We start from the raw sequence: 72,089 nt of genomic DNA, 5'->3' as shown, positions 1-72,089 counted from the left end.
AGTGGGAGACTCCATCTCAAACCAAAAAACCAGAAAAGGATAGGGCTGTGGAACGAGGTTGCTAAATTTAGAAATGATCGGGGTCAGAGGAATAGAAAAGGATAGGGCTGAAGAACAGAGATTGCTGCATTTAGAAAGGAAGTGGGGTCAGAGGAATAGAAAGGGTTAGGGCTGAAGAATAGAGGTCACAGCATTTAGAAAGGAAGAGGGGTCAGAGGAGCAGAGGGAGCATTTGGTCACTGCTCTGCTGAGCAAAACAGGATAAAGTCCTTCATGACCCTTGGGCTTTTTTATTGGAATTATTAAAAATCAGATTTCAGTATAAAAAACACAATAAGTGATGAAAAATAGATTTCTGAATGAGACCATGTGTCATAGAGTCCAATGGAAGGGGAGAAACAGGATAATAGAAAAGCCACAAAAAGTAGACAAAAGTTGTTTTTGTTGATTATAGAAAAAATAAACTTTATTTAAAGAGAAATGGTTAAGAGAAAGGGAAAAACTGAAACCTATGGGTGAATACTTAGAATGACAGTATTTAGCTCAGCCTGAAGACAGATGAGGATCAAAAATGTAATGGGAACTAGATAAGAGTTTTCTAAAAATTGTCTTAGTAAGATGTAATTTAAGAAAACTTGGAATATCTTAAACTATTAAAGACAATGTTTATAGAGCATCTTTAAAAACTAAAATGTAAATATAACTACTCTTTTTTTTTTTTTTTACTAACCCTTAGTATTTTGTGTGTAAAAACCCTCATTTGTAACAAACATTTTTGGCAGTTTAAATTTCAGAAAAGATGATGAAAATTTGAATCATTTTTAGCAGTTTTAAGAAAAGTGACTATTTTTGAAATCTGCCCTTATTGGCATCAGGTTTATAAAATGCACTTTATACACCTGCCTATATACATATTACTCATCCACTTATGAGAAATAATATTTTTGAGATAAAAGAGGGACTCTAGATTTTACAAAAATAATTTTAAACACTTTTTTTAAGCCTGAAGAAAAAAATGAAGAATTAAGAAAACTTTTTGAGTTAATATCATCACTGGAGTATAATGTGGATCGAATAAGAAAGAAAAATCATGAATTAGAAGAAGAGGCAACTGGGTATGGTTTTCATATTCTAGAACATGTTAACCACTTATTAATTGATTTAGCTCTAATTTTACTTGACTAAAACATAGATACAAATTCATTTTATGTTTGCATTTTCATAATTAAATGAATTCTATTTTAAAATGTATTTCAGAAACTCACAGCACAACTTTTTAGACATTTGTGTCATGGGGTTGGGAGTCAGCTGAGCTGCTGGGGCAAGGTGAAATTTTTTTTGAATGCCAAAATATTCTTTTTTTTTTTTTTTTTTTTTTTTTTTTTTTTTTTTTGAGAAAGAGTCTGGCTCTGTTTCCCAGGCTGGAGTGCAATGGCACGGTCTTGGCTCACTGCAACCTATGCCTCCAAGCAATTTTCCTGCCTCAGCCTCCTGAGTATCTGTCATTACAGGCATGTGCCACCAGGCCCGGCTAATTTTTGTATTTTTAGTAGAGGCGGGGTTTTGCCAAGTTGGTCAGGCTGGTCTCAAATTCCTGGCCTCGAGATCTGCCCACCTCGGCCTCCCAAAGTGACGTGAGCCACCATGCCTGGCCACTTATTCTTTAATGATTTTGAGAACAATGACCAAGCCTTGGACATATAATGTCCAGTACACTCTTCATTATCTAGTTTGAATTTTTATTTCTGAAGATGTTTTTTGCTGTCTGTGGTCATTTTTTCTTTCTTTTGTAGTATCCTCTGCTGCATTCAAATTCTTCAAAGAAGACCTGTTTGTGTCATTCTTTAACAACAAATTTATCTTGATATGTAGCTTATATTTTGTTTCTGCTTCTTTTTCTTTTAGATATAAAACATATCATGGAAATTTACTCATTGTACATGAGTACCTCTGTTGTATACATGAAGTATACATGTTATTAAACTTGTTTTACATAAATAAATTTCATATATATAAAAATATATGTATAACTTGAAGAAAAAGTAAAATGAACATTCATGCTTTGATCACAGATTTTTTTTAAAACAATGGAATCTGTCTTTGAAGCCCTGAACACAGCTACTTTTCTATGTATTTACTGAGCACTTAATTTGGTTTTCTGATTCTAATCAACATTTTTCTGTCATTGCCTTTCTCTACATGGTTTTGTATCTCTTTCATTTTGTTGACATTATGTCAGCAAAGGTGTCTAGATCTCTTCTTCAAAGTCTTTAAATCGTCTCACATCTCTCTGCCCCTTTCCTTTTTTCTAAAACTGCCTGTTTCCTTTTTCTCCTCAACTCAGATATTAAAGATGTTTTCTTCTCTTTTTCTACATTGAATGATCTCCTTGAGGCTTTTTGTGTGTACTTTTTCTTCTTCTGAGAGACTGTGGCCAATGGGCATCAAAATGTATTTTTGTGTCTTTTTCAAATGTATGTGTTTTACTTTTTTATCTTGGTTACTCATCTCTGGGTTATGGCTTATATTTAGTAATAGGTTATTTTACCTAGCATACCAACATGGACTTGAGTAGTTTATTTACAAAAAGTGTATGGTTAGGCCAGGTGTGGTGGCTCACACCTGTAATCCCAGCACTTTGGGAGGCCAAAGTGGGTGGATCATTTGAGGTCAAGAGTTCAACACCAGTCTGACCAGTGAAACCCTATCTCTACTAAAAATACAAAATAATCCAGGCGTGGTGGTACACACCTGTAATCCCAGTTACTTGGGAGGCTGAGACAGGTGAATCACTTGAATCCAGGAGGCAGAAGTTGTAGTGAGCTGAGATCACACCATTGCACTTCGGCCTGGGCAACAAGAGTGAAATTCCATCTCAAAACAAAACAAAACAAAAACACTGTATGGTTATAATATCACTTTATCTGCCATTTATGTCATAAAATTGTTCTTCATATTATTTATCTAAGATTATAATTTCATATAGAATGCTTTAAAACTATGTTCAGTTGAAACTGAAAGGAACATAGTTTATAGATTTGTTTCTTTGATATGCCATAACATAATATATGTTTAAACAATTATTAAATATTTACTCTTAAAAATACTTGACTTACTAATTCTGTATATTTCTGCAGATATAAGAAACTCCTGGAAATGACAATAAATATGTTAAATGTATTTGGAAATGAAGACTTTGTTTGCCATGAAGACTTAAAAACAGATCAACTAAAAATGGATATTCTGATTAAGAAGCTAAAACAGAAGGTAGTTTTTTTTTAAAAATCTTAAGGTCTAGATTACATGTGTGAGACGTGCAGGTTTGTTATATAGGTAAACGTGTGCCATGATGGTTTGCTGCACCCATTAATCCATCATCTAGATTTTAAGCCCTTCAGGCATTAGTTACTTATCTTGATGCTCTCCCTCCTGACCCCAACAGGCTCCAGTGTTTGTTGTTCCCCTCCCCGAGTCCACATGTTCTCATCATTCAGCTCCCACTTATAAGTGAGAAGATGCAGTGTTTGGTTTTTTCTTCCTGCATTAGTTTGCTGAAGATATCAGCTTTGGGTTCATCCATATCCCTGCAAAGAGCATGATCTCATTCATTTTTATGGCTCCATAGTATTCCATGGTGTATATATACCACATTTTCTTTATCCCATCTATCACTGATGGACATCTGGGTTGATTCCACGTCTGTACTATTGTGAATAGTGCTGCAATGAACATACAAATGCATGTATCTTTATAGTAGAATAATTTATATTCCAACGTATGGTAATTTTAAATCAGTTTTGGTATTAAAAATCACGTAATTTTGGAAAATATTGATAATGGAAAAACCCAAATTCTGCCAAAATATGTGGAGAAAATAGAAGGTAAATATATTTTTTCAGACTTTAAATGCCTCAGGCTCTTAGTTAATCTTCCCCAGATCTAGGAAGATCTAGAAGGGGAGAGATTGGGCTACATTAGTGAGAGCCATTTCAATCTCTTGGCCCTGCAGCAGCTATTTCAAAATATGTCAAAAAATATATTTAGGGGTAAAATACTTTGATTTCTTTCAGCTTCTTCTCTCTGTGATGCTGCACCAGAATCAAGTTAGAAAGGAAGCCACATTATAAGAGTTAATACAACCCATCTGATGAGACCCTTTAGATAGAAATTGGGACCAAAGAGAACAAGGTCTTATTCCTCAATATAAGTCTGTCAGTGCTTTAAGCAGTGAAAGAAAGATTTTTCATTTAATTTTACAGGCTTGATACTAATGAAAAGGATAGCTTTTAAAATATAAATCTCTTTTTCTATAGAGGACATGCTGTTGATTCTCTTAGGCCTTGAACCCTGGCCAGTGATCTGAAACCAAGCAGTACCTGTCTCCAGATCACTAGTACCAAAATCACTAGTACCAAATTAATTTGGGGTAGGGGGCAACAGGTTTATTGAGAAATAATGAACACACTGTGCAATTCACTCATTTAAAATATACAATTCATTAACTTTAGTATTTTCAGAGAGTTATGCAGTCATCATTACAATCAATTTTGAACATTTTCATCACCCTAAAAACAAACCCCACATCATTTAACCATCTTCACTAGTTTTCCCTTCCTCCCTCAGCCCTAGGGAACCACTCACCTTCTTTGTATAGATTTGCCTATAAGCCTCTGAAATGAAAAGCAAGTGGTCTGCTGGGACTGGCTTATTTCACTGAGCATAATTTTCCATGCTACATCTGTGCTGTAGCAGGTATTGATGCCGGGCTTTTGCTCCTTGGTTCAGCTACATCTGGGTTCTTCTCTCATGACCAGGAAAAATTAAGCACGCAGACACATTGAGGAGGACAAAATTTATTATGTGAAAGGAAAGCTCTCAGCAAAGAGAGGGGTCCTGCAAACAGGTTTCCACCTCACAATTGAATACCAGGAGCACATGAGCTGAAGCGGCCAGGTTCCTCCTCTGCATAAGGCGTGAATTCCTGGTGACTCCACCCCATCCCCCCAGTACATGTGGGCCTCCGGTCTGCTGCAGGCATGTCCAGGCAAGACAAGTCCAGGTTCTCTTATCTGCACATAACATCTGGTGTAAACACTTGTGGGGCTGGTGGGAGATTCTCTGGGGACCCTTCCGTATCTGCCTAGGAATTTTGCTGTCTCCTCCTAATACAGTATCTGTACTTAATTTCTTCTTATTGCTGAGTAATATTCCATTGTATGGATACATCAAACATTTTATTTATCCATTGGCCAGGTGATGGACCTTTGGGTTCTCTCCCACCCAAAGGTGATAGACGTTCCGGTTCATTCTACTTTTTGACTCCTATGAATAATGCTGCTGTAAACATTTTTGTATGAGTTTCTGTGCTTGTGTATGTTTTTATTTTTCTGGAGTATATACTTATGACTGGAATTTCTGGGTCATATGGTAACTTCATGCTTAACCTTTTAAGGAGCTGCCAGTTTGTTTTCCAAAGTGGCTGTGTCATTTTACATTCCCAGCAGCATTAAATAAGAGTTTTAATTTCTTTACATTTTTCCTAACACTTACTCTTTTTTCTTGAACAAAGATTTTATCCTGTGATGTGAAGTGATGCCACATGTGGTTTTGATTTACATTTTCCTAATGACTAATTACGTTAAGCATCTATTAATGTGCTTATCCATCTTTATATCTTCTTTGCAGATATATCTATTCAAAATCTTTGCCCATTTTTTAAAATTGGGTTATCTTATTGTTTATTAATTGCAAGAGTTATTTATATTTCCTATATATGTAAGTCCTTTATCAGATATACGCTTTTCAAATACTTTCTTCTACTTGGCGTCTTACCTTTTCACTTCTTGATACTGTCTTCTCAGGCACAGCAGTTTTCAATTTTGAAGTCCATTGAATGCATTTTTCCTTTGGAGTCATAGCTAAGAAAACACTGCCAAATGCAGTCACAAAGATTTATGCCAGTGTTTTCTTCTGAGGGTTTTATAGTTTTAGCTGTTACAGTTAACTGTTTTATTTTGAGTTAATTTCTAAATAAGATATTTGGTCAAATTTTATTTATTTTTTGCATATGGATACCCAGTTGTCCCAGCATCATTTGTTGAAAAGACTATTCTTTTCCCATTTTGTTCTTTTGTTAAGCTTGTATAAAAGCAATTGACTGTAAATGTGCAGGTTTATTTTTAGATTATCAGTTCTTAGCTTGTTTATGTCTATTCTTATGTCAAGGCCCAATCGAATTGAATGAGAAGTTTTTTTCAATCATGTTGCATATTACCAGTTGTCTTATGTCATAATAAAAATTAAATTTAGTGGAATATCTTTAACTTCACCTTTTGTGTCACAAAGGAGTCTCTGGCCAGCTTATACCTTACTTCTTCTAAGACATGATCAGAAGCCAGGCTTACAAGGCACACTTAATTTCTTTTTTCTCCATTTAAACCTTTAGTCTCTTTTCCATTGCCTCCCACTATAGTTATATTTTCAGTAAGTTTTGGTCACAGGATCTGCTGACATAGTCTAATATTAGTGCATTATGTTTTACTAACTCATTATAATTCATAGAACCTTCCATAGATGTTTACCATCTAGGAAGGAGAAGTTTAAGTCTGAACCACCAGCTTTCCTCAGTGGAAATCAAGTGAAGTAATCATCTTGCAGTTTACAGACCCTCTTTCCTCCTGGTAGCTGGTTCTCTTGGGTAACACTGTGGCTAATCCTTTTCTTAGTGCAGATCTTGCATTCTCAGAAACCACAGTTCCCTGTATTGACCTCCTTTTACTGAAACAGAGATGCACAGCTCTGCTTTCTAGCTCAGTAGAGGATTCTTGGAATAAAAAGTTTAACTCATTCCAAGAAAAGGTCTTAGGAGTGCAGCACTTCAAAATCAGGTAATGTTCAGGCAATTTATCAGAGACACATAGTAGATTAGTATTTTGACTTTCAAAATTTCAGAGCCAAGTTGTGTGCTATAGAGAAGCATTGTGGCATAGCATAGAGATGGGATGGTCTTTACTTCTCCATACAAACAAGCTTGGAGTAAGGTAAAGGAGAAATTGCATTTGATGTCTTAACACTCAAAACACACTATGCTTATTTTACTTCTGTGAAGACTAAAAATCATTCCATAATATTCTCCTTATTTCCTCATTTAGAAAAGAAAATGAAAATTGAATACTAGGTTGATTAATAAACACTCAAATCTTCTTCTTTTAGAATTTTAGTTAATTGAAATCAGGTAAATGTCTGATTTTGGCTATGTCACCAAGTATTTCTAATTGTTTTTCAAATCATACATCTTCTTGCTTCCCAGTCTTATTTCCTAACTTGAGGGGAAATTGTAAAGAGACACCCTTGCCTTGTTATCAGAGCTCATAATTGAAGGAGTTTTAGGAAAATTCCTCCTCAGCAGCTTATGTCTCTCTCCTGGTTATCTGCTGCTTCTCAATAATGTTTGACATCAATAAATACATATCAACATTTATTAGATCCTGCTTTAAAGGAGACTCTTTTCTGCTGCATAAGTTATGTTTCCTGTTGTCTCTTTTTAAAACTTATTTTCCTAACAATTACCCAGAGTTTTGTGGCTTGAAAGAAAAACATTTATTTTGTTCATGAACCTGTGGTTTGGGAAAAACTTGGCCAGGACAGCTTGTCTCTGCTCCCTTCAGCTTCCCTAGGAACAGCTGATCAGTTGGGGAAATGGAATCCTCTGAAGCTTTGCTCTCCCACGTGTTTGATGGTTGATGCTGGCCATCGGCTGTAAACTTGGTTGGGACAGGCAGCATGAACACTGACACAGGCACTTTCAGGCTCTCTTTGTGGCCTAATGGCTCTCACAATTGGGGCTGGGTTCCAAGGGAAAACAGTCTGATATAGGGAAGCCACATGGTATCCCTTTCTCTACATTCTACTCATTAGAAGGAAGTCAGTAAGGCTGGCCCATATTCTTTGTTTTAAATGGGATGAATGTAGCTTCTCTTTTGTTTTAATTGACACATATATACATAAATATGGGCTATAGGGTGATATTTTTATACATGTATATAGTGTGTAATGATCAAGCTAACTAGCACATTTACTACTTCAACCATTTTTCATTTCTTTCAATTGTGAACATTCAAAATCTTTTGGCATTTTTAAAAATATACAATAAGTCATAGTTAACCATATTCACCCTACAATGACACAGAACACCAGAACTCATTCCTCTTATCTAACTGTAATTCTGTATCCATTAACCAGCCTCCCCTCCCCTAGTTCTATGAGTTTTTTTTTGTTGTTAAGAGACAGGGTCTTGCTAGTGTAGTCTGGGCTCTGGGCAACTGTAGTCACCCAGACTGGAGACAGTGGTTTTATCATAGTTCACTGCAGCCTCAAACTCTTGGGCTCACGTGATCCTCACACCTCAGCCTCCTGAGCAGCTGGGATTATGGACATGCCCCATTGCACCTGTCTGATTTTTTACTTTGTAGAGATATTTCCCTATGTTGCCCAGGGTGCTCTGGAACTTTTGGCCTCAAATGATTCTCCTGCCTTGGTCTTACAAAGTGCTAGGAAATTACAGGCATCAGCCATATTGCCCATCCCTCAATTTTCCTTTAGCTCCCACACATGAGTAAGAATGTGCAGTATTTATCTTTCTGTGTCTGAACTTAACAAAACATCCCTCAGACTGATCCACGTGGCCACGAATAACAGGATTTAATTCCTTTATATAGTGAATAGTATTCCATTGTGTTTGTGTGCCACAGTTTTTCATCCATTCATTTGGTGATGGACATGTAAGTTGATTCCATACATAAGCTGTTGTGAATAGTGCTACAGTAAACATATGAGGACAGGTATCCTTTTGATCTATTGTTTTCTTTTCTATTTCCTGAATACCCAGTAGTGGGGTTGCTGGATCCCTCAGCAGTCCCATTATTAGTTTTTTGAGAAAACCTCATGTTGTTTTCTATAGTGGCTGCACTAATTTACCTTCCCACCAACAGCATGTAAGAGTTTACTGTTCTCTGGAGCCTCACCAGCATTTGTTATTTTTTTTTTTGTCTTTTCAATGATAGCAATTTATTCAAATTGAAGCAAGATTATATCACATTGTAGATTTGATTTATATTTCCCTGAGGATTAGTGATACTGAGCATTTTAAAAATTATTTATTGGCTATTTGTATTTCTTTTTCTAAAAAAGTATGGTTAGATATGTTGCCCAATTTTAAACTCAGATTTTTTTTTTTTACTGTGAAGTTGTTTGAGTTTTTTGTATATTTTGTATATTAGTGTCTTATTAGAGGAATAGCTTGACAATATTTTCTCCCATTCTACAGGTTTTCTCTTCACTCAGTTGTTTGCCTGACAGAAGCTCTTTAGCTTAATGTAGTACCATTTGTCTATCATTTGTTGTTTGCCTATGCTTCTGATGTCTTACCCATAAAAATCTTTGTGCAGACTAATGTCCTCAAGCATTTTCCCTATATTTACTTATAGTAGTTTGATAATTTTGGACCTTACAGTTCAATCTTCAATCAATTCTGAGTTTATGTTGTTATATGGTGTTGCATAGGAAGCTAGTATCATTCTTCTCCATATGGATATTTAGTTTTCCCAGTGCCATTCATTTGAAGAGGCTGTCCTTTCTCCAGCATATGTTCTTGGCATGTTCATCCAAAATCAGTTGGCTGGAAATATGTGGATTTATTTCTGAGTGCTGTATCCTATGGCCTTTACCCCAAGAATCATTACTTCTTAAAATGCAATTCAAATTAGCATGAAACATTTGCAGTTTAAGGAAAGGCTTATGGCATCAGAATCCTTAATTATAGAATTGTTATTTTGTGTTTTTTTTAGATAGGGTCTTTCTCTGTCATCCAGGCAGAAGTGCAGTGATAATAATTCACTGCAGCCCTGAACTCTGGGTACAAACCATCCTTTTGCCTCAGTATCCCAACTAGCTGGGTCTACAGGCATGAGCCACCATACCCGGCTAATTAAAAAAAAAATTTTGTAGAGATGGGGGTCTCACTATGTTGCTCTGGCTGATCTCAAATTCCTGGCCTCAAGTGATCTTTCTGCCACAGCTTTTTAAAGTGCTAGGATTACAGGCATGAGCCACCATGCCTAGTATAGAGTGTAATATTATTTTCAAAGTCTTATTCCTAGAGCCATTTATTGACTTTGGCCTAAATAACTCAATATGATATCTCTGAAACTTTTTTTGAAATATTGTGGGGAATGATAATGAAGGAAGGGGGTTAGACACTTTTTACTAGGAGATAACTTTGTGCCATTTAAGGAGGAACAAAAATAAATTATCAGAAAAATAAAAGTAAGATGAAGTACAAAAGTTCTGTGGCAAAGATGATGATACTAAAGAATATATTTTTGTGACTCATGGTAGCTTTAACTTTGTTCTTAAAATTCTGAGTAATTTAAGGGTTCACATTTGAAGAATCTGATGCATTACTGATAACATTTTATTACAAGTGAATGCATTTTAAAATTTGCTATTGGTTTTGTATTAGATTATTCTCAGCCTACTTCATTATCAAGCTATACTATTTTATTCATGCAGTTTGATGATCTTACGCCAGAGGAGGAAGCTGTATCTTCAAAATGCGTCAATTTGGCTAAAGACAATCAAGTTATTCAACAGGAGTTATTATCTATGAAAAAAGTACAACAAGAATGTGAAAAACTTGAGGAGGATAAAAAGATGTTGGAAGAAGAAATATTAAATCTTAAGACACATATGGAAAACAATATGGTAGAACTTAGTAAACTACAAGAATATAAATCAGAGCCAGATGAAAGGGCAATACAGGCAGTAGAAAAATTAGAAGAAATCCATTTACAGGTTAGTTGTTTAAATCAGGTAAGTTTACCTGTAATGTACTTTCATTTATTTCACTGTAAATTATATTTTGGAGATATATATATATATATATATATATACACACACACACATATATATATATACATATATATATGTATATATATGTATATATATATACATATATATATGTATATATATATATAGTGTTTCCTCTGCCTCTCTTGTAGCAATCTGCTTTGTAGAGTTCTAGAAAAAAAATGGCATCTGTTTTTTCTTTTAAATATTTAAATTTCCATTATTATTATAAGAAAATCAATCTTTCAGAGTAATGATTCTCATTATGGAGTCATTTGATGATTAAGGCCAGTTGGCATAGGAAAAAATTGTGATTTAGAAATTATGTGACACTTTTGAATTGGTCTTAAGCTACATTGTTCATTAATCACTTTTTAAAATTATGAAAGGATTCTATTACTTTTTATATGACCAGATTACATGAATACTAACATAATTATGATTTCAAATTTTTATAAATCAGACTTAATTGTGAATTCAGTTATTAGTTTTGATATTGCTGAAATATTTTAAGCTTCAGCCTCTTTTTTAACATATTCAAAATTGCTCTTTGAATCACTGACTCAAAATGAAAGGCAACAAACATACAATAATTAGGTTATAATTGTTTTAAAAGTGTATTCTTTTCCTTTGTTTTAGTTACAAGCACAATATAAAAAACAATTAGAGCAGTTAAACAAGGATAATATGGCTTCACTAAATAAGAAGGAACTCACACTTAAAGATGTGGAATGTAAATTCTACAAAATGTAAACTGCTTATGAAGAGGTTACAACTGAGTTAGAAGAATATAAGGAAGCCTTTGCAGCAGCATTGAAAGCTAACAATTCCATGTCAAAAAAATTAACGAAGCAAGTCCAAACATACACTCATAGAAAATGAATTAAGCTCGTTAATTTGTTTCAAAAGCATAATTTTTAGTGAGATGGCTTCAGGATATTACTAGGAAGTGAATGCTAATTTGACAATGTAATTTTGAAAAATAATGTTAGTAAATAATCTTACCTTTAAAATGTTAGTCAAAGATAGTTTTTGTCTCTCCTCTCATTTTTTTTTTGTTTGTTTTTGTATGGCTTTTTCCCCTGAAAAGTCTCATGTAATTAACCTGATCTGTTAGTTTTTTATTAAGTATTTTGAAGCTTTATAATTAATGAAGTGATCCTGTTATAAAATTACTTGTCAGAATTTCCCTAAATAGAAATATTAATGTGTTTAATTTATTTTTCAGTAGATCACAACCTAAATGCAAAGTGGTACTGCTACTCTGGGCACAATCATTTTTGATTGTGATCTTTAGTATTATCATCAGAGGGTGCCTCAAGAAAGACTATTTGTGTAACATATTCAAGATGTTACAGAAAGGCATCCTTGTGAAATAGGGAATAATTATCACAGGAATTTAAAGAAGTGTAATTCACAAAGCAGTTAAAAAATAACACCTTGTTCAGCCTGAAGGGGTGTGTGGAAGGCAGAAAGAACATGCCCCACCTCCAGGGCCTTGGTCACAGTGTTGAGAGCTAATTGCCTTCAGAGATGCTTTAGTTCTTTTTGATCACCAACCAGACAATCTAGTTCTCCCCTAGGAGTTGTTGCTCTGAATTATTCCTCAGTGCCAAATGTTTAATTGGTCCTAGATAATGGGTGAAATGTACAAGGGTGAAATCTAAAACTGGTTTACTAAACACAAGTATTCCTAGATTTTTTTTTGTTCATTTTAGTTTTCTTAACCTACATTAAGGAGTACAACATGATGTTTTGATATAATTATTTCTATTGAAGTGGTTCCTATAATCAAGCAAATCAACATATTCATTTTCCCACATTATTACCCTTTAAATACAAGTATTTCTAATGGAATCTTCAGAATCTTACAAGTAGAGCCATTTTAGAAGGCAGCAAGTTTTGCCTGTTGAGCCATACATGACTGATAGCCATTTCTCTTCACTGTCTACTTTGTTTGAACTGCTTGTTCAGTATAAATCACCTTAGAAACCAAGGTGCTTCTTTAGAACGATTTTAAAATTATAATTCCTTACAACAGGTATGCTCTTACACATCTTCGGTGTGAAAACACTGTTTAGTGGGTAATTTGGTTTACTCTCAGAGCAAGTTTTTAAAAACTGCAAGTCATTAAGAATCATTTAAGGAAAAATGAAATACTAAGCATTTGTCTTTGTTATCTTTACGGATCGAATAAGAAAATAACAATGATCAGCACCAAGCTCCTTATGGAGAAAGAGCAGGTGAAATATTTTCTCAGCTCTCTTCCTACAAGGTGAGGCTGAGAGTCACCTTGTGTTGAAAATCTTACTAGTATAGGACTCAACAGAAAATATATTCCCCAAATGCCAGTAAGAATTCCTACTTCAAACCCTCAGACTTCAAATAACTGCCAGAACTACTTGACTGAGGTTAGTTATATGACCGTTTTTCTTTAGGGTTTCATTTCTCTAGTGTAATTCTTGTTTTTAATTTGGTGAGATACTGAGTTGTTCTGTTGACTTTTGCATGTTAAGTAAAGATCATAATTAGCTGTGTTAACACAGAAAGGAAATGGGAACTTTACATTTTTTAATTCTCTGGAGCTCTCATTTTCAAGAGATATCCATTTGCTAACTTTATTCAATAAATGTGACTAAACTGACACGTTTAAAATGTCTTTAAAAGCTGCATATAGGTTAGGATTTAGAAATTGCATGTTATTGCCTGATAACTGATGATATACTTTGAGATGCTTTGGCTTACTCTCTAATTGATTGTAGTTTAGCTGTGGTTCATACCACATTTTTTTTTCTTTTTTTTGATGCAGTGTCTCACTCTGTCACCCAGGCTGGAGTGTCTTGGTGCCATCTCCACTCACTGCAACCTCCACCTCACGGGTTCAAGTGATTCTCCTGCCTCAGCCACCTGAGTAGCTGAGACTACAAGCACCCACCATTACACCCAGCTAATGTTTGTATTTTTAGTAGAGACAGGGTTTCTCCATATTGGCCAGGCTCTTCTTGAACTCCTAACCTTGTGATCTGCCTGCCTCAGCCTCTCAAAGTGTTGGTATTACAGGCATGAGCCACCGCACCCGGCCCATGTCACTTTTAAAGTTTATTTGCACCGGCCAGGTGCTGTGACTCATGCCTGTAATCCCAGCACTTTGGGAGGCTGAGGCAGGTGTATCACGAGATCAGGAGTTCAAGACCAGCCTGGCCAAGATGGTGAAACTCCATCTCTACTAAAAGTACAAAAAAAAAAAAATTAGTCTGGTGTGATGGTGGGCACCTGTAATCCCAGCTACTAGGAAGGCTGAGGCAGAGAATTGCTTGAACCTGGGAGACGGAGGTTGCAGGAGCTAAGATTGCACCACTGCACTCCAGCCTGGGTGACAGGGCAAGACTCCATCTTGAAAATAAAAAATTTTAAAAAAAGTTTATTTGCACCATCTCAACTCTTCCCACCCATAATCACAACTGAATGATTGGCATCAAAACACTTTGCCACATATGGATGTTTATTATTTAGTAGAATCCAAAATAATTGCATTTTATGAATTAAACAAAACACTAAAATGTTCATTTCCATTTTTATTTTAAAAGCTTTGTGCTTGCCCAGGCACGGTGGCTCACACTTGTAATCCCAAAATTTGGGGAGGCCGAGGCAGATGAATCACCTGAGGTCAGGAGTTTGAGACCAGCCTGGCCAACATGATGAAACCTGTCTCTAGTTAAAATACAAAAATTAGCAAGGCGTGTTGGCAGGCATGTGTAATCTCAGATACTCAGGAGGCTGAGGCAGGAGAATCACTTGAACCCAGGAGACAGAGGTTGCAGTAAGCCAAGAACATACCACTGCACTATAGCCTGGGTGATGGAGACTCCATCTCAAAAAAATAAAAATAAAAAAATAAAAATATTTGTGCTTTTCTTACATAAGAGTACATCTTCTGACTATAAAAATCCTGGAAGAAAACCTAGGAAGTACTCTTCTGGACATCATATTTGTCAATTAATTTATGGCTAAGTCCTCAAAAGCAATTGCAAGAATAACAAAAATTGACAAGTGTGATCTAATTTAGCTAAATAGCTTCTGCACAGCATGAGAAATTATCACGGGATTAAACGGACAGCCTAAAGAATGGAAGAAAATATTCACAAACTATGGATATAGCAAACGCCTATTATCCTATTATCCAGAATCCATAAGAGACCTAAACAAATCAACAAGCAAAAAATAAATAACACCATTAAAAATGGGCAAAGGACATGAACAGACACTTCTTGAAATAACACATGTAGTGGCCAACAAACATTAACAAATGCCTACCATTGCTAATCATCAGAAAAATGCCAAACAAAACATCAGTGAGATACCATTTCACACCAGTCCGAATGACTTTTGTTAAAAAAAATAATAAATAAATTAAAAAAGATTTTGGGGAGGCTGTGGAGAAAAGGGAACACACGCTGTTTGTGGCAATGCAAATTAATTCAGCTACTATGGAGAGCAGCTTGGAAATTAAGAACTAAGAATGACTGTTGGATGCAGCAACCCCATTACTATACTAGGGGTATACCAAAAGGACAATAAATCATTGTAATAAAAAGATGCATACACATGTATGTTCATTGCAGCACTATTCACAATAGCAAAGACGTGGAGTCAATCCAGGTGCATCCACGGTAGATTGAAAATCCAAGGTAGATTGGAAAATTCCATATATACCATAGAATACTATGCAGCCATAAAAAGAACAAAATCACGTCATTTGCAGCAACATGGATACAGCTGGAATCCACTCTTCTAAGCAAACCAACGCAGAAACAGAAACCAAATATCTCATCTTTTCACTCATGTGGGAGCTACACATTGGGTGCGCATTGTCATAAACATGGGAATAATAGACACTGGGAAATAAGAATGGGGAGGAACAGAGTGGGCCAGGGTTGAAAAACTACTTATTGGGTCCTATGCTCACTACCTGTGTGATGAGTTCAATTGTACTGAAAACCTCGGCATCCGTAAATATGCCTTTGAAAGAAACCTACAGAGGTACCACCTTAATTCAGAATACAAACTAGAAAAAAAAGAAAGGTTTACTATAAGTAGAGAATAGAAATTTCTTTTTAAGATAAAATTTATTGAAGTAAAAAATGGATTAAACTTTTATAAAGGGCAGAGTTTTCTAAGAATTTCAAAGCAATCCATTCACTGCAAAAGATGGTTTTAATTACTTAATCTTTTTTTTATTATTATACTTTAAGTTTTAGGGTACATGTGCACAATGTGCAGGTTAGTTACATATGTATATATGTGACTTGATGGTGCACTGCACCCACTAACTCGTCATCTAGCATTAGGTATATCTCCCAATGCCATCCCTCCCCCCTCCCCCCACCCCACAACAGTCCCCAGAGTGTGATGTTCCCCTTCCTTTGTCCATGAGTTCTCATTGTTCAATTGCCACCTATGAGTGAGAATATGCGGTGTTTGGTTTTTTGTTCTTGTGATAGTTTACTGAGAATGGTGATTTCCAATTTCATCCATGTCCCTACAAAGGACATGAACTCATCATTTTTTATGGCTGCATAGTATTCCATGGTGTATATGTGCCACATTTTCTTAATCCAGTCTATCATTGTTGGACATTTGGGTTGGTTCCAAGTCTTTGCTATTGTGAATAATGCCACAATAAACATACGTGTGCATGTGTCTTTATAGCAGCATGATTTATAGTCCTTCGGGTATATACCCAGTAATGGGATGGCTGGGTCAAATGGTATTTCCAGTTCTAGATCCCTGAGGAATCGCCACACTGACTTCCACAATGGTTGAACTAGTTTACAGTCCCATCAACAGTGTAAAAGTGTTCCTATTTCTCCACATCCTCTCCAGCACCTGTTGTTTCCTGACTTTTTAATGATAGCCATTCTAACTAGTGTGAGATGGTATCTCATTGTGGTTTTGATTTGCATTTCTCTGATGGCCAGTGATGATGAGCATTTTTTCATGTGTTTTTTGGCTGCATAAATGTCTTCTTTTGAGAAGTGTCTGTTCATGTCCTTTGCCCACTTTTTGATGGGGTTGTTTGTTTTTTTCTTGTAAATTTGTTTGAGTTCATTGTAGATTCTGGATATTAGCCCTTTGTCAGATGAGTAGGTTGTGAAAATTTTCTCCCATTTTGTAGGTTGCCTATTCACTCTGATGGTAGTTTCTTTTGCTGTGCAGAAGCTCTTTAGTTTAATTAGATCCCATTTGTCAATTTTGGCTTTTGTTGCCATTGCTTTTGGTGTTTTCGACATGACATGAAGTCCTTGCCCATGCCTATGTCCTGAATGGTAATGCCTAGGGTTGCTTCTAGGGTTTTTATGGTTTTAGGTCTAACGTTTAAGTCTTTAATCCATCTTGAATTGATTTTTGTATAAGGTGTAAGGAAGGGATCCAGTTTCAGCTTTCTACATATGGCTAGCCAGTTTTCCCAGCACCATTTATTAAATAGGGAATCATTTCCCCATTGCTTGTTTTTCGCAGGTTTGTCAAAGATCAGATAGTTGTAGATATGCGGCTTTATTTCTGAGGGCTCAGTTCTGTTCCATTGATCTATATCTCTGTTTTGGTACCAGTACCATGCTGTTTTGGTTACTGTAGACTTGTAGTATAGTTTGAAGTCAGGTAGTGTGATGCCTCCAGCTTTGTTCTTTTGGCTTAGGATTGACTTGGCGATATGGGCTCTTTTTTGGTTCCATATGAACTTTAAAGTCGTTTTTTCCAATTCTGTGAAGAAAGGCATTGGTAGCTTGATGGGGATGGCATTGAATCTGTAAATTACCTTGGGCAGTATGGCCATTTTCACGATATTGATTCTTCCTACCCATGAGCATGGAATGTTCTTCCATTTGTTTGTATCCTCTTTTATTTCCTTGAGCAGTGGTTTGTAGTTATCCTTGAAGAGGTCCTTCACATCCCTTGTAAGTTGGATTCCTAGGTATTTTATTCTCTTTGAAGAAATTGTGAATGGCAGTTCACTCATGATTTGGCTCTCTGTTTGTCTGTTGTTGGTGTATAAGAATGCTTGTGATTTTTGTACATTGATTTTGTATCCTGACACTTTGCTGAAGTTGCTTATCAGCTTAAGGAGATTTTGGGCTGAGACAATGGGGTTTTCTAGATATACAATTGTGTCATCTGCAAACAGGGACAATTTGACTTCCTCTTTTCCTAATTGCATACCCTTTATTTCCTTCTCCTGCCTAATTGCCCTGGCCAGAACTTCCAACACCATGTTGAATAGGAGTGGTGAGAGAGGGCATCCCTGTCTTGTGCCAGTTTTCAAAGGGAATGCTTCCAGTTTTTGCCCATTCAGTATGATATTGGCTGTGGGTTTGTCATAGATAGCTCTTATTATTTTGAAATATGTCCCATCAATACCTAATTTATTGAGAGTTTTTAGCATGAAGCGTTGTTGAATTTTGTCAATGGCTTTTTCTGCATCTATTGAGATAATCATGTGGTTTTGGTCTTTGGCTCTGTTTATATGCTGGATTACATTTATTGATTTTCGTATATTGAGACAAGGTCTCACTCTGTCACCAGGCTGAAGTGCAGTGGTGCAGTCTTGGCTCACTGCAACCTCCACCTCCTGGCTTCAAGCAATTCTCCTGCCTTAGTATCCCAAGTAGCTGGGACTACAGGTGAGCATCACCACGCCCAGCTAATTTTTGTATTTTTAGTAGAGATGGGGTTTCCCCATGTTGGCCAGGATGGTCACAATCTCCTGACCTTGTGATCTGCCTGCTTTGGCCTCCCCAAGTGCTGGGATTACAGGTATGAGCCACCATGCCTGGCCATTGTTTAACCTTTGTTCTAATAAAACACTTCCTTTCTAAAACCATGTATATGCAATAGATTAATATTAACTGCATTTTTGTCAGATTACTCTAAACAGCATTACACATATACATCCTCTGTTATCTAAACTTAAAATAAGTAGAAATTTTACTTTATTAATGTGATTATTTTTCTATTTAAGCAAATTTCAAGTTATGTCTAGTCACTAAAAATACTAAAGGCCACATTTTATAAGAGATACCTTATTTTCATGATAATGTTTTTGTTTAACTTAAACATTAATATTATTTTTACTTATTGTAGATGGAGGCAGACTGTGTAGAACAAATAATTAGAGAAACAAAGAGAAGTACATTGCCAAAATTTATTAATTAAATTCAGGTTTATTTTAGAAATAAAGTGTAAATAGCAAATGACATTCCTTTTCATTCTTGGGTTAGTAGATACTACATCAAGCATTTTTTTCTTACACACTTCAAATGAAAGATGTGAAAACAAAAACTTTCACAGAGAAGACTGTACTTATGCACCATAAATTCATCATGTTCCATAGCTTAAACAATTCCTAAGAAGTCTGGGCATCTCTTTTTCACTGGCTCTACACTTTCTTAAGTTTCGCCATCTTCATGGAACTGTCAGCCAGCACACTGAAACGATTCTCAGAAAACAAAGGCATCATCAAAAAACAAAGGTTTTGGTAGAGATTGAAGGCCAACAGACCTAAGACTCATTCAGAAATACTTAGCTGAGCAATAACCCTTCATAAGCAGTCACTTGACAGGTGGCCTTTTAAATCTCCTGTCATTTACTGTGTCAGTGGCTTACACTTGTTCTCAGGAAAAGTTCCATATTTTTCACCATGAAATAAAAACTCCCATGTCAAAGTAATTCTCATCAAGTTACTCAGCCTTGTCTCTCACCAGTTACTGCACTCTGCCCTTTGCTTTAGCACCAAACTGGATGGAGTGGAACTCTGCAGGGCTCTTCCTCACCTCAGGCTCTTTGCCTTCGCCTCTTCCCTCTATCTGGGAAACTTTTCCTTGTCCTTCAGGTATCAATCTATGTTATCTCCTCCACCAGAAAGCCCATGATATTGACATAAAAGTGGGTAGATGTCACTTCTGTGTGTTCCAGTAGTGCTCTGCTCTATACCTATCATAGTATCTATGACTCTATATGGACATTGCCTTCCTGTCTGTTTTTTTAGTTTATAGCATATGATTGTTGAGAGGTGGACCATGCCATCTTCATCTTGCAATTCCAGTGCTGGTTCTAGTACCTTAGCATGTGGCTGTTGATTACATGAATGAAGAATGAAAAAGCTCTGGTATTTAAACACAATTAGAATTAATGCCATGTGTAATTTATTAAATAGTAATTTTGTATTGTAAATGTACATACATATTTCTCATTCTTATTAAATCTGATAAAGTTCTCAACTCTTTAGTTTTTAAACGCACACTTAGTTAACTGAAGTGTTTTAGGTAAAGAACATAATTCTTTATTTTTCTTTCCAGCTGTTGCTGTGTTGGACACTTGCTCCCATCTACTTTCTTCTCTAGAATCCACTGGTAAGCCATATCTAACAAAGAGAATATTTAACCATAAAGTCTTAAGGAAAAATTGTATGATTTAAAGGATTATAAAACTTTATTACCAGGCTATTTACACGTTTTAATTGTTTCTCACAAAATATATAACATTACAACATTTACTGAAGTAGGATATTTTTGTATCATATGTATGAAGATAATTTATAGGGTATTTTAAATGATGTTTTTTAACCTCCTTAAGTTTTAAGTGGATCTTGCAAATGAAAACCAGTATTATTGAGTTTGACATACTCAAATTGCCCAAATGTCAGCTGTTTAAACAACCACGTCATCGATACTTTAGTAAAGGTTAGTAAAGGTCATCAAAGGCTTATTTGCATTTTACAGTTTTTATTACTTAGGAGACTTAAGGAGTACCTGCCAGGTTTGTCCATACTAATGTTATGATTTTCTTTTTGTAGTTCAACCGTATTTTGTATGGAGATACTTTGAGGCTCTGTAAATATCTGGTAACTCCTCAGAACCCACTAGATTTAGCATTTCATGGATGACTTGTGTTTGAACAATTATTACTTTGATGGTTGCCAGATGATTATTTTCTTATTCTCTTCTTTGTTCTACATGGAGAAATAAAACCAATAAATAAGGGAGAAGGAAAGCTCATGATTCTGATGCTCCAATTCCCCAAGATTAGGCCAGTAGTAGACATTCCAACCTGACTTTATGTCTCTTTGATTTGTCTCCATTACTCTGTCAGCACTTTTTTACTTTCTGGCAGAAGATTTTCTAAGCTCATCTTGTATTTTCTCTGCCCCAGCTCTGGAATGAGTAATTTTTTTTAGAAGCAGAAGTGGAGCCAATGAGGAAGCACAGGTGAGCCCTCCCCAGCGTGTACTCACTGGTCCCCAACAGAAGAACTGCTGCCACATCCACTGAGGTACCAAGAAACTAGCAAAGGGCCTTCTGGCTGTCTGGGGAGAGTCCTCAGGTGGTCCCTGTCTGAGACTCAGAGGTTCTGGATTAGTCTTCCTGTAGCCTTTGTGTTGTGTCTTTAGATCGGGGCTGTATGGGAAGGGCCCTGGGAGACCCAACAGCACAGGGTGTCTCATTTGCCAAATGTCCCTCCCTTCCTCACACTCTGACACTCAGGAATAGGGTAGATGGCGTGTCCAGGCAGTGTCAGGCCACCTCACTGTCTCCTTTGAGATGGGGCCAGAGGGCCTTTGGGGTGAGTGTGGAGCTGGGAACCTGGAGCCTGAGGCCAACTGTCTTTCCCTGTGTCTTGGAGGAAAGACCATGTCTCAAAAAAACCCCCAGGGCCTAACCTCTGGCCACACACGCAGGGAGGGAGGGTCTATGAGCTGAGGGGGACATTGTAATGAGACTTTGAGTCCCGTTGCTCATAGGCCTGGTCAATGGACCATGGTCAGAGATGACTTGGTCACCAGGACCTAGTCATTTGGGACCTGATCAGCAGGGGCCTGGTTAGTGGTGGTCTCCTCAGTAAAGGCCTCATCAGTGGGGACCTGGTGACCTAGTCATTGGAAGCCTGGTCAGTGGGGGGACCTAGTCAGTGGTGGCCTTATTAGTGGGGCCTGATCAGTTGGAACATAAACAATGAAAAACTGGTTGGTGGGGCATATACAGTATACCAGGGTCCTGGTCGATGTGGGGCCTTAGTGGCTTGGATCCTGGTCAGTGAGGGCCTGGTCAGAGGGGGCTCAGTCAGCTGGGGACTCATCCATGGAGAATTGTTCAGTGAGGGGTCGGGTGAGCAGCAACCTGGTAAATTGTGGTCTTGTCAGTGGGAACCCGGTTTTGTCAGTGGGGACCAGCTCAGTGGAAAATTGGTCAGTGGGGTCTGGCCCATGAGGCCTATTAAGTGCGGGCCTGGTTAGGAAGACATGGTCAGTGGGGACTTGATCAGTGGGACCTGGTCAATGGAGGAGTGGTCATTAGGGGCCTCATCACTCATTACTGGGAACCTGGTCAGGGGCGGTTAGTCAGTACGTGGCCTGCTAGCCACTATGTGACCTCAGGCAGGGGGTTTGACTGTGGAGCCTCCTTGCCTCCATCTGCAGGGAGGTGAGTCAGGGAACCCTGGAGGGTGGCTGGTAAGAGAAGGTGAGAAAATGTGTTGAATCCAATATTGCTTGGCAGGCCTACAACTTTACAAATGACCTGTGTTCCACCTAGAGAGGATGCCAGCCCTCTCAGCAATATGCAGTGCCCCTCCTCTGTCTGCATCCCCAGGACCACCATGGGTGGGGAGGGCAGAGATTGGGGAGCACCTATAGAGGCTCTAATGCTCTAAGGTGACAGTGATGAGGACCTGGGGGCACCCATGAGTGGAGAAGCTAGGCCTGTCCAGAGAAGCAAGACAAACACACACATACACACGCGCACGCACACAGGCACACATGCATACACAAACACATTGCATACCCACATGTCAGTTCAGGGGACAGAGGACCCTGACGCTGGGCCCTGTTGACCCAAGCAGGCTCCCGTTGTGGTGGGTTGTGTCACCCCACAGTGTCACTCTTCCTGAGTCCCCATGGCCTCTGTGTTGTGGAGAAGTTAGAGACACACAGCAGTGTCTGTGAGTAGCTCTGCGTGAAGGACCATTTTCTAGATGACAGGCACATCTCAACAAAGCTCACTGATCAGACTCAGGTGAGTGGGACCTGCTCTCCTCTCTTCCTCCTGGCTTGGGGACAGTCACTATCAGGTGTGCGGTTTTGGCCTCTGGGCAGCTACTGAGGGTAATCCCTGAACACTCACCGGGTGCCTGTTCTGTGCTGACAGTCGTCTCATTCATCCTCACAGCAATTCCATTCTGCATCTTTTCTCATCACCCCCGTGACCACCCAGGACAACCCCATCAGGGCCCTGTCACCAGGCCTAGTCCAGCTCCATGATAACCAAGACACAGGTCCAGAGACAACCATCCTGCATCGTGCCTGCATCTGACCCCCCTTGGTGGGTAGTGACCAGCACAACATGGAAGAAGCCAGGGCAGCATGTGGCCAGCTGCTCTGCAGCCCCAGATGGCTCCTGGGCCTTGGAGAGTCATTCTTCAAGGGGAAGCTGGTCACTTTGAGGTCCCTGAAGGGAAGGGTGAACGTGCATCCCAACAGCCCTGGTAGCCAGCAGCATGCCATACATCTTCTGTGGTTTGACTGTGGAGCCTCCTTGCCTCCATCTGCAGGGAGGTGAGTCAGGGAACCCTGGAGGGTGGCTGGTAAGAGAAGGTGAGAAAATGTGTTGAATCCAATATTGCTTGGCAGGCCTACAACTTTACAAATGACCTATGTTCCACCTAGAGAGGATGCCAGCCCTCTCAGCAATATGCAGTGCCCCTCCTCTGTCTGCATCCCCAGGACCACCATGGGTGGGGAGGGCAGAGATTGGGGAGCACCTATAGAGGCTCTGTGTGACAGAGGCCCCCTCCTGGGGCACAAGTCCCATACCTAAAGCATCCTATCCCAGTCGGACCTCATCCTGAGCCCTGGGAGGGGAGGGGCACCATGTGCCCCCCTGCTGCAGCCAGGATTACCACCCAGGGGACTCGGCCTTCTGTGGCCTTGGCCAGACTTAGAATTTGGGCCAAGACAAGCTTACTCGGAGCAACTTCTCAGTACCTGGGGCCTGTGCATGCCAGGCAAGGACAAGATGGCTCAAAGAGCAACCAGCCACCTCTGCAAGGGTGTGCCAGGAGCAGGTGGAGCAGTCACCAACCTCACCCACTCAAGGAAACAGGGATGGCCAGGTTCCCACAGCCTGAGTGACCACCACAAGACAGCTGATGGAGTGGAGACCTGAGGAAAAGCAGATGGCACTGGGGCTCTACCTCCAGGGCAGAATAACTGATTTACCCTGACTGGCAGGGAGTGATGTTGGTGGCTGGTCCATTGGCTCCTGGCACACCCTTGCAGAGGTGGCTCGTTGCTCTTTGAGCCAGCTTGGCTTTGCCTGGGATGCATAGGCCTCAGTGCAACAAATGTGCTGCAAATGGAGCCACATAGAGGAAACAAGCAGAAGGCTCAGGAGCGGAGTGTGTGCCACCTTTGGGGCTCCAGTCCATGCATCGGGGCTTCTACAGCACTGTGGGCTTCTCAGGTGCCAAGAGGCAGACCACAGGCCATCTTGAGGAGGACTCTGGTAAGAGCTTCCTTGGATATGTGGATGATGTCCAGAATTTTGGCCTGGTGTCCCTGAGACAGCACTAACAGGTCCACGACTGGGTGCAGGTTCTGCCTGGGCTGATTGGCAAAGAGCTCACTGACAGTGTGGAAGGAATCTATGGTGAAGTGGACCTATGTTCCAGTGCAGAAAGGGCCCAATCTGGTAGATGAACCACACAGCCAGCTTCTGGGTGCAGGCACAGTGCCACATTTTTTGTCACTTCCTGATGTGCCCCACCAGCACTGAAGAGACAGCCTGGAGACAGGGCAAGAGGAAGGCTGAGAAGGATGAGATGGTGAGTGCCAGATTCTTCCTGGCCCTGAGCCCTCCCTCAGGGTGACACTCAACCTTTAGGAGTGGGAGAGCAAGATTGATGGCTTCAAGTGCTTCACCAAGAAGATGGACAACAGGGCACTCAGCTCAACTTCACAGCCAATGAGTGGTGACAGGCTTTAAGAAAGAGCGTCTTCCAAACTGTCAGTGAGCTCTTTGTCAATCAGTCCAGGCAGGATCTGGACCCAGCCATGGACCTGTTAGTGCTGTCTCAGGGACATCAGACCAACATCTTGGACATCATCCACATACACAAGGAAGCTCTTACCAAAGTCACAGAGAGCAGGCAACATGTGGCAGAAGGGAAGACAGAGATGCAGAGGCTGATGATGTCAGAATCACAGGAACAGGATTTCTTTGGCCGCTTTGGCTGAAATTCACCACTTCCATCCAATTCCAGTGAGAGACATGGACTCACAGATGCAGCATTTCTTGCAACAAGAGATACTACTTTTTCAAAAAGCTACCCAGGAATTGATAGTGTTGAATGACTCGATACTCAATCGTGGACTGTTTCCAGTTCAAGGATACTTTCTACAGCAGAATAATAACACTAGCAAAGAGCTAGTACAAGGATGGTTTTGTGCTCAACTGAAATCCAGCTGAATACAAAATTGTATAGGAAACAGTTAATATGGTGATAGAATAGAAACAGTAGCAAATGTGAATTAAATCATGCTATGAATGCCTAAACTACTGCTGTAACTTTTGGAAAAATGATAATACCACTTTATTGCTTTTTGAAGTATGAATATTTTAGTGTATATGCTCTAGACCTCAAACCCTATAAAGAGTCTCAAAGAAGTTGGCTGGATAAAGCCTGCTGTGGATGTCTTTATATTCAAATATTGATGATGCAATTTGAATATGTGTCTCTACCGAATCTCATGTTGAATTATATTTCCTAATGTGGAAGGTGGATCCTGGTATAAGATGATTGAATTATGAAGGCAAATTTCCCATGAGTGGTTCAGCACCATCCCCTTGTAGCATTCTCACAATAATGAGTGACTTCTCATGAGATCTGGTCACTGAAAACTCTATGTCCCCTCCCTACTCTCCTTGTTTTCCCCTTGCCATGTGAGACAACTGATTCTTTCTTTGCCTTCCATGATTATTGAAAGATTTCTGAGGCCTCCTAGAAGCAGAAGCACTGTGCTTAGAACCATGAGCCAATTAAACCTCTTTTTCAAAGTAAATCATACAGAAAATGGCAAATGGGGACTTAGAATATTGCTATAAAGATACCTGGAAATGTGGAAGCAACTTTGGAACCAGGTAATGGAAGGAGATTGGAAGAGTTTGGAAGGCTCAAAAGAAGACAGATAGATGAGAAAACTTTTGGACCATCTTAGAGTCTGGCTCAATGGCTGTGACAAAAATCCTGACAGAAACATGGACAGTGAAGGCCAGACTGAGGAGGTCTCAGAGAGAAATAAGAAGCTTTCTGGAAAATGTCTTTCTTTTGGATATGGAAAGCTTACACAATGCCTGTACCATCATTGTACCCTAGAAGCAGTGAACTTGCTTTTTATGTCAGAGACTTATAGGCAAAATAGACTGCAGCCTTGACCCAGATGAGACTTTGGACTTTGTAACTTTGAGTTAATCCTGAAATGTGTTAAGACTTTGGGAGACTGCTGCCAAGGCATGATTGTATTTTGCAATGTGAGAAGGACATGAGATTCATGGGGTCAGGGGCAGAATAATATGGTTTTTCTCTATGTCCCTACCAAAACTCATGTGGAATTATATTTTGTAATGTTAGAGGCGGGGCCTAGGTGGAAAAAGATTTAGTCATAAAATGGTGCATGTAGATACTTCACGAATGATAAAGGACCATCACCTTGATGCTATCCTCCTGATAGTGAGTGAGTTCTCATGAGATCTGGTTGTTTAACAGGCTGTGGAACCTCTTCCCTCACTCTGTCTTCCTCCTACTCCTGCTTTAGGAGACATCTCATTGTCCCTTGGTTTTCTGATATAATGAGGAGTCTTCCTGATTCCTCCCAGAAACAGAAGACACAATGCTTCTTTCACAGCTTGCAGAATCATGAGTCAATTACACCTCTTTTATTTACAATAATACAGAAAATTAGAACTGCAGAGAGGAGCTGTGAAATGTCTTCAAGGCCTTTTTCCCTTTGTCTTGGCTATTAGCACAGGGCTTCTTTATATGCAAATTTCTGAAATCTTCTTGAATGTTTCCCCTTAAATGGGATTTTTGTTATTGCTACATAGCCAACCTGCTATACAGATATCTGAAAAAGTAGAAGCAGGCTCAATAGTGGGTAGCAAACAAAGATTGGAAGGGCTTGGAGGGATTAGAGTATGAGAGGGAGTGGGAGGGAGTGATTTAATCATGGATGGGTACGGGTGGATGTGGAAGGGAAAAAGGGGTGGGTAGGGTGGGAGGGATTAGACTGGCTGTACGGTGGTGGGAGGGTGGTGGGTAGTAGGAAGGGGGAGTAGCCTGCTGCAGAGGCAGAGCCTCATGGAAAATCCCTACTAAGGAAGTGCACCTGTGGCTTTGCAGGTCTGAGCCCCCATGGCTTCTTTCATAGACTGGACTAGTGTTGAGTGCCTGTAGCTTTTCCACACGGAGGGTGCAAGCTGTTGGTGGGTTTATGAATCTGGGATCTGGAGGGTGGTTGCCCCCTGCGTGGGGGCTCCAAGTCCATATTTTCTTTCTGCACTGCCCTAGTAGAGGTTTCCCAAGAACTCTTCATCTGCAGCAGGCTTCTGCCTGGAAACAGTGGGAGGTGGGGGTGGGAGTCAGATCCTTCACCAATGGTTAGGCAACGTCTTCTTGATGTTGTCCTCATGACAGTGTGTTCTCATGAGATCTGGTTATATAACAGGGGGTGGCACCTCTTTCCTCTCTCAGTCTTGCTTCTACTCCTGCAATGAGATATTTGAAATATCTCATTGCCCCTTGGCCTTCTGATATGATTGGGAGGCTTCCTGATCTGATCCTCCCAGAAGCAGAAGCCACTATGCTTCCTTTACAGCCTGCTGAATCGTGAGCCAATTAAGCCTCTTTTTTTTATGATCATACAGAAAATTAGTGCTATGAAGTGGAGCCATTAAATGCCTTCAAGGCCCTTTCCCCTTTGTCTTGGCAACCAGCACTCAGCTTCTTTTCATTCAAATATCTGAATCCTTCGTGAATTTTCCCCCTGAAAATGGACTTTTCTGTTTTACCACATTGCCAGGCTGTGATAAAGATAGCTGACAATGTAGAACCAGGTTCAGAAGTGTGTAAAAGACAGAGGTCAGAAGAGTTGGGAAAGCTTGGAAGACAGCAAGATGAGGAAAATATTGGACCACTATAGAGAATTGTTAAATACTTGTGATCAGAAGGCTGACAAAAGGGTAAACACTGAAGTCCAGACTTAAAAGGTCTCAGATGAAAATGAGGAATTTCCTAGGAACAGGAGCCAAGATTACATTTGATTGGCCTTAGCAAAGAAGCTGGCTGCACGGGGACCCTGCCCTGGAGGTCTGTGAAACTATGAACTTGGGGGTGATGATTTAGGATGTATCTGGTGAAATAAACATCTAGGCAGCATAGCACAACAGGTGTCCTGTCTGCATTGAACAGCCTGTGTTCTTATGGGTGACCTAAGAAATGACTTCAAGTTGGAACTTCAAGTGGAGATCTAAAGTTTGGAAAATTTGGAGCCTGGCCAAGTGGTCAAAAAGAAAAGCCAATTTTGAGGGGGAAAATTCAAGAAGGCTTAGGGTATTTGCATAAAAAGGAACCCACTGCAAATAGCCAAGACAATGGGAAACCGGACTTGAAGGTATTTTAGAGATGTCTGCAGCAGCCCTTGTTGTCACAGGCCCTGGGGCCTAGGAGAGAAGAATGGTTTCCTAAGCCAGTCTCATGGCCCTGCTTCTGTACTCAACCTCAGGACACTGCTGCCTGCATCCGTGCAGCTCCAGCACCAGCCATGGCTGAAAGATGTACAGGTACAGCTTGGGTCATTGCTTCAGAGGTGGCTCAAAGTCTTGATGGTTTCCATATAGTGTTAAGCCAGTAGGTGCACAGAGAAAGAGATTAGAGGCTTGGGAGCTCCCGTCTAGACTCCAGAAGATGTATAGAAAATCCTGGATGTTCAGGAAGAAGCTTTTCTAAGAGACAGAGCCTCATGGGGAACCTCTACTAGGGGAGCAAAGAAGGGACCTATAGGGTTGAAGCCCCCACACAGGGAGGCATCATTCTCTAAACCCCAGATTCATAGACCCACAAACAGCTTGCACCCTCAGTGGGGAAAAGCTACGGCCACTCAACAACAGCCCTGTCCATGAGAGACAGCCGCGGAGTCTGAACGCTGCAATGCCACAGGTGTAGATCTGCCCAAGGCCCTGGGAGCTCAGCCCTCACAGCCCTGTGCCATGGATATGGGACAAGGATTCAAAAATGATGATTTTGGAGCTGTAGCATTGAGTGACTGGCCTGCTGGGTTTTGGACATTTATGTATCCTATGAGTCCCATCTGTGTTTTGTGCTTCTTTCTAGCAATTTTTTTTTCTGTTGGCTGGGAATGCTTACCCATTGCCTGTACAATCCTTGTACCTTGGAAGTAGTAAAGTTTCTTTATAATTCAGTGACTCATGGGCAGAAGGGACTGTACACTTGTCTCAGATAAGACTCTGGGCTTTGGGCCTTTGAGTAGATGCTGGAATGGGTTAAGATTTGAGAGACTCTAGGGAAGCCATCATTGCATTTTGCAATGTGAGAAAGACATGAACTTTGGGGGACCAGGGACAAAATAATATGTTTTGGCTCTCTGTCTCTACCAAAGCTCATGCGGAATATTAATAGGAAATGTTAAAGGTGGGGGCTGGTGGAAGGTGATTTAATCATGGTGAAGAGTGGAGTTTGGATGGTTGGGGAGCGGGGAGGGTTGGGGAGGATTGGGGGGCGAGGAGGGTTGGAGGGGATTGGGGGTGGGGAGGGTTGGAGGGGATTGTGGTGGGGTTGGGGGTGAAAGGCAGAGGTGGGGGTGGATCCTTCACAAATGGTTAAACACCATCTCCTTAATGCTGTCCTTCTGATAGTGAGTTCTCTTCATGATTTTGGAGCTGTGAGATTGAATGAACACTGACCTGCTGGATTTTGGATGTCCATTGGGCCTGTGGTCCCATTTATGTTATTTTTCTTGGAAATTTCTTCCCTTTGGATTGAGAAAGCTTACCCAATACCTGTACCATCATTGTACCTTGAAAGAAACAAACACCTTTTTAACTTCAGGGACTCATAGGCAGAAGAGATAGTAGCCTCGTCTCAGATAAGACTTTGAACTTTTTACATGTGAGTTAATGTAGGAATGAGTTAAGGCTTTTGGAAACTTTTGAAAAGACATGAATGTATTTTATTCTGTGAGAAGGATATGAGATTTGGGGGGTCAAGGTCAGCATAATATGATTTGGCTGTGTGCCCCTGGAAAAACTCATGTGGAATTGTAATCCCAAATGTTGGAGGCGGGACCTGGTGGGAGATTATTTAATCATGGATGGGAGGGGTAGGGGTGGAAGAAAAAAGGGGTGGGTAGGGTGGGGAAGAGTAGGCTGTCTGTAGGGTGGTGGGAGGGTGGTGGTTAGTAGGAAGGGGGAGTAGCCTGCTGCAGAGGCAGAGCCTCATGGAAAATCCCTACTAAGGAAGTGCACCTGTGGCTTTGCAGGTCTGAGCCCCCATGGCTTCTTTCATAGACTGGACTAGTGTTGAGTGCCTGTAGCTTTTCCATACTGAGGGTGTGAACTGTTGGTAGGTCTATGAATCTGGGGTTTAGAGGATGGTTGCCTCCTGCATAGTCACTCAAAGCCCTTATTTTCCTTCTGCACTACCATAGTACAGGATTCCCAAGAGCCTCTGCCTCTGCAGCAGGCTTCTGTTTGGAACAGTAGGAGGTGGAACTGTGTTGGGGGGTGGATCCTTCACCAATGGTTAAGCACTATCTTCTTGATGCTGACCTAGTGATAGTGAGTTCTCATGAGATCTGGTTATATAACGATGTGGCACCTCATTCCTCTCTCAGCCTTGCTCCTGCTCCTGCCGTATGAAACATTTCATTGCTGTTTTCCTACTGGTATGATTGGGAGGCTTCCTGAGTCCTTCCAGAAGCAGAAGCCACTGTGCTTTCTTTACAGCCTGCAGAACCATGGGCCAATTAAACCCCTTTTCATTATGATCATACAGAAAATAAAGTACTGTGAAGTGGAGCTATGAAATATCTTCAATGACATTTCCCCATCGTCTTGACTATTAGCACTGGACTTCTTTTTAATGCAAATATCTGAAGCCTTCTTGAAGTTTCCCCCTGAAAATGGACTTCTTTTTCTTCTACATTACCAAGCAGCAACAAAGATAGCTGAAAATGTAAAGCAGGTTCAGAAGTGTGTAAAAGCCAGAGGTTGGAGAGTTTGGAGAGCTTGAAAGAAGACAGGAAGATGAAGAAATTTTGGACCATCGTAGGCACTTGTTAAATAGTTGTGATTAAAAGGCTGGCAGAAGGATGGACAGTGAAGGCCAGGCTTACAAGGTCTCAGATGAAAATGAGGAAATTACTGGGAACAGGAGCCAAGGTTACTTTTGTTTTGCTGTAGCAAAGAACATGGCTGCAGGGTGACCTTGCCCTCGAGATCTGTGAAACTTTTAACTTGAGGGTGACGATTTAGTACATATCTGGTGGAATGAAGTTCTAGGCAGCATAGCACAAGGGGGATCCTGTCTGCATCAAACAGCCTGTGCTCTTGTGTGACCGAGGTTATGTGTGACCGAGGAAATGACCTCAAGTTGGAACTTATATTTAAAAATGACAAGCAGAGCTCAAAAGTTTGGAACATTTGCAGCCTGGCCAAGTGTTCAAAAAGAAAAGCTGATTTTCAGGGGGAAAATTCATGAAGGCTCCAGAAATTTGCATAAAATGGAGGCCAGTGCTAATAGCCAAGACAATGGGGGAAAAAACCTTGGAGGCATTTCAGAGATGTTTGCAGCAGCCCTTGCTGTCACAGTCCCTGGGGCCTAGGAGAGAAGAATGGTTTCCGGGGCCAGCCCCATGGCCCTGCTGCTGAGTGCAGCCTCAGGACGCTGCTGCCTGCATCCCAGCAGCCCCATCTCCTGCTCCGACCTTGGCTGAAAGATGCACAGGTACAGATTGCATCACTGCTTCAGAGGGTAGAAGCTATAAGGCTTCATGGCTTCCACATAGTGTTAAGCCAGCGAGTCCATAGATCACTAGCCCAGAGGCTTCGGAGCCTTCATATAGATTTTGGAAGATGTATGAAAATGTTTGGGTGTCCAGACAGAAGGCTGCCAAAAACCAGAGCCTCTTGGGAAACCTCTACTAGGGCAGTGCAGAAGGAAAATATGGGGTTGGAGCCCCCACACTGGAGGCCACCATCATGCAGACCCCAGATTCATAGACCCACCAAGAGCTTTGTACCCTCTGTGGGTGAAAACTACAGGCACTCAACACCAGCACAGCCCATGAGGGCAGCTGCGGGAACTGAAAACTGCAAAGCCACAGGTGCAGACCTGCCCAAGGCCTTGGGAGCCCAGCCCTCATGCCCTTGTGCCCTGGATGTGGGACAAGGATTAAAAAAGGATGACTTTGGAGCTGTACGTTTTAATAACTGGCCTGCTGGGTTTTGGATTTTCATGGGATCTGTAAGTCCCGTTTGTGTTTCGTTGTTCTCTCTGGCAAAAAATCTTCCTTTAGGGTGGGAATTCTTACTCAATGTCTGGACAATCATACCTTGGAAGTAGTTAACTTGCTTTGTATTTCAGAGGCTCAGGAGCAGAAAGGATGGCATCTTTGTCTCAGACGAGACTTTGGGCTTCAGACATTTAAGTAAATGCTGGAATGAGTTAAGAAGTTGGGGGTTTTAGCCAAGACGATGGGGAAAAGTCATTGAAGGCATTTCATAGTTTCACTTCACAGTACTAATTTTCTGTATGATCATAACAAAAAGGGGTTTAATTGGCTCAAGGTTCTGTAGGCTGTAAAAAAAAAAGCATAGTGGCTTAGGGAATGGTAAGTAAGGCATCACTGTATTTTGCAAAGTGAGAAGGACATGAGATTTGGGGAGGCAGAGACAGAGGAATAAGATTCGGCTGTGTGTCCCTATGGAAACTCATGTGGAATTGTAATCAGAAATGTTAAAAGTGGGGCCAGGTGGAAGGTGATTTAATCATGGAGGACACTGGGTTTTGGAAGGTGGAGATTGGGGAGAATGGGTGGATTATGGTGGGGGTGAGGGATGAAAAGTGGGGGTGGGGGAGGATCCCTCACAAATAGTTAAACACCATCTACTTAATCCTTTCCTCATGATGGTGAGTTCTCGTGACGGTTTTGGAGCCGTGAGATTGAATGGATACTGGCCTCCTGGGTTTTGGACCTGCATTGGCCCTGTGATCCCATTTGTGTTATTTTCCTGGCAAACCTCTACCCTTTGGATTGGGAAAACTTACCCAATGCCTGTACCATCATTGTACCTTGAAAGAAAAGATCTCCCTTTTAAATTCAGGGACATATAGGCAAAAGGGACTGTAGCCTTTTCTCAGATGAGACGTGGAACTTTTTACATTCGAGTTAATGCTGAAATGACTTAAGACTTTCGGCAACTTTTGAAAAGGCATGATTGTATTTTACTCTGTGAGAAGGATATGATATTTGGGGGATCGGGGTCAGAATAGTATGATTTAGCTGCATGTCCCTACCTAAACTCACATGTAATTGTAATCCTGAATGTTGCAGGTGGGGCCTGGTGGGAGGTGACTTATTCATGGATGGGAGAGGGGTGGGGTTGGAAGTAAAAACAGGTGGGTAATGTGGGGAGGAGTAGGCTGGCTGTAGGGTGGTGTGTAGCAGGAGGGGAGTAGCCTGCCACAGAGGCAGAGGCTCATGGAAAACCTCTACTAAGGCAGAGCACCTGTGGCTTTGCAGGGTTTAGCACCTGCAGCTGCACTCATGGGCTGGGCTGGTATTCCATACTGGGGGTGTGAGCTGTTGGTGGGTCCATGACTCTTGGGGCTGGAGGATGGTGGCGTGGGGGCTCCAAGCCCATATTTTCCTTCTGCACTGCCCTAGTAGAGGTTTTCCAAGAGGATCTGTCTCTGCCGCAGGCTTTTGCTTGGAAACAGTTGGTGGTGGATATGGGGTGGTGGGCGGATCCTTCACCATCAGTTAAGCACCATCTTAATGCTGATCTCCTGATAGTGAGCTCTCATGAGATCTAGTTGTATAACAGGATATCACACCTCTTTCCTCTCTCTGTCTTGCTTCTACTCCTGCCATATGAAACATTTCATTGCCGCTTGGCCTTCTGGTATAATTGGGAGGCTTCCTGAGTCCTCCTACAAGCAGAAACCACTATGCTTTCTTTACAGCCTGAAGAACTGTGAGTCAATTAGACCTCTTTTCTTTATGTAGATACAGAAAATTAATGCTGTGAAGTGAAGTTATGAAATGACTTCTAGGAGTTTCCCCCATTCTCTTGGCTATTAGCACTGAGCTTTTTTCAATGCAAATATTGGAGGCCATCTTGATGTTTCCCCCTGATAATGGACTTTTCTTCTTTTACCACATTGCCAGGCTGCAACAAAGATAGCTGACAGTGTAGAAGCAGGTTCCAAATTGGGTAGTGGCGAGAGGTTAGAGAGTTTGGAGAGCTTGGAAGAAGACAGGAAGATGAGGGAAAGTTTGGACCATTGCAGAGACTTGTTAAATAGTTGTGAGTAAAAGGCTGACAGAAGGATGGACAGTGAAGATAGCCTTGTAAGGTCTCAGATGAAAATGAGGAACTTACTGGGAAAAGGAGCTAAGGTTTTTTTTTTTTTTTGACTTAGCAAAGTAATTGGCTACACAGTGACCCTTCCCGGGAGATCTGTGAAACTGAACTCGAGGGTGATGATTTAGGGTGTATCTGGTGGAATGAACTTCTAAGCAGCAAAGCTCAAGAGTTGTCTGGCCTACATCGAACAGCCTGTGCTCCTATGTGTGATGAAAGAAATGACCATAAGTTGGAACTTATATTTAAATGAGAAGCAGAGCTTTAACATTTGGAAAATTTGTAATCTGGACAAGTGGTCAAAAAGAAAAGCTGATTTTCAGGGGGAAAATCAAGAAGGCTTCGGATATTTGCATAAAAAGGAGCCCAATGCTAATAATTCAAGACAATGGGAAAAAGGCCTTGAAGGCATTTCAGAGACCTTTGTAGCAGCCCTTGCTGTCACTGGCCCTGGGGTTTAGGAGAAAAGAATATTTTCCTGGCCCAGCCTCATGGCTCCACTGCTGTGTGCAGCCTCAGGACACTGCTGCCTCCATCCCTGCAGCTCCTTTTCCAGCTCCAGCCATGGATGAAAGATGTACAGGTACAGCTTGCATCACTGCTTCAGAGGATGCAAGCTCCAAGCCTTGGTGGCTTCTACGTAGTGTTAAGCCAGCAGGTACATAAAGCACAGGACTAGAAGCTTCAGAGCCTTTGTCTGGACTCCAGAGGATATATCAGAAAGCCTGAGTGTCTAGCCAGAAGCTTTTCCAAGAGTCAGAGCCTCATGGTAAACCTCTACTCAGGCAGTACACAAGGAAAGTATAGGGTTGGAGTCCCCATACAGGGAGGCACCATTTTCCAGACCTCAGTTTCATAGACCCACCAGCTGCTTGCCCCCTTAGTGTTGAAAAGCTACAGGCACTCAACGCCAGCCTAGCCAATGAGGTCAGCTGTAGGGGGAAGATTTTGCAATGCCACATGTGCAGAGCTGCCCAAGGCCTTGGGATTCCAGCCATCACACCAACCTGTGCTCTGGATGTGGACATAGATTCCAAAAAGATGACTTGGAGCTGTATGATGGAATGACTGGCCTGCTGGGTTTTTGACTTGCAGGGGGTTTTTAAGTCTCATCTGTGTTTTGTGCTTCTTTCTGGCAAATTTCTTCTTTTTGGCTTGGAATGCTTACCCAATGCCTGTACAATCATTGTACCTTGGAAGTGGTTAACTTGCTTTGTATTTCAGAGGCTCAGGGCAGAAGGTATGGCAGCCTTGTCCCAGAAGAGACTTCGGGCTTTGGACATTTGAGTAAATGCTGGGATGAGTTAAGATTTGGGGGACTCTAGGGAAGGCATCATTGCGTTTTGTAATGTGAGAAAGACATGAACCTTGGGGGACCAGGGACAGAATAATATGTTTTGGCTCTGTGTCTCTACCAAAACTCATGTGGAATTTTAATGGGAAATGTTAAAGGTAGGGGCTGGTGGAAGGTGATTTAATCATGGTGGAGAGTGGAGGTGGGATGGTTGGTGGGGTGGGGAGTGTGGGGGGGATTAGGGGGTGAGGAGGGTTGGGGGCATTGTGGTGGGGTTAGGGGTGAAAGGCAGGGGTGGGGGGTGGATCCTTCACAAATGGACATTTGAGTAAATGCTGGAATGAGTTCAGACACTGGGGGACTGTAGAGAATGCATCATTGTATTTTGCAGTATGAGAAGGTTGTGAGATTGGGGGTCCAAAGGGAGAATAATATGATTTGGCTCTGTGTCCCTACCAAAACTCATGTGGAATTATAATTGGGAATGTTAAATGTGGGGCTTGGTAGAAGGTGATTTAATCATAGTAGAGAATGGGGGTTGGAAGGGGGATGTGGGGGAATGGACATTCATGGTGTGAGTGAGGGTGAAACATGGGGATGGGTGGCAGATCCTTCACAAATGGTTAAATACTGTCTCCTTAATGCAGTCTGTGTGATAGTGAGTTCTCATGATAAATGAATGCTGTCCTGCTGGGTTTTGGAGTCGGATTGGGCCTGTGTCCCATTTGTGTTATTTTTCTGGGAAAATCTTCCCTTTGGTTTGAGAAAGCTTACCCATTGCCTGTGCCATCGTTTTAACTTGAAAGAAAAGAATTGTCTTTTACATTCAGGGACTCATAGGCAGAAAAGATTGGTCTTGTTTTGGATGAGACTTGAATTTACTACATTTGAGTTACTGCTGGAATGAGTTAAGACTTTTTGAAACTGTTGAAAAGACGTGTTTGTATTTTTCTGTGTGAGAAGGACATGAGATGTGGGGGTGTCAGGGTCAGGATAATAAGGTTTGGCTGTGTTTCTCTACAAAAACTCATGGGGAATTGCATTCCTGACTGTTGTAGGTGGGACCTGGTGGGAGGTGATTTAATCACAAACGGGAGGTTGGTAGGGGTGGAAGGGAAAACAAATGGGTAAGATGGGGAGGATTAGGCTGGCAGTAGGGTGGTGAGAGGGTGGTGGGCAGTAGGAAGGGGGAGTAGCCTGCTGCAGTGTCAGAGCCTCATGGAAAACCTCTACCAGGGCAGTGCACCTGTGGCTTTGCAGGGTGTAGCCCCAATGGCTGCCCTCATAGGCTGGGCTGGTGTTCAGTGCCTGTAGCTTTTCCATACTGAGAGTGCAAGTTTTTGGTGGGTCTATGAATCTGGGGTCTGAGGATGGTAACCTCCTGCATGGGGCCTCCAAGCCCATCTATTTTTTCTGATCTGCCCTAGTAGAGGTTTTCCTAGTGGCTCTGCCTCTGCCTTAGGCTTCTGCCTGGAAACAGTGAGAGGTGTGGGTGGTAGGGGGCAGAACTTTCACCAATGGTTCAGCAACATCTTGATACTGACCTTGTGATAGTGAGTTCTCAGGAAATCTGGTTGTATAACAGGGTTATACAATGTGTGGCACCTTTTTCCTCTCTCTGTTTTGTTTCTATGTCTCCCATATAAAACATCCCATTGCTGCTTGGTCTTCTGGTATGATTGGGAGGCTTCCTGAATCCTTCCAGAAGCAGAAGCCTCTATGATTTATTTAAAGCTTGCAGAACCATCAGCCAGTTTAATCTCTCTTCTTTCTGATTATACAGCAAATTAATGCTATAAAGTGGAGCTATGAAATGCCTTCAAGGCCTTTTCCCTATAGTCTTGGCAATCAGCACTCAGCTTCTTTTCAGGCAAATATGTGAAGCCTGCATTAATTTTTCTCCTGAAATGGACTTTTCTTCTTTTACCACATTGCCAGGCTGTGACAAACATAGCTGAAAATGTAGAAGCAGGTTGAGAAGTGTGTAATGGCCAGAGGTTGGAGAGTTTGGAGGTCTTGGAAGAAGACAGGAAGATGAGGAAAAGTTTGGTTCAGTGTAGAGACTTGTTAAATAGTTATAATTAAAAAGGTGACAGAAGGATGGACAGTGATCACCAGGCTTAGAAGGTCTCACATGAAAATGAGGAGCTTGCTGGGAACAGGAACAAAGGTCACTTTTGTTTTTTCCTTAGCAAAGAACGTTGCTGCACTATGCCCCTAATGTGGAGACCTGTGAAATTTTGAACATCAGGGTGATAATTTAGAGTGTATTTGGTGGAATGAAATTTTAGGCAGCAAAGCTTAAGAGGTGTCCTGTCTGTGTCGAACAGCCTGTGGTCCTATATGTGACCAAAGAAATGACCTCAAGGTGAAACTTATATTTAAATGAGGAGAGCTTAAAAGTTTGAAAAATTTGCAGCCTGGCCAAGTGGTCAAAAAGAAAAGCTGATTATCAGTGGGAAAATTCAAAAAGTCTTCAGAAATGTGCATAAAATGGAGTTCAGTGCTAATAGCCAATACAATGTTAAAAAGGCCTTGAAGGCATTTCAAAGACTTTTGCAGCAGCCCTTGCTATCACAGGCCCTGAGACCTGAGAGAAAAGAATGGTTTCCTTTTCCAGCCCCATGTCCCCGCTGCTATGTCCATCCTCAGGACACTGCTGGCTGCATTTCTGAAGCTCCAGCTCCAGCCATGGCTGAAAGATGCACAGGTAGAGCTTGGGTCACTGCTTCAGAGGGTGCAAGCTGCAAGCCTTGGTGGCTTCCACATAGTGTTAAGCCAGCAGGTGCACAGAGCACAAAACTAGAGGCTAGGGATCCTTTGTCTGGACTCCAGAGTATGTATGGAAAAACCTGGGTGTCCAGGTCGAAACTTTTCCAAGAGGCAGAGCCTCCTTTACTAGGGCAGTACAGAAGGAACATATAGGGTTCGAACCCCATACAGGGAGGCACCATTCTGCCAATGCCAGATTCATAGACTCACTAGCAGCTTGCACCTTGATTGTGGAAAAGCTGTAGCTACTCAACACCAGCCCAGCCCATGAGGGCAACTGTGGAGGTTAGACCCTGCAAAGTCACAGGTGCAGACCTGCCCAAGGCCTTGGGAGCCCAGGCCTCATAGCCTTGAGCTCTGGATGTGGGATCTGGATTCAAAAAAAATGATTTGGAGCTGTAGAATTCAATGACTGGCCTGTTGGGTTTTTGACTTGTATGGGGTCTGTAAGTCCCAACTGTGTTTTGTGCTTCTTTCTGACAAATTTCTTCCTTTTGGCTGGGAATACTTACCCAATGCATGTACAATCATTGTACTTTGGAAGTACTTGCTTTGTATTTCAGAGGCTCAGGGGTAGAACATATGGCAGCCTTGTCTCAGAAGAGACTTTGGGCTTTGGGCATTTCAGTAAATGCTGGAATGAGTTAAGAGATTGGGAAACTGTAGAGAAAGCATCATTGTACTTTGCAGTGTGAGAACAACATGAGATATGGGGACCAGGGTCAGAATAATATGATTTGGCTCTGCATCCCTACCAAACTCATGTGGAATTGTAATGGGGAATGTTAAAGCTGGGGCCTGGTGGGAGGTGATTTAATCATGGAGAAGAATGGGTGTTGGAGGTAGGGGAGTGGGGAGAATGGGGGAGATTATTTTGTGGGTGGGAGTGAAAGATGAGGGTGGGGGGGCAGATCCTTCACAAATGGTTAAGCATACTCTCCTTAATGCTGTTCACATGACAGTGAGTTCTCTTGATGATTTTGGAGCTGTGAGATTGAGTGAATACTGTCCTGCTGGGTTTTGGACTTGCATTGGGCCTGTGGGCCCATTTGTGTTATTTTTCTGGGAAATTTCTTCCCTTTGGACTGAGAAATCTTACCCAATGCCTCTACCATCATTGTACCTTGAAAGAAAAGAACTCCATTTTAAATTCAGGGACTCATAGGCAGAAGGGACTGTGGCCTTATCTCAGATGAGACTTTGAATTTTTAAAATTTGGAATGAGTTAAGACTTTTTCAAACTTTTGAAAAGTCATGATTGTATTTTGCTCTGTGATAAGGACATGAGATTCTGGAATATCAGGGTCAGAATTATATGGTTTGCCTGTGTGTCCCTATGAAACTCATGTGGAATTGTAATCTCTAATGTTGAAGCAGGTGACTTAATTATGGACAGGAGGTTGGTGGTGGTGGAAGGTAAAAGGGATCGGTAGGATGGGGAGGAGTGGGTTGGCAGTAGGGTGGTGGGAGGGTGGGGGGAAGTAGGAAGGGGGAGTAGACTGCTGCAGAGGCAAAGCCTCACGGAAAACCTCCACTAGGGAAGTGCACCTGTGGCTTTGCAAGTTTTAGCCCCACAGCTGTTCTCGTGGGCTGGGCTGGTATTGAGGGCCTGTAGCTTTTCCACACCAAGGGTGTGAGTTGTTGGTGGGCCTATGAATCTGGGATCTGGAGGTTGGTGACAACCTGTGTGGGGGCTCTAAGCCCATATTTTCTTTCTGCACTTCCATAATAGAGGTTTTCAAGAGGCTCTGCATCTGAAGGAGGCTTCTGCCTGGAAACAGTGGGAGTTGGGTGTGTGGGTCAGATCCTTCACCAATGTTTAAGCACCATCTTCTTGATGCTGACCTTGTGATAGTGAGTTCTCATGAGATCTGCTTGTATAATGGGTATGACAACTTTTTCCTTTCTCTGTCTTGCTCCTACTCTTGCCATATGAGACATCTCCTTGCCCTTTGACATTCTGGTATGATTGGGAGGCTTCCTGAGTCCTGTCAGATGCAGAAGCCACTATGCTTCCTTACAGTCTGCAGAATCATTAACCAATTAAACCTGTTTTCTTTATGATCATGGAGAAAATTATGACTGCAAAGTGGATCTATTAAGTGTCTTCAAGGCCTTCTCCCTAATGTCTTGGCAATCAGCACTCAGCTTCTTTTCACTCAAGTATCTGAAGCCTCCTTGAATTTTTCCCCAGAAAATGGGCTTGTCTTCCTTTACCACATTGCCAGCCTGCGACAAAGATAGCTGATAATATAGAAGCAGGTTCAGAAGGGGGTAGCAGATGGAGTTTGGGAGAGTTTGGAGGACTTCGAAGACAGGGAGATGAGGGAAAGTTTGGATCTTTGTAAAGAATTGTTAAATACTTGTGATCAGAAGGCTCATAGGAAAATAGACAGTAAGGATCAGATTAAGAAGCTCTCAGATGAAAAGGAGGGACTTACTGCAAACAGGAGCCAAGGTTACTTTTGTTTTGCTGCAGCAAAGAACGTGGCTGCACAGTGACCCTGCCCTGGAGATCTGTGAAACTTTGAATTTGAGGGTGACGGCTTACTGAGTATCTGATGGAATGAACTTCTGGGCAGCAAAGCTGAAGGGGTGTCCTGTCTGTATCAAACAGCCTGTGCCCTTATGTGTGACTGAGGAAATGACATCTGGATGGGTCTTACATTAAATCAGTCCCAACTCTAATATTAAATGAGAAACAGAACTCAAAAATTTGCAGCCTGACCAAATGGTCAAAAAGAAAAGCTGATTTTCAGGATAAAACTGAGGAAGGCTTCAGAAATTTGCATGAAAAGGAGCCCAGTGCTAATAGCCAAGACAATAGGGAAAAGGCCTTGAAGCCATTTCAGAAAACTTTGCAGCAGCCCTTGCTATCATAGGCCCTGGGGCCTCGGAGAGAAGAATGGTTTCCTGGGCCAGTTCCATGACCCCCCTCTATGTGCAGCCTCAGGACACTGCTGCCTGCATCCCTGCAGCTCTAGTTCCAGCCATGGCTGAAAGATGCACAGGTACAGCTTGCATCACTGCTTCAGGGGTGCAAGCTTCAAGCCTTGGTGGCTTCCACACAGTGTTAAGCCAGCAGCTGCGCAGAGGACAAAACTAGAGGCTTGGGAGCCTTTGTCTAGACTCCAGAGTATGTAAGGAAAAACCTGGGTGTTCAGGCAGAATCTTTTCCAAGAGGCAGAGCCTCATGGGAAACCTTTACTAGGGCAGTACAGAAGAAGAATATAGGGCTGGAGTCCCTAAATATGGAGGCACCATTATCCAGACCCCAGATTCATAGACGCACCAACAGCTGGCATCCTTAGTGTGGAAAAGCTACAGGCACTCAACACCAGCCCAGCCCATGAGGACAGCTGTGGGGGATAGACCCTGCACAGCCACAGGCACAGAGCTGCCCAAGGCCTTGGGAACCCAGGCATCACAAACCTGTGCTCTAGATGTGAGATGTAGATTCAGAAAGGATGATTTGGAGCTGTAGGATTCAATGACTGGCCTGCTGGGTTTTTGACTTGCATGGGGTCTGTAAGTCCTTGTACATTTCAGTAAATGCTGGAATGAGTTAAGTCATTGGGGGGAAGTAGAGAAGTCATCATTGTATTTTGCAGTGTGACAAGGATACAAGATTTGGGGAGCAAGAGCCAGAATAATATGATTTGATTCTGTGTCCCTACCAATACTCATGTGGAATTGTAGTGGGGAATGTTAAAGGTGGGACCTGGTGGGAGGTGATTTGATCATGGAGAAGAGTGGGTGTTGGAGGTAGGGGTGTGGGGAGAATGGGAGAGATTATTTTGTGGGTGGGAGTGAAAGATGAGGGTGGGGGAGCAGATTCTTCACAAATGGGTAAACACTATCTCCTTAATGCTGTCCGCATGACAGTGCGTTCTTTTGATGACTTTGGAGCTGTGAGATTGAGTGAATACTGTCCTGCTGGGTTTTGGACTTGCATTTGTGTTATTTTTCTGGGGAATTTCTTCCATTTGGATTGAGAAACCTTACCCAATGCCTGTTGTACCTTGAAGGAAAAGAAATCCCTTTTAAATTCAGGGACTCATTGGCAGAAGGGACTGTAACCTTGTCTCAGATGAGACTTGGAAATTTTTACATTTGGAATGAGTTAAGACTTTTGGAAACTTTTGAAAAAGCATGATTTTGTTTTGCTCTGTGAGAAGGACATGAGGTTCTGGGGTATCAGGGTCAGAATAATATGGGTTGGCTGTGTGTCCCTATATAACTCACGTGTCATCCTTAATGTTGGAGGTGGGCCAGGTGGGAGGTGTTTTAATCTTGGATGAGAGGGGGTTGGGGTGGAAGGAAAAGGGGTGGTAGTGTGGGGAGGAGTAGGTTGTCAGTAGGGTGGTGGGAGGGTGGGAGTAACCTGCTGCAGAGGCAGAGGCTCATGGGAAACCTCTACTAGGACAGTGCACCTGTGGCTTTGCAGGGTGTAGCCCCCATGGCTGCTGTCATGGGCTGGGTTGGTGTTGAGTGCCTGTAGCTTTTCCATACTGAGGGTGTGAGCTGTTGGTGGGCTTACAAATCTGGAGTCTGGAGGATGGTGGCCTCCTGTGTGGGGGCTCAAAGCCTATATTTTCCTTCTGCACTGCCATAGTGGAAGTTTCCTAAGAGGTTCTGCCTCTGCAGGAGGCTTCTGCCTGGAAGCAGTGGGCGGTGGTGTGGGTGGAGAATCCTTCACCATTGGTTAGTCTTCTTGATGCTGATCTCCTGGGAGTGAGTTCTGATGTGATTTGGTTGTCTAACAGGATGTCACACCTCTTTCCTTTCTCTGTCTTGCTCCTACTCCTGCCATATGAAACATCTCTTTGCTGCTTGGCCTTCTGATATGGTTAGGAGGGGCCTGATCAGTGTGGGCCTGCTCAGTGGACCTAGTCAATCGGGACTTGGTCGTAAGGCCTATTTAGTGGGGGGTGGTCAGCAGGGGTCTGCTTAGAGAGGGTCTCATTAGAGGGATCTAGTAGTGCAGGTCTTGGTGAGTGGGTTCCTAGTGGCAGACAAATGTTTGGTGTCTGGTCAATGCCAACCTGTGCTGTGGGACTTGGTCAGTGGAGACCTTGTCAGCTGGGGCTTAGTGATGGCCTTGTCAGATTGGGCTGGGTTACTGGTGACCAGGTCAAGGGGTGCTATTCAGTGGAGGCCTGGTCACATGGGACCTAGTCAGCAGAGGCGCTTGTCAGTGGGGCCCTGGTCAGGGCAGGCTGGTCCGTGGAAACCTAATCAGTGGGGGCCTGGTCAGAGAGGACTTGATCAGTGGTGGCTTTTGTAGCACTGGTCTACGGGGTGACCTGGTCAGCAGGGATCTGAGCAGTGCATACCTGTTCAGTGGGGCATACTCATTAGGGTCCTGGTCAGGGGCATCTGGTCACCTCAGGCCTGGTTAGCAGGGGCCTGGTCACTGGCATCATATTCCCTGCAGGCCTAGTCAGTAGGGCTTCATCTGTGGGACCAGGCAATGGGGTCATGATCGGTGGAACCTGATCAGTGAGGCCTTGTCAGTAAGGACCTGGTCAGTGAGGCCTTGCCAGTGAGGCCTTGTCAGTAAGATCCTCGTCTGTGGAGTCCTGGTCATTGTGGGCCTGGCAGCGGGAATCTAGTTAGTGAGGCCTGGTGAAGGGGGTCTAATCAGTGAGGGTGTGGTCAGGGAGGATCTGATATGCTGAATCTGCTCAGCAGGGACCTGGTCAGTGGGGGCTGCTGAGCACTACTGGGAAATGTCAGGGGAAATGCATGTTATCAAGGAGCCTGTGGACAGTTGGGGTGGCCCAGTGGTGTTCAATGGCCCAGTCAAAAGTGGACAAAGCAGGTGTCTGGATGGACCTGGGAGATCTTGCTCAGAGATTCTGATGGGACAAAGGTAAAGGAAGGGCCAGAGTGGTCAGAGAGAGGGTCACAGTCTATGGTCTGCACAGGATGGAGGAGGCCAGGGAACAGGCAGGGTGGGCAGCTGGGTTTCAGGGAGAGGCAGGTGCATGCTGGGAGGTCAGACCCTGTGAGGGCTGTGGGGGCATCAGGTGGGGTGGGCTCCAGGTGCACGCTCAGTGCACTGGGCAGGTCTTGGCCCAGGCTCTCTGGACCCCGGCTGGGTGATGTGGTCACTTACTGGGGGACTGTTGTCAGGCGCTGGCCACCCACCCTGGGTAGCACTGTCCCACCTCACGACTGGACTTCCTCAGATCCTGCAGAGGGCACAGCCTCCAGCCCAGGATAGGCAGCCCCTTGGTGGAGCCTGAGCTCTCCATGGGCCTGGAGCATCACCTGCCAGCCCTGCACTCTCTCTTCTCCCAGGTCCTGCTTTTCCAGGGTCAGCCAGTGGGGAGGACCCATCCTCCCTTCCCTATGTGTCTCCTGAGCTGAAACTTGCAGTGCACTGGGACAGGGATGAGGCTTCCCTAAGGCCCATTTAGGGAGAAGACTGGCTCCCAGCCTGGCACAGGTCCTCAGCTCTGCCTTGGTTGCCTTAGAATGAGATGGATCAGTCAGTGCCCTGAAGGTAAAGGTAGGAGACTGTCCCTGCTTTTGGGAGGCTGGTCTAGGGATGGAGGACTTAACAGGTCCTCCCAGTCTGTCAGGTCTGGGAAGCACTGTCCTGTCTCAGGACTCAGAAAGTCCAGTCCTAGGATGGGACGGTGCTGCCAAGGGGGCGTGGCCAAGGTCTGACAGCAGTCCCCCAGGGAGTGACCACATCACCCAGCCGGGGTCCAGGAAGCCTGGCCTGAGACCTGCCCAGTGCACTGATGGTGCACCTGGAGCCTACTCCACCTGATGAGCCCACAGCCCTCACAGATCCTGACCTCCCAGAATGCACCTGCCTCTCCCTGCACCCCAGCTGTCCACCCTGCCTGTTCTCTCACTTCCTCCATCCTGTCCAGCAGGATGGGATGGGCAGGGGGACAGCCTGTGTGCACATTTCATGGCAAGCAGGAGTGACACATCATCCCTGGGAGGCGCCTTGCTTCCTCCAAAACCCGGCCCCAGAACTCTGTCCCTGGGGTGGTTTTACCAAATCCCAAACCCAGAACTGTGGTTGTGGTTCAGGGGTCAGCGCCCGCTGGTTCTACAATGTCGCCAAGGACTTTGATTGTACATTGTTCTTCTTTTCAATAGTCATTCCAAATATTGTGAGATGTATTGTTTCAGGAAGCCCCTTGCCCTCCTAAAAGCCACCCTACTTCTCTCTAAGGAGAATGGCCCAGTCCTCTCCCGAGTTCACACAGGGGAGGTGATAGCATTGCTTTTGTGTAAATTACATAATGCAAAAATTTTTAAATCTTTGCATTAATACTTTTAACTTTTGTTTTATTTTTAATGATTAGCCTTCATGGCCCCCCTTTTTTGTACCCCAACTTGGAGTGTATGAAGGGTTTTGGTCTCCCTGAGAGCGGCTGGAGGCAGCCAGGGCTTATCTGTACTCTGACTTGAGAAAAGTTGGATAAAAGTGCACATCTTAAAAAAAATTGAATGACGAAGAATTAACAAAAACTATTTCAGTACAGTGGACAGCTTAGCATTTTGACAATTGGGAATAAAATGCGCAATTCTGAACTGTAAAATGTAAGACACAAAAACGAAACACTGGAAATGGAAATTCAATTATGTCACTGTAGACTGGCTACTGCTCTACATGATTGTGACCAAAGTCAGATAGTTGAAAGAGATTTCTTTCCAGAGAACAAGACATGAACAGGTTTATTTACAGAAAACAATGAATTCTCATATATCTAACCTAAAATATAACAGATTCTTTCCGAACAAGTCTAATGTAGACAGTAAAATTAACAGGCTAAAAATTAAGCTCCATCAAACAAGATGAACTCTGAGAGAATAGATGGGGCAGGCCTCCATCTTTCCTGTTCAGGCAACTTAGTCATTCCAGCCTGAGGGCTTTGGAGAGGACAAACCGACCAGTGGCAGAAGAGATCCCACAGCACAGCATAGCTGCTTTACCAAATCATGGCCAGACTGCTTCTGTAAGCAGGCCCCTGACCCTGTTCCACGTCACAGGACAGGACCTCCCAACTGGGGCCTCCAGCTACCGCCACCAGCATTCCTTGGCCAATGGAAATTTGAAGTGTTCCTGGGACAGAGCTCCCAGAGAGAGGGGCAGGCCACCACCTTTGCTGTTTGGGTGACTAGCCGTTCTGGCCTGCGGGCTTTGGAAAGCCCAAGGTGAAAAGGGGTGGAAGAGGAAACTCAGCACAGCACAGCACAGCCACACTACAAAAACGTGGCCAGACTCTTGTTTAAGTCAGTCCCCGACCACATTTCTAATCAGTGGGTGAAGCCTTTCAACCAAGGTCTCCAGCTACATTCACTGCTGTTCTCTGGCTGACAGAGGTTTCAGGCCTCCCTGAGTCAGAGCTCCCAGGGGGAGGACCAGACTGTCATCTTTGCTGTTGGGGCAACTCAGCCATTTCAGCCTTAGGGCTTCAGAGTGTCTGAGGCGACCAGGAGTGGAAGTGAACCCCCAGCATAGCACAGCTGCTCTAGAAAAACGTGGCCAGACTTTTTTTTTAAGCAAGTCCCTGTTCTTGTTCCTCCTGACTAGATAAGACTTCTCAACTTGTCTCCAGTCACATCTTATAGGTGTGTTCATATCGGCAACAAGTTCGTACCTCAGTGGCCCAGAGCTCCCAGAGGAAGGGGCAGGCTATCATCTTCCCTGGAAAATACAAGGCAAATAGGGACTGGAGGGGATACCCAGCATACCAGCAGCCTGACAGAAAAGTGGCCAGACAGTCTACTTGATGAGCAGGTCCTCCTGGCCTGGGTCTCCAGCCAGTCCACCATTGGAGCTATCAAGCCAGTAGCAACTCAGCAATTCCCTGGACAGAGCTTCCAGGAGCAAATGAAATTCTCTCTGCCACTGTCTCTGCAGTGGAACTGCCCTTGCTACCCTCAGAATATCAAGGGAGCAAAGACCCTAAGTGCCATATCGACACCTCCAATAAGCTGCAGTTGACCCAACGAACAAGCCAGTCCATCTCCCACGGGTACCACACACCCCACACTGCTCATCACCAGAGAGGGAACCCTGGCTTGGGCTCACAACACAGACCCTCCATCCTGGGCTGATTACGCTAACTCACATCTCTCTGGGATGGAGCACCCAGGAGAAAAGCAGAGTGGTGGAGCAGCAAGTCAGGTGATGTGGAGCCCAGAGGACAGGGACAGCTATCTCTCTAGGTTCCACTTGCCCTTGTGAGACACTTCATCCCAGCACTTTAGGAATGCTAAGCTCAGATCAGCCCCATCTCATGTTCAAGATTGCCCAGCAGAGATCAGGTCCCAGAGTTCCTCTCTTAAAAAAGGGGACTTGCTTAAAAAAGAAGCCTGCCCATGTTTGTGTAAAGCAGCTATGCTGTGCTGGGGGTTCACTTTTGAGAGAGTTCTCCTCTGAGACCTGATCTCTGCTGGGCAGTCTTGCCCATGAGATGGGGCTGGTCTGATCTCAGCACTCCTTAGTCTGCTTGCCTCTCCCAGGACCCCAGCCTGGCCACACCTGCTTACAGGGCACTTTCGGATGCCCACAGCATAGCTTCCGTGCTAGTGGACCATACCTGATCAGTGGAGAGCTGCAGCAAGGTGGCCCCAACAGCCACACACCAGTCTGCAGATTACCTCTCCATACTGCAGCCCTTTATATGGAAACTTCCTACATCACTTTGCTGTGTGTGTTTACACAGGTGGGTTTTGCTGTACTTGCCCTGAGAGCACATGGGAGTGCAGCACACACACCAACCCACACCAACTGCCATTGAAGACAGAGCCTTGGTGGGCACAGAACCAAGAACCCCACCCCTGCCAGCACCTCACCGTTGAGCTAATGCTGTGCAGAGAAAAAGGGACCTTCTTATACCCTGAGCGACCACTGTTGCTTTGAGGGGCACAGAGAAGGCACCATGGTCTGCACTGGCCAGCAGCTCACTCTGAACGAACATTACCTCCAGTACAACACACACACAGCAGGGGAGCCCTGGCCCACACCCCAGCTGTCTTGTCTCCACCACTGGGTGAACACCCGCAGGGAGGCAGGGAATTTTGCATCCACTAGCATTCCGTCACAGTTGCTACACTTCGGTCCCCACAGAGCAGTGGACTCCAAACCTCGAGGAGCCAGAGAACAAAGTTGGGGCCCAAGACAAGTTCCCCAGAGTTAAAGCAAACAGTCCAGGAATTGGGAGCTGCACATTGGCCCCCCCAAAATCCTCCAAAAACAAAGCCAGTTGGTTGAATCCACCTTATACCGCAATGAAACCCTCAAGATCATCAAATACAATAAAAGAAAAATACCCTGTCCAAAGGTCAGCAACCTCAAAGATGGAAGGTGGATAAGCCCATAAAGATGAGAAAGAATCTGTGTGAGAACACTGAAAACTCAAAAAGTAGCATGCCTTCCTTCCTCCAAATGACTGCATCAACTCTCCAGCAAGTGTTCTGAACTGGGCTGAGGCTGAGATGTCTGGAATGATACAAGCAGTGTTCAGGATATGCGTAGGAACAAAGTTCACTGAGTGAAAGAAGTATGTTGTCATGCAATACAAGCGAGCTAAAAATCATTTTAAAACATTGCAGGAGCTAACAGACAAAATAGCAAGTATAAAGAAGACGTAACCGACCTAATAGAGCTGAAAAGCACACTATAAGAATTTTCATAATGGAGTCACATGGTGATTATGTGTGATTGCATTATGAAAATTATTGTAGTGTGTGTGGGCACCCGAGATTGCCCTGTAAGCAGGTGTGGCCAGGCTGGGGTCCTGGGAGAGGCAAGCAGACTAAGGAGGGCTGAGGTCAGACCAGCTCCATCTCATGTGCAAGACCACCCAGCAGAATAGACCAAACAGAGGAAAGAATCCCAGAGCTTGAAAACTGGCTTTCTGAAATAAAACAGGCAGACAAGAATGGGGGAAAAAAGAAGGAAAAGGAATGAACAAAGCATCCAAGAAATATGGGATTATATAAACGACCAAACCTATGACTGATTAATGTATCTGAAAGAGATGAGGAGAATGGAACCAGCTTGGAAAACGTACTTCAGAATATCTTTCATGAGAATGTCCCCAACCTAGCCAGACAGGCCAACATTCAAATTTAGGAAATCCAGAGGACCGCAGTAAGATATGCCATGAAAAGATCATCCCCAAAACATATAATCATCAGATTCTCCAAGGTCAAAATGAGAGAAACAATGTTAAAGGCAGCTAGAGAGTTAAAATGGTTAAAATGAGAGCTAGAGAGTTAAATGGTTAAAAAAAAAAGACAAGAAATTTCAACCCAGAACTTCATGTCCAGCAAAATTAAGCATCATAAGTGAAGGAGAAACAAGATCCTTTCCAGACAAGCAAATGCTGAGAGAATTCATTATCACCAGATCTACCTTACAAGAGCTCCTGAATGAAGCACTAAATATGGAAAGAAAAGACCATCACCAGCCACTACAAAAATGCACCGAAGTACACAGAACAGTGATGCTAAAAACCAACCACATACACAAGTCTGCAAAATAACCAGCTGACAGCATGACGACAAGATCCAATCCACACATACCATTACTAACCTTAAATGGAAATGGGCTAAATGCTCCGATTGAAAGACACAGGGGGGCAAGCTGGATAAAGAACCAAGACCAATTTGAGTATGCCATCTCCAAGAAACCCATCTCACATGCAGTGCCATACATAGGCTCAAAATAAAGGAATGGAGAAAAATCTTTCAAGCAAATGGAAAACAGAAAAAAGCAGGTGTTGCCCTCCTAGTTTTGACAAAACGTATATACCAATAAAGATTAAAAAAGACAGAGAAGGACATTACAAAGATGTCCCTGACCTTTGATAAATCTCATTATTGCTTGATACCAACCTGGGCTATCTTTATTGCCCAAATCAACAGGATAATTTGCTGAGGTTGTGGAGTTTCTCCCCTGCAGAGGGTCCCTGATCTCCCAAAATCTAGTTGAGATCTAAGTTTGATTTTGCTGTACAACTCCTTTTCTGAAGTTTTACTCATTTCCAACAAGGAAGGCAAGTTTTCCTGCTTCCACGATGATGGAGAGCAGGCACCTCCTTTCCTGAGTTTCAGCTTGCTTCTGACAGGGAAGGTGAGTGTAAGTTTTTTCCAGCTTCTAATATGGCAGAGAACGATCACCAGCCTGAGCCTTATTTCCAGGTAAGTAGCTGAATTAGAGTTTTGTCTTAAAATTTTTCCTTAATGACTAAAATTTAAGATTACTCACCAGCTGCTTTTAATTTCTGCTTTTAATTTCTCCTTACCATTAGAACACTCAGTAATCATATGAATTGTGCATTTGTTGTTTTGCTTAACTCTTTTTGTTTGTTTATGCTTGGGGTTTTATTATTGTTGTTTCACTTTTCTCCCATCTCTTCCTGACTTGGTCAAATTCAAAGGAATGTTCCAAATTGTGGGGAGCAAGGCCTCTGAATTGGCTAAAACTCCTATGGCTGCAAAAAAACAAACAAATAAACAACAACAAAAAACATTCCAGTTAGCAGAAATTATTTTTTAAAACTTTTTTTTTACGTAAGTGGTCTCATCTACATAAAAAGGCCATTCTTTTGCTAGCCAAGGCCAAAGTGAAGGAGTACTGGTGGTGACCTAATGTGAAGATTCTGCCCTGTTCACTACAGTAACCTGAGTTTGATTCCTAAGTCTAGTTCTTTCTGTTTGATATTTGTGTTACTTTTAGAACGTCAGCAGTTTGTCCCAGCTATGATGTGGTAGTAAAAGATTCGAAAGGATTTTCTTTACAAGTTCTATGATTAAAAGCTTAATTAAAAGCAAATTTCTTTTTTTTTAATTATACTTTAAGTTCTGGGGTACATGTGCAGACATGCAGGTTTGTTACATAGGTATACACATGCCATGGTGGCTTGCTGCATCCATCAACCCATGATCTACATTAGTTATTTCTCCTAATGCCGTCCCTCTCCTAGCCCCCCACCCTGACAGGCCCTGGTGTGTGGTGTTCCCCTTCCTGAGTCCATGTGTTCCCATTGTTCTACTCCCAGTTATGAATGAGAACATGTGGTGTTTGGTTTTCTGTTCTTGTGTTAGTTTGCTGAGAATGATGCTTTCCAGCTTCATTCATGTCCCAGCAAAGGACGTGAATTCATCCTTGTTTATGGCTGCATAGTATTCCATGGTGTATATATGCCACATTTTCTTTATTCAGTCTATCATTGGTGGGCATTTTGGTTGGTTCCAAGTCTTTGGTGTTGTGAACAGTGCCGCCATAAACAGACAGGTGCATGTGTCTTTATATTAGAATGATTTATAATTTTGGGTGTATATACCCAGTAATGGGATTGCTGGGTCAAATGATATTTCTAGCTGTAGATCCTTGACGAATTGTCACACTGTCTTCCACAATGGTTGAACTAATTTATATTCCCACAAACTGTGTAAAAGTGTTCCTATTTCTCCACACCCTGTCCAGCATCTGTTGTTTCCTGATTTTTTAACAATGGCCTTTCTAAGTGGTGTGAGATTGTATCTCACTGTGGTTTTGATTTCCATTTCTCTAATGACCAGTGATGATGTGCTTTGCTTCACATGTTCATTGGCTGTATAAATGTCTTCTTTGGTAAGTGTCTATTCATATCCTTTGTCCACTTTTTGATGGGGTTGTTTTTTTTCTTGTAAATTTGTTCTTTGTAGATTCTGCATATTAGCCCTTTGTCAGATGGATAGATTGCAACAATTTTCTCCCATTCTGTGGGTTGCCTGTTCACTCTGATAATAGTTTCTTTTGCACTGCAGATACTGTTTAGTTTAGTTAGATCCCATTTGTCAATTTTGGCTTTTGTTGCCATTGCTTTTTGTGTTCTAGTGATGAAGTCTCTGCCCATGGCTCTGTCCTGAATGATATTGCCTAACACAAGGAGATTCCTGTGCCTGAGTGCTATACCACCCAAAGTAATTTACAGATTCATTGCTATCCTCATCAAGCTACCATTGACTTTCTTCATAGAATTAGAAAAACTACTTTAAATTTCATATGGAACCAAAAAAGAGCCCACATAGCCAAGACAATCCTAAGCAAAAACAACAAAGCTAGAGGCATCACAGTACCTGACTTCAAATTATTCTACAAGGCTACAGTAATCAAAACAGCACGGGGCTGGTACTAAATCAGATCTATAGACCAGTGGAACAGAACAGAGGCCTCAGAAATGACACCACACATCTAAAACCATCTGATCTTTGACAAACCTGACAAAAACAAACAATGGGTAAAGGATACCCTATTTAATAAATGATCTTGGGAAAACTGGCTAGCCTTATGCAGAAAACTGAAACTGGGCCACACCCATACACCTTAAACAAAAATTAAGTAACATGGATGAAAGAGTTAAACGTAAGACCTAAAACCATAAAAAAATCTAGAAGAAACCTAGGCCACCAACCTCAGGGGAAATGCACCTGTAGTGAAATGCATGGTACAAACACGCATTCCCTGCTTCCTTGAGTGGGCGAAGTTGATGGCTAGTCCAGTCACTCCAGGCACTCCCTTGCAAACGCAGCTGGTTGCTTTTTGAGCCAGCTTGGCTTTGCCCGGCATGCACAAGTCAGTGCAACAACTGTGACACAAATGGAGCCACACAGAGAAAATGAGCAGCAGGCTCAGGAGCAGGGTGTGCGCTGCCTTGGGGGCTCCAGTCCATACCTCAGGGCTCATATGGCACTGCGGGCTTCTTGGTTGCAAAGAGGCAGACCACAGGCCATCTTCAGGAGGTCTTTATGTGCAGAAAGCAGCCAGGATTACCACCCGTGGGACTCGGCCTTTTGTGACCCTGGCCTGACAGAGTTTGGTCCAAGGCAGGACAAGCTCACTCAGAGCAACGTGTCAGTACCTGGGGCCTGTGCATGCCAGTCAAGGCCAAGCTGGCTCAAAGAGCAACCAGCCACCTCTGCAAGGGTGTGCCTGGAGAAGGTGGAGGAGCCACCAACCTCACCCACTCAAGGAAGCCCAGATGGCCAGGTTCCAACAGCATGAGTGGCTGCCACCTTATGACTGATGGAGCAGAGTCCTGAGGAAAAGCAGATGGCACTGTGGCCCTAACTCTAGGGCAGAAGAACTGATGTACCCTGACTGGCAGCATGTGAGGTTGGTGACTGGCCCACCTGCTCCTGGCACACCCCTGCAGGGGTGGCTGGTTGCTCTTTGAGCCAGCTTGGCCTTGCCTGGAATGCACAAGCCTCGGTGAAACAACCGTTCTACAAATGGAGCCATATATAGGAAAGGAGCAGGAGGGTCAGGAGCAGGGTGTGCACTGCCTTTGGGGTTCCAGTCCATGCCTCAGGGCTCCTATGGCACTGCAGGCTTCTTGGTTGCCAAGAGGCAGACCACAGGCCGTCTTGAGGAAGACTTTATGTTCAAGTGCAGAAAGCAGCCAGGATTAGCACCCAGGGGACTCGGCCTTCTGTGGCCCTGGCCTGAGAGAATTTGGCCCAAGGCAGGACAAGCTCACTCAGAGCAGTGTGTCAGTAGGTGGGGCCTGTGCATGAGAGGCAAGGCCAAGCTGGCTTAAAGAGGAATCAGCCACCTCTGCAAGGGTGTGCCTGGATCAGGTGGACAAGCCACCAACCTCACCCACTGAAGGAAGCCAGGATGGCCAGGTTTCCACAGCCTGAGTGGCTGCCTCCTGATGGCTGATGGAGCAGAGGCCTGAGGAAAAGCAGGTGGCATGTTTAACTCTTTAATCTATCTTAAGTTAATTTTTGTATAAAGCAGATGGCACCGGTCCATGCCTCGGGGTTCATATGGCACTGTGGGCCACAGAAGGCTGAGTCCCCTGGGTGGTAATCCTGCCTACTTTCTGCACTTGAACATAAAGTCCTCCTCAAGACGGCCTGTGGTCTGCCTCTCGGCCCCACCTTTAGGGTAGAAGAACTGATGTACCACTCCTGACAGTGAGTGAGGTTGGCATCTGGTCCATCTGCTCCTGGCACATTCTTGCAGAGGTGGCTGGTTGCTCTTTGAGCCAGCTTGGCCTTGCCTGCCATGCACAAGCCTCACTGCAACAAGTGTACTACAAATGGAGCCATAAAGAGGAAATGATCAGCAGGCTCAGGAATGGGGCGTGCACTGCCTTTGTGGCTCCAGTTCATGCCTCAGGGCTTGTATGGCACTGTAGGCTTCTTGGTCGCCAAGAGGCAGACCACAGGCGGTCTTGAGGAAGACTTTATGTTCAAGTGCAGAAAGCAGCCAGGATTAGCACCCAGGGGACTCGGCCTTCTGTGGCCCTGGCCAGAGGTAGAATTTGGCCCAACACAGTACAAGCTGACTTGGAACAGCATATAGGTAGCTGGGGCCTGTGCATGCCAGGCAAGGCCAAGCTGGCTCAAAGAGGAATCAGCCACCTCTGCAAGGGTGTGCCTGGAGCAGGTGGAGCAGCCACCAACCTCACCCACTCAAGGAAGCAGGGATGGCCAGATTCCTATAGCCTGAGGGGCTGCCTCCTGATGGCTGATGGAGCAGAGGCCTGAGGAAAAGCAGATAACACTGTGGCCCTACCTGTAGGGTAGAAGAACTGATGTACCCCGACCGGCAGCAAGTCAGGTTGGTGGCTGGTCCACCAGCTCCAGGCACACCCTTGCAGAGGTGGTCGGTTGCTTTTTGAGCCAGCTTGGCCTTCCCCGGCATGCACAAGTCAGTGCAACAACTGTGACACAAATGGAGCCACACAGAGAAATTGAGCAGCAGGCTCAGGAGCAGGGTGTGTGCTGCCTCAGGGGCTCCAGTCCATGCCTCAGGGCTCATATGGCACTGCGGGCTTCTTGGTTGCAAAGAGGCAGACCACAGGCCATCTTCAGGAGGTCTTTATGTTGAAGTGCAGAAAACAGCCAGGATTACCACCCGTGGGACTGGCCTGACAGAATTTGGCCCAAGGCAGGAGAAGTTCACTCAGAGCAACGTATCTATACCTGGGGCCTGTGCATGCCAGTCAAGGCCAAGCTGGCTCAAAGAGCAACCAGAGCGTCCATTCTGGTGGATGAGCCAACCACATGGCCAGCTTCTGGGTGTGGGCACAGTGCCACATCTTCCATCACTTTCTGATGTATCCCACCAGCACTGAAGAGACAGCCTGGAGAGAGTGCAAGAGGAAGGCTGAGAAGGATGAGATGGTGAGTGCTGGCTTCTTTCTGACCCTCAGCACACCCCCAGGTGGGGACCATCAACCTTTAGGGGTGGGAGAGCAAGATTGATGGCTTCAAATGCTTCCCCAAGAAGATGGACACAGGCCACTCAGCTCAACCTCACAGCCAATGAGTTGACATGCAAGCAGATGACAGTGACAGGCTTTTAGAAAGAGCTTCAGAAGGCGGCCAGTTTTTCTTCAGCCTCAGCCAGGCCTTGGAGCTTGACTAGGCCATCCACTTAAGCAGAGATGCCTTCAAGAACATCAGTGAGCTCTTTGCCAATCAGTCCAGGAAGGACCTGGACCCAGGCATGGACCTGTTAGTGCTGTCTCAGGGACACCAGACCAACATCCTGGACATCATCCTCGTACACAAGGAAGCTCTTACCAAAGTCACGGACAACAGGCAACATGTGGCAGAAGGGAAGACAGAGGTACAGAGGCTGATGGTGTCATTATCACAGGAACAGGATTTCTTTGGCCACTTTGGCTGAAATTCACCACTTCCATCCAATTCACTCAAGTGAGAGACTTGAAATCACAGATGGAGCATTTCTTGCAACAAGAGATACTATTTTTTCAAAAAGTCACCTAAAATTTGATAGTGTTGAATAACTAGTTATTCGATTGTGAACTTTTTCCAGTTCACAGGTACTTTCTACAGCAGAATGATAACAGTATCAAAGAGCTAGTGCCAGCTATCGGTGGTAGTACAAGGATGATTTTGTGCTCAAGTGAAACCCAGCTGAATATAGAATTGTGTAGGATAGTGTTAATATGGTGATAGAATAGAAACAGCAGCAAATGAACTAAGTCATACTATGAATGCCTACACTACCATGGTAACTTTTTGAAGAATGATAATACCACTTACTTTATTGCCTTTTGAAGTAGGAATATTTTAGTGGATATGCTATAGACCTCAAGTCCTATAAAAAGTCTCAAAGAAGCTGGCTGGATAAAGCCTGCTGTGGATGTCTTTATACTCAAAGACTGATGATGCAATTTGAATATGTGTCCCCACCACATCTCATGTTGTGTTATATTTCCTAATGTTGGAGGTGGATCCTGGTATAAGGTGATTGAATCATGAAGGCAAACTTCTCATGAATGGTTCAGCACCATCCCCTTGGTACTGTCCTCATCACAATCATGAGTGACCTCGTGAGATCTGGCCACTAAAAACTCTATATCACTCCCTACTCTCCGTGATTTCCTCTTGCATTGTGAGACAATTTGCTCTTTCATTGCATTGTGCAATGATTGAAAGATTTCTGAGACCCCCCAGAAGCAGAAGCACTGTGCTTCCTGTCCACCCTGCAGAACCATGAGCCAATTAAACCTCTTTTTCAAAATAAATCATACCAAAAATGGCAAATGAGGACTGGAGCTTTGCTATAAAGATACCTAAAAATGTGGAAGCGGCTTCGGAACTGGGTAATGGTTAGCGGTTGGAAGAGTTTGGAAGGCTCAAAAGAAGACAGACAGATGAGAACATTTTTGGGCCATCTTAGAGACTGGTTAAATGGTTGTGACAAGAATGTTGACAGAAACATGGACAGTGAAGGCCAGGCTGAGGGGGCCTAGATAAAAATAAGAAGATTTCTGGAAAATGTCTTCCTTTTGGATATGGAAAGCTTACACAATGCCTGTACCATCATTTTACTTTAGACGCAGTGAACTTGCTTTTTATTTCAGAGACTCGTAGGAAAAAGAGAATGTAGCCTTGACCCAGATGAGACTTTGTACTTTGTAACTTTGAGTTAATGCTGAAACGAGTTAAGACTTTGGGAGACTGCTGGCAAGGCATGACTGTATTTTGCAATGTGAGAAGGACATGAGATTTGTGGTGTCAGGGACAGAATAATACGGTTTTTCTCTATGCCCCTTCCAAAACTCATGTGAAAATACACTCCCTAATGTTAGAGTCGGGGCCTAGGTGGAGAAAGCTTTAATCATAAAGGGGTGGGAGTAGATCCTTCACAAATGGTAAAGCACCAAGACCTTAATGCCATCCTCCTGATAGTGAGTGAGTTCTCATGAGATCTAGTAGTTTAAAAGGCTGTGGAACCTCTTTCGTCTCTCTGTCTTGCTCCAACTTCTGCCATATGAAACATATCATTGCCGCTTGGATTTCCGGTGTGGTTAGGAGGAGCCTGATCATTGTGGGCCTGGTCAGTGGTAGGTCAGTGAGGCCTATTTAGTGGGATCGTGGTCAGCAGGGGTCTGCTTAGAGAGGGTCTTATTAGTGGGATCAAGTTTTAGGGGTTTTGGTGAGTGGGGACCTATTGGCTGCCAGATGTTTGGTGTCTGGTCAGTGCAAACCTGGGCTGTGGGGCTTGATCAGTGGAGACCTGGTCATCTGGGACTTAGTGCTGGCCTGGTCAGCATGGGCTGGGGCACTGGTGACAGGTCAAGGGGTGCTATTCAGTGGAGGACTGGGCACATGGGACCCAGTCAGCAGAGCCTGGTGGGCGTGTCCTCATCAGTGAGGCCCTTGTCGGTGGGTCCCTGGTCAGGGCAGCCTTGTCAGTAGGACCTAATCAGTAGGGTCCTGGTCAGAGAGGACTTTGTCAGTGGTGACTTTTGTAGCACTGGTCTACAGGGTGACCTGGTCAGCAGGGATCTGAGCATTACATGCCTGTTCAGTGGGGTCTACTCACTAGGGTCCCAGTCAGGGGCATCTGGTGACCTTAGGCCTGGTTAGTAGCGGCCTGATCAGTGGCAACCTGTTCCCTGGAGGCCTGGTCAGTGGGGCCTCATCTTTGGGGCCAGGGAATGAGGTCATGATCAGTGGAACCTGATCAGTGAGGCCTTGTCAATAATGACCTAGTCAGTGAGGACTTGTCAGTAAGGACTTGGTCCTTGAGGCCTTGTCAGTGAGGCCTTGTCAGTAAGGTCCTGGTCAGTGGAGTCCTTGTCATTGTGTGCCTGGCAGTGGGGGCCTTGTTAGTGGGGTCTGGTCATGAGGGTCTAATCAGTGAGGGTGTCATCAGGGAGGACCTGATTTGCAGGGTCTGGTCAGCAGGGACCTGGTCAATGTGGGCTACTGAGCACTGCTTGGATAAGCCAGGTGCAATGTGCATTATTGAAGGCCCTGTGGACAGCTGGGGTAGCCCAGTGGTACCCAAGGGCCCAGTCAAAAGTGGACAAAGCATGTGTTTGGATGGACCTGGGAGATCCTGCTCAGAGATTCTGAGAGGACAACGGTAAAGGAAGGGCCAGAGTGGCTGGAGAGATGGTCACAGTCTATGGGCTGCACAGGATGGAGGAGGCCAGGTAACAGGCAGGGTGGGCAGTTGGGGTTCAGGGAGAGGCAGGTGCATGCTGGGAGGTCAGACCCTGTTAGGGCTGTGGGGGCATCAGGTGAGGTGGGCTCCAGGTGCACTCTCAGTGCACTGGGTAGGTCTCACCCCAGGCTCCCTGGACCCCAGCCAGGTGATGTGGTCACTCCCTGGGGGACTACTGTCAGGCCCTGGCCAACCACCCTGGGCAGTGTTGTCCCATCTCAGGATTGGACTTTCTCAGTTCCTGCAGAGGGCACAGCCTCCAGCCCAGGAGGGGCAGCACCATGGTGCAGCCCGAGCTCTCCATGGGCCTGGAGCATCCCCTGCCAGCCCTGCACTCCCTCTTCTCCCAGGTCCCACTTTTCCAGTATCAGCCAGCTGGTAGGCCCCCTCCTCCCTTCCCTATGTGTCTCCTGGGTGGAAACTAGTGGCGGATTGGGACAGGGATGGTGCTTCCCTCAGGCCCACTTAGGGAGGGGACTGGCTCCCAGCCTGGTGCAGGTCCTCAGCTCTGCCTTTGTTGCCTCAGAGTGAGAAGGATCAGTTAGTGCCCTGAAGGTGAAGGTAAGAGATTGTCCTTGCTGTGTGGGAGGCTGTTCTAGGGATGGAGGACTTGGCAGGTTCTCCCAGTCTGTCAGGCCTGGACAGCACTGTCCTGTCTCAGGACTCAGAAAGTCCAGTCCTGGGATGGGACGGTGCTTCCCAGGGTGGGTGGCCAGGGTCTGACAGTAGTACCCCAGGGAGTGACCACATCACCCAGCCATGGTCCAGAGGGCCTGGACTGAGACCTGCTGAGTGCACTGAGGGTGCACCTGGAATCCACTCCACCTGACATCCCCGCAGCCCTCACAGGGCCTGACCTCCCAGCATGCACCTGCCTCTGCCTGCACCCCAGCTGTCCACTCTGCCTGTTCCCTGACTTCCTCCATTCTGTCCAGTAGGATGAGCTGGTCTTGGGGGACAGCCTATGTGCACATTTGGTGGCAAGTAGAAGTGACACACCATCCCTGGGAGTCACCATAGTTCCTGCCAAACCCAGCCCCAGAACTCTGCCCCTGAGGTGGTTTTACTAAATCCCAAACCCAGAACTGTGGTTGTGGCTCAGGGGTCAGCACCTGCTAGTGCCAGGACACTATTGGGAGGCTGGGACCTGACCAAAACCCATGGTGCCTGTGGCCTGAGGACAGTGTGTCTTGGGGCCATAAGGCCAGGCCAACAATGGCCATTGTGTCATAGGGGCTCAGCCCCAGTGTTTATCCTTCCCTGGCTACTTCTGATTCAGTCCCATCAGGGCCCTGGAGCCCAAGACCCAGCATCCAAGGTCCCCTCCAGGAATCCTGGTGGCTCAGCTTACTTTATTGTGTTTCATCTGACAACAAAAATGTCAGATTGGATGCACAGAAAAATGACTGGAAGTGCTTAATGACTAGAAGAAATCTAGGAGCAGCAAGAAGGTAATGTGGAGAGGGCAGGAACTCCATGACTGATATCTGCAGAGCCAGGGGTACAGGCACCCAGTGCTGTGTCCTGGCACCACCTGTCTCTCTGAGGTTGAGTAGCACACTGTCCTTACCCAGAGGACAGCAGACCTGGTCACCAGGTTTCGGCCTGTCCCTGCAAGCATCACATTGCTGGAAGAGAATCTCATGCCAGAGCTGGCACCATCCCTAGCTCAGGGGTTAGGGGTTGTCTCTTGGTGACCTAAATGAAAAAATAGGTCTAGATCAGATTTCCCGACGCTGAGCACTCATCCACTCTTTGAATCGTGGGAGGGGAGTCCCGGTCCTCGGCTGCTCCTCAAGGGAGACCCCTTTCAGGTATGGGGCTGGGCAAGGTCAATCCTGCTGGATATCTAGAAGGTGTAAACCAAGGACCTAGGAAAATACCAGGTACAGACTTTCCACGCTCATCCAGAGCAGGACAAACAGGCCAGGCGATGTCAGGAGACCAGGTCTCCAGCTGGAGGGAACGTCAACCCTGCAGTGGGAGCAAGGGCCCATTGCACATCCTAGGCACAGATGGTAACGTAGGCACCACAGGTAAGCTGGGCTTAGTACCCCTTCCTGGCTTCAGAAAGAAGCCAAACAAGGAGCTTTCTGCAGAATGAAACCTCCTTTCCTTCCAGAAGCACTGCTGACTGGTGCTTGTTGTTTGTGGCAGTGAGCCCTTTGTTCATTCTGCGGTTGGGCTGCTTTCTCCTCTGGGCCCTGCCCTGCAGATCAGAAAGGAGAACAGTAAGAGGTCCCCAGCAAACATCCAGAGATGGCCCTGGAGATAAGTCACCTTCTGAGAAACACGTCATATTCTAGGAGGGCTAAGGCATTAAGTAAGTCTTATGGGGTTGGAGGATCCCAGGGCAGGTGTGGCAATCCATAGCCATGGGGGCTTCCCACGGGAATTGGGAGGTCCCAAGGCAGAGTCAGGGGTTCCACAGGAGGAGTCACAGAGCCACCAAGGGCTCTCCTGGCCCAGGAAGCAGTCAATACCATGGACTGAACACCTGCTGGCTCCAAGCCCTGGTCCAGGATGGGGCATGTGGGGCCTGGAGGGAGCTCAGAGTGGGAGGCAGAGAGAAGTGTGCTCAGAGGGCACCCATTTCTGCATGTAACGTGGTCCTGAGATTTTTGCTGGGAAGGGTTTCCAGGGTTTCATATGTGTTATGGAGCTACTTCCTCTCCCCAGCCTCACCCTGCAGGAATCCAGTGACTATATTGCCGCCAGTGTACCCATTCCTGAGGGGTGATGCTTCTACAAGGCCTGTGACTTGGTGCACAACTTCAGACACCATCATCCTGAGCAAGTGGGCTTCTCCGGGATCTTAATTCAGGAGGTAGAATGCAGCTTGAGATCAACTGTCCGATCAAAGAACTTGAACTTGATCTGGAGTGCTTTGGGGAGCCATGGAAGGTGCTGGATAAAGGAGGGGCCAGTCAGATACGTGTTAGAGATGACTGTAGAAGGCTGACTGGAATGAGTGAACAAGAGCAGACCAGGGAGGGAGCTTGTGGGGGAGGTCTGGAGATGGCAAGGGAGGGATCCTGCTTGGATGAACAGTCTCCAGAGACTGTCTCAGGTTACAATCAGGTGCCCTCAGAGCTAGTGTGTTCAGAGGTCTTGTCTCCAGGATGAAAATGGGAAGGAGTTGTCAGATGAGGACGTGTAAATGGAGGCTGGCCTGTTCATGAATGCCAGTGGTGGTCCTGGTGTGGGGCTACTATGAGAACAGGGGTCTCTCCATCCAGGGACATGGTGGATGGACCCTACATCACTCCATTCTGCCCTTTCCTTCCCTCCTCCCATTCTACCGAGGGCCTCACTGCGTTGGCACTCTCCATCCTCTGGTACTGAAGCAGCCAAGAGACACAAACCTGCCTGGCCACCTTTAGAATATGACAGCACAGCCAGTGGCCTCTACTGGATCCTGTACAACCTCACAAGACCCCCAGACACCAGGAGTGCTGCTAGAACATGGTGCAAGAGTCCTGAGGGACCACAGTCCTGAAGACATTGAATGGTGAGTGCAGGGCCTCATGGCCTGTTCTCCAGCCCTTCTCATTGGCTCTGCTCCAGGTGGTGAAGGGGGAAAATGTTTTTGTCAATTCTGCCATGATTGCCTAGCAGGAAAAGTAGCAGAGCCCAGAAGCAAGGCCTGGTACCCAGCCTGCATAATGAGGAAAATTTGTAGGCTTTGTGGACAGAAACATATCTATCACCCACTAACTCTGTAAGACATTAATAAAATCAGTTTTCTTTTCTGAACTACATTTCTGCCACCTGTAAATTGAGGGGAATTTCTTCTACCTCACAAAGCTGCTTGGGGAATGCCTGACAGTGAATGTAGAGCAGGTGGCACCCAGCCAGCATTTGGTGTCCAGACCACTCCTCTTCCCCCTTGATTTTCTGCCTATATTTGCATTTTGTTCCTAAGACCTTCACTCCCCTTTATTTTGCTCTTCCCTCTGATTCCCACCTTATCATCGATCCCATGGATTCACCAGGATTGAAGCAGGTAACAGTCATGTATGCATGTATGTGTATGTACATATGCCCTGTATTGGTGTTGGAGTGTGGGGTGTGTGTGTGTGTGTGTTGGAGTCACTGAGTGACTGAAACAGTCCACACCAGCCTGTGTTCCTGCTCATTGCTGGAGGTGTTGTCAGCTCCCCTGCCCTCAACCCAAGGTCTAACCCTTGCAGTGCAGGCAGGGCGTTCAGGAGGAATCATGTCTTTGGAAGGAGCCCTGAGGAGTGACTGGTGGGTATTGGTGGATAAATATCCCAGCTCCCTTGCTTTTGGTGGGATGACTCTGAGATACATGTTCTGTGCTGTCTCTCAGAAGTACCTGGCAGGGCTGAGTCTTGGCTGCCACAGTGGAAACTTTCCTGATGAAGGTCCCTTTAACTGCTGCATTCCTTTCCTGTCTCAGTTCCCCACTCCTCTTCTGGTGTTTCCTGGGATTACCACCCTAAGGAAGAACTGGCAGTAGAATTACTGTCCGAGAGTCATCTCCAAACAAAATTTTTGTATCTGAATCTTTTCCTCTGGATCTACTTCCAGGAAACTCAAACTAAGACACACATTTTTCAGTCAGCTCCTACAATCCTCATAGACCTGTGATTGTGCTGAGGATCAGAGAGGGAAAGTCACTTGCCCAAAGTCACACAGCTGAACAGTGGTGGAGTTCAACTTTGACCATAGGCTGTCTGGTCCCAAGGTGGATGCTTGCTCCTCTGGCATGAGACTTCTCTCTTATCAGGGTCAAATGAATGAATGGAGGCTGTTAAAAATTTGGTCTCTGATGCCTGTGCCAGAGGCTCATGGTTGGTGCCTGTGTTCTCATTCTTACCTCATTAAGAGTAATAATGAAAAACATGCTCAGGGCTGACTGTGCCTCGGGGTGTTGTTGTAGGTACTTTGCTTACTTTAATTCATTTAATTTTCACAATAACCTTGTTTTTACTTTTAGTTTTTAGGTGAAAAAAACTGGGGCAAAGAGCAATACAAGAGAGTTGCCGAAATTCGTTCTGCTTGTCCAGGTTTGAAGCAAGCAGTCTGCACCTAGTGTCCTTGTCTGTAACCATGGCACCCTGGTTTCTCACACATCTCATAATGGAGTTCCACCTTGTGTCAAGCATGGCACTGAGCAGTTTATTTTAAGAACATAATTTGTAATTATGTAGATTACTAATTCTACTTCAAAATGACACACAGTCTTCATGTGATAAAAGGAAACAATTGGTAAGTGTAAGCATTGAGAACAAACATTCTTTTTTCCGCTCCCGACTCCATTCCAACGTTCAGACAGTGTTTTCTCTGTGCCTGTAGAACCTCAGCTCCTGTGCCGAGGAGCCTGGTCCCTTTGGCAAAGCAGTGTGGCAGTCAGGTGCTGGCAGGAAACTCTCATCAGCTGACGGGCCATTAAGAAGGAGCTGTTTACAACGGCGTGGGCAGGATCAGGGGGAACGAGGAGGGATGGCACAAGGCCCTGGGGTTAGGGTCATCTGGGAACTGTCACCACCCCCCAGTCTTGTGGAGCCATAGAGAAGCTTTCTCAGGAACTCATAGGGAGAATCTGCAGCTGAAAGGGGACGCCAGAGGAGACATCACTCTCTTGCCCTTTGACTGCGTCTGGATGCCCCTACTGACCAACACTACCATCCCCTTATTAGACTGGAGAGGCTGCCGGGAGGGTTTCTAAGCCTCCTATTGTGGCTCACCTCCAACAGTGAGTCAGCACCGGCTCTCCTGGCCCGACAGCCCAGGTTCCCCTTAGCCGCTCTATCCTGCATGGTCCCCTTTCCCGCTGGGAAGCAGATACCCAAATGAGCAGCAGAACCCTGTCTCTCCCAGCAGGCCCCTCTGCTCTTTATGAGTGGTTTTCTGGGTCCCCTCCCTTGGTTTGGGATGAGAAACACCCTTTTCAATTCCACAGGGATTGTTTCTGTGGACTGTACCCTGAGTGTTTCCCTGGTGGGGTAATGGGCAGGTGGGAGTGGTGGTACCGACTCTTTAGAACCAGCAATGCCAAACAGATCCCACTCGGGGAAAGTTCATGCTAAGTGTCATGTGTCCTCTGGAATTTTCTGAAGCTTTCCAGCTTTTTTATTACCCCCCTAACCAGCTCATCTGATTTCCAGGGATCTCTACTAAGATGTTGGCAGCCCGGCCAGCTGGTCTGGCCATGGATGTGACTTCAGGGGCTGGTTATGCTTCATGCACCTGCTTCTAGCTTCACTGTTGGGCCAGATTTCATCCCCACCCCAGCTCTGCAGCGCAGCTGCTTCTTGATTCCTCCATGGACCCTGCGTGAAATTACCCCATGTTTCCCTTTGTGCACCACTGAGGAAGGAAGCATGAAGGACACACAGGTCAGGACATTCAATTGCCCACCTGGTGCTGGGTCTTTACTGCTGGGATGGCTCCAGGGGCTGGTCCTTCTCCATTGCCTCCTCCACATCTTTCAGGTTTCTGCTCAAAAGTCACCTCTTCGAGGGGTCTCTCCCTTTCACTGTGTTTGGAACAGCTTCCTCAGTTTGTTTCTAGTTCTTCTCACTCTGGTAATGTCTTTGATTACCACCACCATCTGATTTGGTCTTATGACCTGTTAGCTTCCTTCATCAGACATGAACACTAGGATGGCAGGGGCCTCATCTGTCCTGTTCGTCCTGTGGCCTGGGTCCTGGCACCATGTCTACTACTACAGTGTAAATGCTAAGGGGAAGTTTACTTTGAAGAACTGTTTACCTGGGAGATGTTACTGTTAGCCTAACCTGTACCATTTTGTAAACCCCCAGCCATTTTGCAGACCCTGGTCACAGTGAAACATTCCATGGGAACTCGGGCTGTGAGAAACATCCTTCCTAACCACATGACTGCAGGAACATCCTTATCGCATCCTCCCAGGCAAAGGTCCAACAGCCTGACTGCAGGGACATCCTTGCCGTTTCCTGCTGGGCAGCAAGCTCTACCACCCAGACCCCTCCCTCCCATCCCATGATTACCTCAGCCTGTGAGCGGCAGTTGGCGCTGGCACTAAGCTGGTTCACCCCTCCTCAGGGTTTTGTTGGCAATAAAAGTGTTGCTGTTGAAGCCGCCAACTGTCTCTCTCTGTCTTTCTTTAACCCTCGCCTTGCCTTCAAAACGTAACAACTCTACCCCTCCATTTTTCCAAGGAGGATATGGGACTCAAGGAGAGCAAGAGACTTACCCAGTGAGTCAGAGAGCCTGAATTTGAACTCAGGTCAGCTGAATTCAGAACTTGTTTATTCCTAAGAGTCCAGGAAAGGAAAGGTGGAACTGCAGCCTGTGGGCAGTCTGCATGCTTGTCTTAGGAGACCACAGGTGGGCTCCTGGGAATTGTGTCTTCCTGGGCACAAAAGAAGAACTGCTCACCTGTGCTGCATCAGCTAAGTGTCCCCATTGTCCAAATTGTTATTTCTTTTCAAAGTTTTGTTTTAATAATTAAATTTATCACAGCTTGGTGTTGAAAACAAAGCACAGAGGCATATAGAAACTCATGTGTGAGTTTTTCTCAATTTTTTTCCCAGTGACTATATAAATGAGTGTGCAAAAGACCACCAATACGGTCATACTTTTTATATAGAGATGAGACCATCCCATCCATATTCCTTTCCCACTATGCTGTCTTTCTTTCTTTTTTTTTTTTTTTTTTTTCATGGGAGGACCACTATTCCATTTCTAGTCCATGTGCTTTGGGAAGGGCTGACCTACCCTCGGCAATCAGATCAGCAGGGTAATTCATTCAGGGATGGGCATGTGATCCAAGCTGGGCTCATGGAAGCCATCCCTGCACTTTTGATGAAACGGCCTTGAATAGGGTGCTTTCTTTTTATTGGAATAGCTACTTGCAAGGAAGTAAGTGATAAGAAATATATGGGGCCATTTTTGCTGCTCTCTCAAAATAGCCTCTCTGAAAAGCAGAGCTGGCCCAGGAAATGAAGGGACGGAATGAGTCTTGGTTGAAATTAGCTGACCCCTGATCCCACTGAGCCAGAAGCCATCTACTCCTGGATATTTTTAGTTGTGATAGACAAATAATTCAATGTTCTGCTGGATCGGGTTAGGTTAAGTGAGTCAAGGACTCACTTGAAGTCAAGAGAGTTCTGCATAATATCACTTTCTCTTATGCTTAGGTCCCACCTGCCAGAGCTTTAGAGCTGTAGAAAGGGTAAAGTGAACCAGGTTCCTAGCTAAGTGTGCAAAAGAACCCTGGAATCACTACCACTTTGGTCTGATAAGCAGCCTTGCCTGATGCTTACCATACAGTCATAAAGGTATTGCTTCCCTGAGCCCTTAGGCATTATATCTTTCTAAAAATAATTTCTATCTTAGAAAATGTGTTGTAGAGATGGTGTCTTGCTATGTTGCCCAGGCTTGTCTTGAACTCCTGGCCTAAAGTGGTGAGATTATAGGCATGAGCCACTGTGCTTGGCCAGCACTATACTTCTATTAGTTGCCAATGCTTTCTTTGTTCTGTAGTTTCTAGTGTGTGCTTGAGCATGTGCGTATATGTGTGAGTTTGTGTGTGTGTGTTTTTACTTTACTTTTATCTTGCAGGGTTACGGCAAGCATCAAGTGGGATGATGTAGGCACAGCTGTCAGCCCAGTGCCTGGCACATACAGTGAGCTCCCTCTGTTCTCCTCTTTTCTCCTGCTGATTCAGAGAATGACTTAAGGATCTGTGATGTGTGCCAATTTTCAATGCCCTGGATAAACAATGGGGAGTTGGAGTGCTGTTGCCAGAAATTTGCGCTAGTTTTAATTAATTTTATCCATTTAGTGTAAGACATCTCAAAGTCACTGGATAAATTTATATAACATATGTTTATACACATAAGTGTGTCTCTTGAGAGCTGAGAGGCTGTTTTTGCTTTGTTCCCTGATGCTGCAGTAGAGGCCAATGTGTTCTGATTCCTTGAGTGATGGCTGCAAGCCCTCCAAGTGTCACAGTAGGTGAGGCATCCATGGGGACAAGCATCAAGGATGAATGTGGCCAGTCAGAATCTGCAAGCCCATTTGGTTTGTTCTCTTTATTTTTATAGTATGTTTTATTCATTTTTTAGGTTTATCATTTAATCTCTTATAAACATCTCTCCTAAAATGTTTCTTAATTCTACAAGGGGTTAATTGCATGAAGTAAGTCCAGAAATAGTCCAGGGCAGCCATGGATACCCAACATGCCATTGGGAAGTGAGAAATTTTGTAATTTGAAGGTTTTGTTATTGGGACCTTCAGTCCAATGGTCTTCAAGGTGCTAAACCCGACTCAGGGCATTTCATCCTATTTCCAGAGAGCAGCAAGCATAGAGAGCAAGGGGAACTTGGTTAAGAGAAAAGAGGAACAATAACTGTCCCATTTCCAAACAGATTTTCTGAATCTGAGTTCTAATTGAGGGATAAGACAATGATAATGGCATGGCAGCAATTGTTCACATTTACAGTGCTTCAGTCCTATACTGTGCTCATTAATGCCCAATAAGTGAGGAGTTGGAACTGAAAGCTTTCTTTATTTATTCCAATTGTAGTCTCCCTCCAGGGTGTGGAATCATGTGTAACAGGAGGGATACGTGTTTAAAGAGGTCTTTTCTTCATTTTTTACTTCCAGAAGAAGTCTCTGCAGTGTGACTTCTTGTATGAACTATGAGTCTGAGGTAATAATGAGTCTTTTTTTTATCATATTCCTTACTTTCATAGTTTTGCTCCAGTGTGAGAACAAATATCTACTCAAGGTGAATGAATATGAAAGGCTTTCCATAGACTTTACTTTCACAGGGTTTCTTTTCACACTTCTGTAAGATATGAGAGTTCCAGAAAGGTGTTCTCATGAATGTTAACTCGTTGAGCTCCCTTCCAGTATGTCCTCCTTACATGTTCAGTATGGTGAAAAAATTAATGATGATTTTCCCACCTTTCATTCACAGGGCTTCTCACTATTGTATCTCTTAAGATGATAGCTTTTAATTCCAATGACTTTGCAAAGTCTTTTCCACATCTGTCACATTTATAGGATTTCTTTCCAGCACGACTCCTTATATGTGCATGTCTTGAGGCTCGCTGAAGTCTTTCCCACATTCCTTAAATTCAAAAGGCTTCTCCATAATGTTCTTTCTTAAATGTTTATTAAGGTGTAGGGAATATCTAAAGGCTTTCCCACTTTAGTTATATTCGTAAGGTTTCTTTCCAGTGTGAATTTTCATATGTCTCATGAGAAATGACTGATAAGTAAAGGCTTTCCCACATTTGGGACATGTATGGCTTTTCTCTCCAGTAGTACTACTCCTGTGTGAAGTAGAGTTTGGAGCAGGGGCAGAGGTTTTTCCACTTTGATGATTCTTATTCTTACTCTCTACAGTACAGGACTGCATCTGCGCAGTGTGGATTGAGTTATTTGCAAAGATGTTTTCACTTTGAGTAAAATTATATGTTTTCTCCCTAACATGAGTTATGAGGGCCCTAAGGCATACATCCTCACTGCAGTCTATTCCAAATGGACTCCACTCATGAATGTTTGCCCTCATATTAATTTGACTTTGCATATGATGGACATTGTTCTGACTGCCTGTCCATGTGTTTGATTTTAGCTCTGTTTTTCTCCCATATAAAACCTAGTGAATATTGCACCTCAAGACTATCATTGTTTTCATATATATTACCTTATTTCAATAGTTTTTGGGAAACAGGTGGTTTCTGGTTACATGGAAAAGTTATTTAGTGGTAATTTCTGAGATTTTGGTTTACCCATTACTCGAGTCATGTACACTGTACCCAATGTGTAGTCTTTTATTCCTCACCCCCACAACCTTCCCTCCAAGTCCCCAAAGTCCATTATATCATTCTTATGCTTTACAGCCTCATAGCTTAGCTCCCACTTATAAGCGAGAATGCACAATATTTGTTTTTTTGTATTCCTGAGTTACTTCACTTAGAATAATCATCTCTAACTCCATCTAGGTTGCTGCAAATGCCATTATTTGGTTCCTTTTTAGGGCTCAGTAGTATTCCATGCTGTATACATACCACATTTTCTTTGTCCACTCATTGGCTGATAGACACTTAACCTGGTTCCATATTTTTACAACCGCAAATTGTGCTGCTATAAATGTGTGTACAAGCATCTTTTTCATATGACTTCTTTCCCTTTAGGTAGATACCCAGGAGCAGGCTAACACAAATTTAAATTGAGATAATTATAAAATAAAGTAATGATCAAGTGAAAATTACTATTTCTAGTAGTAAAAGAAAATACATTTAAGGAGTAAAATTTGAACATATTTCTGCTCACATAAAGACCATATCACTTCCGTATTTTGTGTAAATGGTATGTTTTATCTCACTAGACTCATTCTGTGGTTAATTTGTGAGGAAGGGTTGGAGAAAATAATGTATCTTTAAATTTAGTTTCTCGATTCACATTTTTCTTCAAGTTTCAATAGCTCTCTTTTAGGAAAATGCCTCCAAGAAGATGTTCAGATGCTTTTGGCTTTCTGTGGCCTGAAGACAAAGGAGAAGTGAGTCTCAAGTCTCTTATTGTCTTCATGCTGTTCTCTAGACCTCTGCTTTCTCTGTGGCAGAGGGTCTTTCTGGATTAAACTTAAGATTATACTTAGCAAAGGAGGTAAAAGGTAAAAATATCCCTTTTATTTTTTAATAGAGGGTCTTGCTCTCTCACTCAGGATGGAGTGCACTGTTGTGGTCATAGCTTAATGTAGCTTTGAACTCCTGAGCTCAAGTAACCCTCCCACCTCAGCCTCCAGAGTAGCTAGGACTATAGGCATAGGCTACCATGCCTGGCTGTTTTTTTATTTTTATTTTTTGAAGAAATGGAGTCTTGCATTTTTGCCCAGGCTGGTCCTGAACTCCTGGACTCAAGCCATCTTCCAGTCTCGGCTTCCCAAAGTGCTGGGATTACAGGCATGAGCGGCTGTGCCTCGCCAGGATTAAAAATATTCTTTACACTTCTTGATGGGTAGCAATATATATACATAGGAAAATACTGAATAGTCAAAAATTTGTCTCCAATGAGAAGCCTGCCCTCTATCCCTGCTGAGCACAGCCACCAAAGTGTGGCCTCTCCAGAGATGGCCACTGGAATCGGGGACCTGTGTGTCTTTCCAGAACATTCTGATTACAGACAGGGCATATTTATGGATTTCCTTCAATCTTCCACACACAAAAAAAGATGTATCTCTATACTCTTCTACAAACTTGTGCTCTTTGCTGAACAGTATACATCTTGGAAATTGTTCCAGATCAGCAAATACAGGATTTGTCCTTGTGGGCACTCCAGAATATTCCTCTCAGTCTCCCAAGAATGGACACTTATCTTGACTTGAATCTATTGCTGCTGCAGTGAATACACATGATCCACGTATCTGTGGGGAGAGGACATGTAACAGGGTCTGTGTCTAAAATACCAACAGCTCCTACTGAAGAAGTTTTTACTAATGTGTGTTTTTGCCAAGAATATGAGAGAATGCTTGTTGGTCTATATCAGCAGGAACATGTCAGGCACACCCCAGACTTTTGACCTTCGCCAGCCGGATAGGTGAGAAATCTTATTGCAGTTGTAGGTTCCATTTCTTACTACAAGTGATGTTGCACAGCTTCTCATATGGTAAAAAGCAGTTTGTGTGGCCTTTTATATAAACTGTTTACTTAAAGTTAAATCACTAGTCAGACAGATAACATTTTCATTTTGTGATTTGGAAAATGAATTTTCATATTGCTTACTACATCCTTCATGTGCATTTCAGAAGTAGATGGAGGTTTCCCTTAGGTACGTATGACTCATTTGCAAGCAAGCATTTATTTTGGGTCTTGATGTTTTTCAGAATAATGGGCAGTTATGGTATTGTCCTGAATTGTTTTGATGTTTGTACCTACAACGTTGACTGCAGCACACTCTTGCAGGGCACTGGGAGGGG

General features: G+C 44.1%; 1 pseudogene across 1 annotated transcript; it reads left to right on the top strand.

The window, feature by feature from the left end:
* Positions 1–11,652: 11,652 nt before the first annotated feature.
* Positions 11,653–66,240, top strand: LOC112268265 (ankyrin repeat domain-containing protein 26-like; annotated as a pseudogene). The gene is made up of 8 exons (XR_007067756.1): positions 11,653–11,761; positions 13,099–13,316; positions 19,045–19,090; positions 20,259–20,312; positions 21,140–21,231; positions 60,919–60,963; positions 61,061–65,514; positions 65,941–66,240. The product of XR_007067756.1 is annotated as an ankyrin repeat domain-containing protein 26-like (transcript).
* The last annotated feature ends 5,849 nt before the right edge of the window (positions 66,241–72,089 follow it).

Source organism: Homo sapiens, chromosome 20 (assembly GCF_000001405.40).
Source record: "Homo sapiens chromosome 20, GRCh38.p14 Primary Assembly".
Classification (NCBI taxonomy): domain Eukaryota; kingdom Metazoa; phylum Chordata; class Mammalia; order Primates; family Hominidae; genus Homo; species Homo sapiens.
Note: the sequence above shows the minus strand (reverse complement) of the source record. Positions and strands in the feature narration are given on the sequence as shown.